Source organism: Lepidothrix coronata, unplaced genomic scaffold (genome assembly GCF_001604755.1).
Source record: "Lepidothrix coronata isolate B3197 unplaced genomic scaffold, Lepidothrix_coronata-1.0 Scaffold135, whole genome shotgun sequence".
NCBI classification, from domain to species: domain Eukaryota; kingdom Metazoa; phylum Chordata; class Aves; order Passeriformes; family Pipridae; genus Lepidothrix; species Lepidothrix coronata.
Window position 1 is genome coordinate 301285 of NW_016690315.1, and position 70442 is coordinate 371726.

A 70442-nucleotide genomic window follows, 5' to 3' on the forward strand; every position below is an offset into this window, starting at 1 on the left:
CATCAGCACCATCTGTCTGTGTTCTGGTTTGAGAGAATATGAAATTGGGTCGCCCCAGGGCTTCTTTCTATCCATGAGGTTCAGGCACCTACGAGGGCAGGACATAGCTCTGCTTTTTGTCTGAGCAGAGGTGACAAATTTTCCACCTTTTCCCAAAGGCTGATTGAGCTCAAGACTTGGACCAGAGTTTGCTAGTCTAAGTTCAGACCTGAGAAGGCAGAACCACAGGTGGGACCCCAAGGGCAGGAGCCTGTGAATCCCTTTGAATGTCACTGATGGAGATCACTACACTTGGCACAGTGGGGTTACTACTCTGTGGGTGAAGGTCTCTCTTGGTCAGCAACACCAGACAAAGCTAGATGGGTTATTTTGGATAGCAGGCTCCTAGCTGTGATGGTCTCAGGGCACATCATCAGCATGCTGCCAAGGGTAGGTCCAGACATCCAGCATTGGTTTTCTGGTGCAATACCTCAACTGTCCTTCACAGTTCACTGCCTTGTAGAGGACAGCATATGTCTAACAGGTGGTGTTCAGAGCTGACTTTCTCTGTCCTCACAACTGCCCAAAAAATGTGCTAATGCACAGAGACATTTTGGGCACTTTCTTTAAATACGTGCCTGTTAAAGGAAGAAAAAAAATGGGATAGAGCATAAACACACTTGAATACACCACCACCCCCCCCAGGGGACAGGCAAAGGAAAACTGATGGGGCCTTGCAAGGACTATGCGATTTATCAAGTCAAGAAAGTGGTTTCACAATATTTGTTTATATTCACAAACTCATAGATTCTGTCAGCATTTACAGAAGCAGAAGAAAGCTTGGAACGGGAAGTGCTTTAGAAACCACACTCCCCCACCACCCAGCGACTAGCAGTGTCAACCACCCTTTTTTGCCATGCTCAGTCAAACACATCAGTAACGTGCTCTGTTCTGTTCCTATCACACAGGCCCTGCATTGTTTCTGACACCAATGCCACAATAAGCAGAGCTAGCTGGAGGAAGAAGGGAAGAAATGAAGCAGAACTTTTCTATGGCAGGTGTGTTTGTAAAAGAAAAACGTGAATTCATCTCCAAACACTAGCACATTCCCCAAAGGTAGGTTACAGGAATAAATATATCTATGCTACCTCTATGCTACAAAGTGGCAGATTTTACAAAGTCTGTATTTATCTTTACTCAGCCTTACTGCTTCCACCAGCTGACATTAGCAGCAGTCAGAAGTCAGGATGAAGTTCTTGTCAAAACAAATGGCACCACCCAGCACTTCTCAGCCTTTGCAGTCGGTGCACACACAGCTGACCCCACCAGTCTAGCCTTAGCAAAAGCCAAAGAGAAGACTTCCCTAATTGGTAATTTTAATTATGGTCATTCTGATCCAATTCTGCTTACAGAACAGATGCTTTCTCCAGCAAAGTTTCTTATGCTATAGATTTTCTGTCATGCATGACAAGCAATGCAATATATTTGTTAAAATGTCCCTGTAAACCATGAGGATAAAACCAACTGCTAGTTTCACCAGCACAATCTTGAACATCTGTTCCAGGAAAAGGTGACGGATATATTGTTACAATATACTACACTAATTTTTCCAAGATATTGTTATATTAGGTCATTTAAATTACAATGAGGTGTTTTATTACTACAAGCAAAAACAGACAAAACCTCCATAACCATTTCTAAACTGCTTTAGTGGCCTAAATCACTGTCTGCTTACATTGCCACCGCAGCAATGACACCCTGCCACTATCAAGCCCTTTGCCAAAACTGACCCATCCTTGTGGGCCTGGATATGGCATGACATGCAGGAACAGAGCCTGTAGCACAGGGGAGGAAAGGAAGGATTTAAGAGATTTCCCTTTGTTCATGGTAAGCCCTACTGACTTCAGAAGAGCTGTACAGCAGGATGAAGGTAGCCCAGTGTCCCTCTTATCATACTTTAACAGCATCACTTAATTTTGTCAATTCAAACACCAAAATCAGCATTCAGTTCAAGTATTTCATCACTGGGCAAAGAAAGAAGGCTGCCTGTCTTCTCCATTTAGACACTGAAGAGTGATATATATTTGGATTTCATCTTGGATTTCATTTATGAAATTTTTCATTTTTTAATCACTTGCAGAAGTCTTGAGAGTACAGCAGCAGCCATAAAGTCTTTCTTGTTGCTCTTTTGAACTCTGTTCCATGTCTATATATACTTAATTCCATATGAACTTCAAATTATAGCTATTAAACTAACATTACATTCTGCAGATAAAACCCATTTTTGTCCTTCAGGATTTTCTCTGCTCACAAGAGGACTGCTTTTTTCTATTTTTACTGCATTGATTTTACTGATTTTCTCTCTCATTTATAGGTATTTCTGAATATCTTTTGAATGAGCGATGTTAACATTATGCAAAGTGCCTACTTCAGAAGTGCTCGTTTTTTTCAGCTTCACTGTGTGACTACTTTTCAAATCATTGCCATTTCCTATGGCTCAAAACAGCAGCACGAAGAGCAGGGACAACGAATTTAACTTCCTCTGTGAACTCACAGAGGCCATGACTGTCACTTTTCTTACAAGCAGTGAGATTGAGAAAAGCTTGATATTACATTCAGTGCTACTAGAGTTGGATCGTGTAAGACAGTCATCTATCAACACGTTTTAGTAAGCTTAAATGTAAAGCTTGTCTCAATCTGAAATCAGTGGGAGTACGAAGATTGTTGAAGTGCTGTTTCCCACCACAGCCAGAGTGTTCAACATGAGCAAATGGATTTTGTTCATCCTCCTTTTAATGACACGCCCTTGGTTGGGGGGTAGGGAGAGGGGGGAGTCAAACAGCAGCACTGAAAAGAATAGGTTTTATCCTGCTTCCAACATTTTGGGAGGTGTAATCAGAGAATGGCCACCATCAACTCTGTGTGAAAAAAACAAGACAAGGGGATCTCATGTGCCATCAAGTCGACTGTGCCTGTAGGCAGACATTTAATTTTTTTTTTTTGCAATTTCACACATGCTGATCAAGCCTGATAACTATGCAGGTATTTTGCTCCCATAATTGTCAGAGGGTTGTTCCAGAGCCTTACCTTTCTGCTCCTCAGTAATCTTGAATCTCTTCAGGTGGGCAAATATGCCCAAGGAAGATTATTATTGTGACAGTAAGAATATGAATAGCATGATCCCTAACTTGTCAGAACTTAAGTTCCTAGACTGCAACTTAAAGGAAAATATTACAAGAGATGGGAAAGAAAAGGAGCACTTCTGGATAGAAGTCAGAGCTTTGGGAGCAAGGAACACTAAAATCACAGGTTAAGAAGCGCAAGCATGCCCACAAGATCATGTTTCTCCCACTTCTGTAAAATTAATTTTGTGAAAAATCTTGTTAGATATTTTTATATCCCTCTTTTCAGATAAGAGTGGATTCTTTTGCAGGAAACCGGAAAAATAGTAGGATTTGTTCAAGACACAACATATAATGACAGGTGCCTCACTAATCCCTTTCTTCTTTTATAGAGCTTGTATTCATCAAAAATGGCCCAGAGCATTTCCTTTTGCCTCTGCTCTTTATGTGCTTGTTCTGTATCATTAAAAAAAAAAAAAAAAAAAAAAAAAGAGAGAGAGAGAGAAATTGTACTGCCCATTCTGGCACAGGCGCCACACCACACATACGTACCTACATACATACCATACCAACCTGATCTAGTTGAAAATGACCCTGCCATTGCAGGGCTGTTGGTAGATTTCCTTTAAAGGTCCCTTCCAACCCAAACCATTTGATGACTCTATGAATTGAGGCACTCAGTATTTCATTTCTGTGTAACCACACTCCTAACACAGCCACCACGTGTGCCACGTGGAGTTCATGGGTGAGTTGCTGCCCAGCTGGCAGCAGTTCAGCTCACAGCAATTCAAGATTTCGGGCCCAGGGCAGTACCCTTTTCACATTTTGTGTGTTCGTGAGGCCACAGCGTACAAGCCGCACTTGGCATAGATGGGTACGACCACGAGTGATGCCGTGCCCACAGAACCCACGGTGCCACAGATAAGAGAGATAATACGAGGCAGGAAGCCTCTGATATCGATAGTTTCCTTCTGCAATCACACGCACCGCACCATGTGTGCGCGCTCTCCACACACACGTGTGGTGTTGTTTCCTCTCTTTCTCTACACACCCAGGCCCGGGAGTGCCCGAACCGAGCCCGGGGGTGGCTGTGCCGTGTCAGGGGGTGGTTGTGCCAGGAGGGGCTGCCTGTGCCAGGAGGGGCTGGCTGTGCCGGGCCCGGGAGTGGCTGTGCCGGGTCAGGGGGAGGCCGTGCCCGGTCAGGAGGTGGCGCTGCCACGGCCCCTCGTCCCCCCCCGCCCGCGGTCCCTCAGCGCGGGGGCCCGGCCGTGCTTCGAGCCCGAGTGCGGGCGGGCCGGCCAAGCCCCTCCCCGGCGGCGCCACCGCCCCTCGCCGCCCCTCGCGGACGTGCAGTCGTTCGGCGGGACATGGAAGCGGGCGGCGGGGCCGGGGCTCGGAGCCGCGCGCGGCTTCTGCTGCTGCTGGCGGCGGCGGCGGCGCTGGGAGGCGAAGCGGGGGCGGAGAAGGCGCGCCCGGCGCGGCAGCGCGGGGACGAGCAGTGCCATTACTACGCGGGAGGGCAGGTGTACCCCGGGGAGGCGGCCCGGCTGCCCGTGTCCGACCACTCGCTGCACCTCAGCCAGGCCAAGAGTAGGTACTGGGCGGGGACGGGGCCGCCGGGGGCGCGGGTGCGGCGAGGCCGGGCTGGGGATGTGCCCGCAGTGCGCTGCGGGAGCGGCGGCGGCAGCGCCACGTCAGGCGGAGCCCCGAGCGCTCCCCGGCCCTTCCCTTCCCCGCGGCCCCGCCGCGGCCTCCGGGAGGGGAGAGAGGGAAGGATGGAGGAAGGTGAGCTCCCGTCTCTCCCCCAGCCCTTTCCAGGCCTGCATTTCCATCGTGGGCACTTGGCTGCGAGTTTGGCGTTTCACGGGCGTCCAGCGAGGCCCGTGCTCCCCGGAATGGCGAACGGGTTAAGGGAAGCGCTTTGAGCAATGCACAGAAGTGTTTTGTGCTCTCGGTGCGATGGGAAACGCTGAACGAGCACCTCGTGCCTGCGCTCGCTCTCTTGCGGTTTAAAGCCTTTGTGTCAGACCTGGGTGCAAACACCTTAAATCGCGTCGCAGTGAGATGTTCAGGGGGCACCTGCTTTCCAAAAATCCCGTTCTGCAGAACAGAGAATAAAGAAATCACACAGAAATTATCTTTACTGTGAAAATTTACAGCTTTAAAATACTTTTCTGAGCCAGGCTATAAGTTCTGTTTTAAACGTTTGCAAGCAGATGCTACAAAAAAAAAAAAAAAAGGAAATCGGCCAAGATACTTGTAATCAGTGTGGGTTTTCCTCCCTTTGCAATGTAAGTTATTGCAGACAGGCATTTATAACCTCAAAAACAATCACCTTAATATAGGAAGAGATCAAGATAAAAAGTATTAAATTTCTTTTCCTTCTCCCTCCTAATCTGGAGGTCTTTGTTATACATCCTCACTGACCATATTCTGCAGTGTGGATTGGTTGTCCTAAAAGGAGAGCCATCCAGGTAATAATTAAGATTCCATATGTTTTTCTCAGAAGTATTTGCCTAATTTCATGGAGTGCATGTCAGTGTCTGTGATATCACAAGTGTATTCAGATGACCTTGTACCTCCAGCATACCCTGTCCTTTGTCTTGGAATTCACATGGCTATGAAAATAGTACCTGGCAGATTAATTTTTAATATTTTAAATTCGAGATTAATCCCTTTTGATAGGAATAGTAAATATATATCATGCATTTTAATTGGATTTTTTTTTAAACACAGCTATCTTCAAGTTACAATTTGCTTAGGATTTGTAATTTAATAAATATACGCTACATTTTTAGGCATTTGTCTCCAGACATATTGTAGCATTTTTTGTGGACTTGAATTTCAGATAGTTTTCCATGGCTAAAAACTAACAGTATGGATTTGAACCATCTTATGCTTCTGGTTCACAACAGCCATTCATAACAAAATAGTGGGGATACCCAAAATATCAATCGGCTTCCCCTTCAGTCCAGCAGCTGTTCTGCCTTGAGCTGGTGGTGCACACATGGTTTGTTCAGTGTGCCCAGATAAGGTTTGTGTGGCCTTGATTATCAGTGATTCACAGGGCTCATGTATAAGCACAAGTTGGTCAAATTATTTGCTTTCCACGTGTACTAAAACCTACATTTCTTCATGATTTTGTATCGCTGATTAGAGCGACAAAGCGGCTTCACTTTGTAACTTGTGCAGGAGGTTGTTTTTCAAGCAAAAGGAAGAACAGCTGTCCTTGGACAGCTTGGTTTGAACATGGGCTTCATATTCCGATTTTTAATTGAGCGTTCTTTGCATTTCAGTCTCCAAGCCAGCACCGTACTGGGAGGGAACAGCAGTCATCAATGGAGAGTTTAAAGAGCTGAAATTAACAGATTATGAAGGAAAATACCTTGTCTTCTTCTTCTATCCTCTTGACTTGTAAGTAAGACCACAATAGACATACCAAGACTGAGTGCAGCTACACTTGATTCATAATTCATTAATTTTTCTCTTTTTTTGAGGTCTTGTATTTTTGTTTGGTAAGGATTTGGGAGAGAAGAAAGGAGTGACAGAAGAAAATATATTCTTTGCATTTGTGTTTTCATCATGCATTGGTAAAATTGTAACACAATCTTTGTCCTAATAAGTGTGTCCACTAATTTGTTTCTCCACACAAAAAAACCAACTTTGTATAACCCATTCAGGCAACTTCTGTGTTCTGTTTGATGTTGTAAATCACTGCTGCAAATAGAAGGCAGCATCCCATCTATATTTTCTAGAGTGTATATAATGGTGGTATTTTTCTTTAAGCTCATCCCATAACAACTATTAACCTCCTTTATTAGAATGCATTAAATTTACTGATTGAGTGAAAACATCTCTGCTTTCTAAGAGACAATCCCATTCTTTTCCACAAAATGAAGGGGACAGAGATACATAACTACTTTAATATTATAATATCATTAGCTTCAAAGCCCTAGAAATTGTAATATTTACGACTTTATTTCTTCTGTAGTCGAAAAAGTTGAAGACAAATTAATTAAAATTTTTAGACGTGCATGGTAACAACAAATTATAGTATCACCCTCTTAAAAATTGGCCTATTGTACTTAAATTCAGCCACTTAATATTCATAAAGTCTAAAAGACAGTAACTAAAAAACTCTGAATCCAGATTGTAAAATAACTGTAGATTTATAATCTTCAGTAATAAACCATTTGTAACTAAGCCAGAGTCTGAGGGTGGAAGATTTGTCAGGCAGCATTTTAGTTAAATACTTGAAGAAGCAACAAAAATAAGCAAAAGCTGAAATAATTTATGATAAATCCACCATTTTAAGTTAAGCAAAGAACTTACTGGATGTTTTATGAAATTTTGACTTTATCTTGTCTTAAATTTTCTAGTACGTTTGTCTGTCCAACTGAGATAATCGCCTTCAGCGACAGAATTGAAGAATTCAGAGCAATAAATACCGAAGTAGTAGCATGTTCTGTGGACTCAAAGTTCACTCACTTAGCATGGTATGTACCTTACTTTTGCCTTTCACTAAAAATTATTCATGGATCCATCTTATGCAACAATGGTCCCCAGATTTTTAGCCTGTGTAGGTGTATCATAATGTTTGAAAGCGTGATGCTGTTGACACAAATGTTTAAAATAATAATTTTTAACCCTAGTGTGTGAAAGTACCTTTATCTTTGAAGTTGTTTAATTCGTGTTGCTTGAAATACGTCATGTCTCAGGTCAAAAAATAATACAAATACAAAAAAAAAAGAGAATGCAAGTATCTGTAAATGTTTCACACTGTCCCAATTTGTGAGCACAGTGGCATAAAGCAAATGCAACTGACAAGAAAGCTGTGGCCAAAACCTGCGAAAGATCTGCTGAACGTTTTGCTCGAACTGTAAATAGTGTTTATCTCCTTTGTATGCAGAACAAAAAAATGTCACCTGCACTAAATCCTTCTGTCTGCACTGTTCTGGTTTGTGACTTTTGGCTTTGTGTAGGGAATGTAAACCTTTACGAGAAATACATCTGTATCTCATTTCTTTCAAAGGATTAATACTCCTCGAAAACAAGGAGGACTCGGACCGATGAAGATTCCCCTTCTTTCAGATTTGACACATCAGATTTCAAAGGATTACGGAGTGTATCTGGAAGATCAAGGACATACACTTAGGTATTTGACTTGGTTACAGTTCTCTTGGGTTTTTGCTGGGGTAGTACTTACTGCTTTATTTTGAAATTTGAAATTTATTTGAAATTTTTTTTTGAGATCAGACTTTACTTGGAGATTCATGCCAAGAGACAAAATAAATGTAGAAGAACACAAAAAAGTCATAATGAGTCAGAACACGGGTCAAGGTTAATATCCTGTTTAACAGCAGTCATCAGCAGATACCTGGGGCAGAGCAAATATGCAGGATTCCACAGAACTGCAGTTGCTCAAGGACCTCCCATGTCCAAGTGGAGTCAAGACTAAGGTGTTTCATAAAATGGAATAGTTGCTTTTGGGATCCCTGTAATTCCATAGCATCTGGTGCATCCCATGGCAGGGCCTGTCAAAGCTTATTTTATGTTCTGCAGAGAAGTATCCTTTTCTGTTTTTAACTTACCCTCAGCTCAGGTCATCTGATATCCAGGTAAGGAATAGTATGTTACCAGTATTCTGAAGCAGTGGGTATTGTATGGTGTTTGCAAAGATCAAATTCCTCCCATCCAGCAGACATAAAATAGTGCATAAACACAACACTATAATTAATTCTGTTTCCTAACACACACAAATTTTTTTTCACAGAGGCCTTTTCATTATTGACAATAAGAGAATCCTTCGACAGATCACAATGAATGACCTTCCTGTTGGAAGATCAGTGGATGAAACACTTCGTTTGGTACAAGCATTCCAGTACACAGACAAACATGGAGAAGGTGCTCTTTTAAATATTGTCACATTGAAGATAGTTTTACTTAGACTGGAAGCTGTGTTTGTAGCTTTTTGGAGGAAAGTGACTGGTGTCATGCCGTGACTGAAGTGCTTTGATTGCCCTCCTACAAGGTCCTGGGGTTCCAGTACCTCCTTAGGTTGTTTCTGGAATAGTAATTCACGTTTTGCTTCACATCCATGAGAATGCAGAGCATAAAGCATTCCTTAGTCTGAATTAAGGCATTATGTACCATGTGTCACAAGCAAAAATTTGTACAAAATGTGAGGCTGTGAAGAATCAGGCCCAATATTCCAGTACATTTTTGCATACTAAAATAATTGAGATGCAGGCCATCCTTGTGCTGTGCCTCTCACTGAGGACCTGTGACGAGTAACTGAGTGTGTTTTGTGTCACGATACATGGGGGTACTGTGGAAGTTACAGTGCATTACTTGTGTTTTCTTTACAAGGGCTATGTGATCATCTTCCCCTGACAAAGAAGCTTTCACTGGCTTCAGATCATTACTTTGTCTCAAGACTTCATATTCCTCCAGTTCAAGCACAACGTGAACTTTTCACACTTCTTTAAATAGTGTGTTTAAATAAACACATTCATTTATTTGAAGATTTGTTTAAATACGAATACACATGTTCAGCAGCTTAACTTCCAATTCAACTCAATTTCACTGAGCATTTGCAAGTACCTTTATGTGAAGGTGCAAATCATTATTATGCTTTGCTGTACAGATTTGAAAAGATAAATGCAGGTACTTAGGCTACACACATTTGATTAAGGAAGTTTACCCTCATTCAGCTACAAAGCCATCTTACAGAATATTGATCTGCAGTGTGTTTCCAGAGTACCACATTTTTTCCAGCTTTTGCATGAATGCTGGAGGAGACTCTCTAGATGCCTTATTGGCTTCTTTGCACAGAATGGGAAAAACAGTTCTCCACAATTCCTAATTGCATTGGTGGCATTTTGTCTGTCAGAATGCCTTAAAGCAGTGTAAAATGGCATAACTCATTGGGCTGAAACCTCAGGGGGAGAGCTCTGAACAGGTAAGAGAATGTGCAGCTGTACAGGTGGTCACGGGGCCCCCAGCCACACTTGTGCTACAACCCCTTTAGGCCTAAGCAAGGCTCCAAACAAAATCTCTTGTGGAATCTTTGAGCTGATCTCTTTGCTTAAAAAATTTCCCTAGTTTTGGTTTTAAAGAAAGAAGGGTAGGCCTCTGTAGTCATGTGAATTTTATTAAGAAACTTATTTCTACTAGAATAGGTGTTCATTCTCAGGTACTGCTTTGCCAGTACTTTGTCTGGAAGGCCAGAAGAATTAAACCAAGGCATAGTTATCCATCCAAAGATCCACAGTTCTCAGGTGGGGGTGGTGTCATTGCACATTTAATAGTTTCAGATATTTACATGTGACACTTGTGTGGTGTTTTACTTCAAGGTCAGAAAGAAAATATTAAGTGCACAAAAGTCAGCGTGTGCAAAAATACTTCAGCTAACTTTGTCCTTTTTTTTCCAGTTTGCCCTGCTGGTTGGAAACCTGGCAGTGAAACAGTAAGTGACTGTTTATATTTACATGCATTTACTGCTAACAAACACTCAGTTATTATTTCCCACAGAGCCAAATCCAAAATCTTTGCAACCTTCAATGAGAAGGTATGAGTAATCTCACATTATTATAGTGACAGCTTTTGGATTACTACTGATTTCATGGGGATCTCATTTCCCTCACACTAGACATGTTCCAGTTGTTTCAAATTCCCAGTGTGTGAGCAAAATTCTCTTGATCAGCAAAGAGTTCATGATCAAGAACTTTTTTCCTGTTAACGTGATGAGGGGAAGTTGGAAACTCTTGAGGTTTTTCTATCTTCTTGATTATTTGTCCATATAAATTCCTGGTGCTGTTGGTTCTTATTGCAGATCCTAGACACTACCCAAAAAAAGAAAGATACAAGTTCCCAGGCTGCTGTAGTATCTGCCAGAGCCAGTGTGCCACTGCCAGTGCTCCAGCAGAGAGCACTGCTTTGCTGTGCAGTTGGTCTTCCTCTGTTATTCCTCACCTCCATGTGACTGCAAGCACAGGAGCCAGCGTTCAGATAAACACCCATTGAACTTGTTTGTGTTCTCTGGCCTGGAGCAGCCTCAGCAGAATAATGAAACTTTCACTAGAGGTCTGAGCTGCCTAGTTGGGATGAGATCACTGTCATGTATTTGAGCATGTGGCTTCCTTCTGAACCAAATGCTGATGACAGAGCATTGTTGTTTAAGAGCTGTCTCAGGAAAAAGCAGGTCCCAGCAGCCTCTAAGCAGAGTTAGTGAGCATTGTACTTGAAAGTAAAAAACAGTGGAATGTTAAACCGTGTTTCTTCAATGGATGTGAAAACTTCCCAGGATGACTGGAGGCCAGGAGTCAGTTTTTTCAAGCTAGCAGAGGAGTGTTGTAGTGGGGAAAGCTGGATATTAAGACTGTGAAATGAAAAGAGAGCTGGCTGGCCTAACATTGATATTTTGGCACCAAAAACTTCTGCCCTCTATAACTAGAATCATCTAAATAACATGACATTAACATGTTTTCTAAAAAACAGTCTTACAATGCTGAGATTAACAGCTCCAATACTGCCAGTTTAAAAATCTAAAACAATACGTAAGCATTCTTCATCTCCTCTGTGCAAAAGTTGCAGATAATTTAAATAGCAGAGTAGTTCAAAAAGCCTTTCTCAAAGATGTAGTCATGCTTTCTAAATGTGTTTGATTTAATTAGATTAAACCAGAGGAAGCCATGAGAGTGTGGTGGCCAAGGGAAGACCTGTAAGTAAATTGTAAGATTCCGGATTACAGACATTAGTTTATTAAAATATCTTGCTTTTGGGGCAAGCTGTCAAAATTCTTCCTTTGGTAGGCTGCACTCTCTCTCATGCCTCAATTAGTTAAATCTCTCTGCTACTGCCGTGAAGTACCCTTAGAGATCAGCAGTAATCTAGTACCAAGTCAACTGATAAATTATTCAGTGCTGCTAGTGAGTTGGCCATAGTATCTTACTATGAAATACTGTGCTGTTTTGGCTTTATAGTTTGCTGTGTTTTCATGGCTTTTGACTAACATTGTCATTTTCTTTCTTGCACAGATAATTCCAGATCCAGCTGGAAAACTGAAGTATTTTGATAAACTAAACTGAGGCTTGCTTCTGTTGAACTACATAGGTCACATTCAACTTGATTTTTGCCAATAAAATTTCATTAATTTTGGTACTTTTGTGAGTTTGTCTAATATGTAACTGCGGTAAAACATTAAAGACCTCATTGTTTAAACAGAAGTCTAACCTGTGTAAAGCACAGGTACCTCATTAGTTATCAGAGAATATTCTTACGAAATACATGTTTTTCCTTTAAGTCTTCCCCAGATTTTCTTATCTTAGCATCTTGGGCTTAGGTTCATGGCTTTTTGGTATTACTAGATTACTCCCACAAAACTCTTTTGTTTGGTCACATTCTAGGAGCTACAGCTAAAAAAGAGCCATTTGGTTATGGTACATTAGTCTGTAGTCCAGAGGCAATAGGAACTAACCAAAAAGCCAGAAATAAGTGACAGTTGCTGAATTAAATTTCCAGTCCATCTGAAGCTGGAAAACATTTTTAAACTACTAAGAACATCCCCTATGCTACATAAATCAGTACAACTGCTCTGAAAAAAATACAGCTATGCCAGTTCATGTGATTCAAGAGCTGAACCAGTGAATTTTCCGCACTTGAATTTGTAGTTGATAAGATCGATCTGTTTTCACATAGTCTGAATTTTGTCCCTGTCCCTACACTGTTAACAGATGAATGTAGTGGTTAGCAGCTCCCAGTTTTAAGGGAGTAATTGTAGTCTTTCCCAGGATTAGTGCAATGATCACATTGCACTCTTGTGGCTCATATGCATGAATTTCTTCTTTCAAGGGAATAGAACATCTCCATGTAAGATAACACTTGTGTACACTGGAATACCCCAATGTCTTGCTTGCTCCTTCGCACCTCTCCCTCTTTTTGATATGGTATTCTAGAGTCTGTGCAACTGGAAAAACAGCAACTGAAATGTGTGTCAGCTTTTCACCAGGGTAATCCTTGGAAAGGCAAAAGGCACCTTCCTCCCTGCTCCAGTCTACACCACTACATCATTACTCTTGGTTAGATCCCACACACCTGAGAACTTAATTCCCCTTCCTCCACCCAACCATACAATTCCCTTCCCTATACATACACTTCAGTTCTGCAGAACTAGACCAGCAGTTGCATTTTCACTGTGAAGTTACGTGATTGTTTAGACTCAGGTGAGTACTGCACAGTTCTCGGGGTTATTCACTGCAGACACAGAGCAGAAGTGGCTGCTTGACAAACAACCCCTAAGCACATGCCTACTGCAGAGAGAGCCACAGCCAGAGCACAGAGCTTCACCAAGCCCCAGCCTCCCCATCCCTGCGAGGCCTGGGGAAAGGAGGAGTCCCTCATCCCACCCAGAGTAACAGAGGCAGAGCCCCACAGGCTGGTAAATGCTGCTCCAGTCCATGTGATCACAAAGCCTGGAGGGCAGCACGTAGAGAGGCGGTTCCTCACATTACTAGGCTGTAAACCAGCTGCTTGAATTTTACTTGGGATTTTTTTTACAGCCTTATCAACCCTGAAAAGGCAAAAACATCAACACAGAGAACGTTCAAATAACTCCAAGCCACTGCAGTGTGACAAATGCAGGCCCAGCTGTTACATGGATATTCACAGTAGCTCAAGGCACAGCATAAGCCCAACACTTGTGCCTCCACTAGAAATGGTGTCTGTGCCCTGCTCCCCAGAGGCTTTGCCCACTTCTCCAGCCAGGAGAGGTCACTGAGCCAGCCAATGAGACATGCTGAAGGCAGAGATGAGTTATCACCCACGTGTTGAACATGCTCCACCCAGGCCACAGTTCTTTGTGGAGCCAGGAAAGTAGAGAGTTACAGCAACAAAACCACAGGATGTATCATGGTAGGTCATACAGCAGCAAAAGCATCAAACTAAAGCAGATGTCAAAAGCTGTACAAACCCCAAGCCAAGAACACAAAACAGGACTGAGAACACTTAGTGACTGAAGAAAACTGGGGCCATCTGCAGACTTTGACCACTGTAAATTTAGGCTCACAGCAGTGTAGCTGCATCAGCTTTGAAGCCTTTTTTAAATTCATGTTGGTATTTTCAATGCATGCAGTAAGGAATTGGCTAAGGAATTATATTTTTTTTTTCTAAATGCAGTTCAATAGGCATAAAAGGTCTCAGGGAAATAGTCCTTAAGCAAAGACATGAGTTGCCATGTGACCGCACATATTTGAAATGAAGAAATGACAAAGCAGTCTGTTCTTCCAGTACTCCTCACCTGAGGTTTGAAATAGTGGAAGAATTAGATGTCACACACCTTTGCTTTCCCAAATCCTGGGATGTATTCAGGGGCCTCTCTTGGAAGTGCATGAAATGCAGATGCCATTGTGAACCTGTCTTTTCAGCAGAAAAAGCAAAAATGCTCCTGCAAAGCAACTATATAATAAAGAGACACAGTCTTCAACTTTCACTGCTATTTTGGGTAAGCCTCTCACACCCCTCGACTGCTCTCACTGCTCTCTCAGCTGTTAAAATATATGTGGTGGTGAGGTCTGCAGGTGAAAGCCACCTCCCCAGGCAGGATGGGTCTAGCTGAGACCCGGATGTCACTTCCAGAAGTATTGAAGAAGCATGAATTTCAGATAAAAATAACAGCACTGTGAAGCTGTCTTCTCAACACAAAAAGCCAAGAGCTGAACAGCTACCAGATAAAGTAAAGAAGTGACACTGTGAGCAAGGACCACAACCTGTAGCATTCTCCTTTGACCAGTCCCCAGAGCTGCATTCCCCTCTTCCAGCAACCTCCCATTTGTGCTGTGTAAGAGAAGATAAGGAGCAGCCAATTCCCAGCAGTGCCTAAGCCTCACGGACAGGAGCCCTGCAGAGATAAGGATCTCTGCTGTCAGGGCAAGTGCTCCAAAATCATCATCCAATTACAACTTCCACAAAAGGAGTCCCCAGTTTCTCTTTCTTGAAAGCTGAATATTTACCCTTTTATTTTCCTGTTAACTAGTGCCTAGCCTGTGCATCCTCTCTCCCACACCTAGTTAAAAATGCATTCAGAGGAGGATCAGCAATCAAACCAGTCTGTCACCAGACAAAGGCTGGACTGAATGTGCTGTAAAACCAACTGAGCATGCAGTAAGTTTAGAGTAGGTTTCTGAACTAAAACCCTCTCTCAGCAGCCCCTGCTGCATCAGCTCATCCAAGCTTCTTCCCAGAGTGCTGAACACCACGACATGCCTGCAAAGGAATGGTGCATATTGGAAAAAGGGGCATCAGAAGCTGTAAGTTTGAGTAATAATTTTAATATTTTTTTTTAGCCACAGAAAAATAAAAACATTTAAAAGAAAGCGCTTTCTTGGGCACTGAGTTCAGCCAGTCCCACATAAATCTCCTTTTATATCACCATTAAGCGAGTGGATAAGGGGAGGCAATCCTGCTCCCCCTCCTCATGGTATTCCAAGACATGATGGCCACAGAAACATTAATTTCCCGCTACAGAGCCACAGTCAGTTATATGGATAGGCTAACTATAAATACAAAGATTATCTACCAATTCCTTTAGGCTTCTGTGGTAATGGTTAGTCACCTACAGCAGTGATGGGTTGGACATTAGGTTTCAACATAAACCCAACATTAATTACTATGTTAAAATATTTTAATTCTGAGATCTGAGAACAATTTTCTCTCACACACAAAGGTATAAAGCAGCATGCATACCCTGGAACAAAGACACATGTAGCCTATCACCAGAGAGGGTGACAACTTGGAGTTACCTTCTCAGAGTAAAAAATGCATGAGCTCATATATATAGTAATGAACAGAAAGACATATAGTATCTTTTACATATGTGTATATATATACACACACATTCAGTATGTCTGTACATACATTTCTGTAAATGCTGTCATTGTGGTATGTGCTTAAGTTATCATGAAGTTTGAGAACACACTTTTTCTAAGCATCTTAATTTGAAAGATTCATCTTCTTCACTGTGTCCAGAGGTTCTGATGTCATGCCTTCCTCCCTACTCTATTACCTTTTCTCCTCCCCCATCCCTTCCCAAAGGCTGAATTTAGAAATTATGATAATTATGTTTTTTTAAATGCAGCTGAAAAGGCAGTAGAAGAAGAACTTTGTATCCCCTTAACTTACAAGTGTTATAAAAAAGTAACCCAAATAGGACCACTGGGTCAATAATAAAAACCTGCAGATAGTCAGGAGTAATACATAGTTCTGAAACAGATCCCTCCACTTCCTGCCTTCCTATTTATTTTTTAACAGTGAACATTGATCCCTGCAGTGAGGAGGGAAGAAGCTGAGACAGAATTTCAGTTTTTTATTTGTGTAGTCAGTCAAGTATATTGAGTTTCCAAAGAGTTTTAAAAGGGAGAAGCCCAGAAAATACAACATATCTCCACAGCATTAAAATCATTAAAGAAAAAGATTATAAAATCATACAGCTGAGTCAGCACTGGAGTATGGCTGAAGAGAGAAACCCTACAGAAAGAACCAAGAGGTTACTATCATGGCAATGCATTGATCTGAGCAGGCAACACCCCTGTGCCTCCACTGGAAAGCTGTTGATCCCACTCATCAGTAACAGCAGCTGAGTCTTAGAAAGGAAAGGCTGATGTGCAACATGCTGGTTATTACAACGCTCACTCTCCTCACAGGAACAGCAATTAGCTGTCAGGAGCCATGAACTTCATGCCATCCTAGCACCAAAGGAAACTGGTCCTAATTATGAATTTCTCAGATTTTCTTACTCAGAAACAAAAGCATAACATGCTGCTTTATTTTATCAACCTTTTATCTAAAGTCAGAGTCTGTTCTTGTGTATCATTAGGCATCACATGTCATCCATTTAACTATCACTGAGCCGAATTCCTCTTTGTGTGTCTTGACCAGACAGGATATCAGTCTTGATGTGAAGGTATCAGAGGTCTAGTTTTGTGCTTGTGATAATTATATTCACTGCTAAAAGTTGATGCCTCCCATCCCCTCACCTTCCTGATTTCAGGATGTTAAGCTGTATCTGCCAGATACTCAAGATTATTAAAACTTTCTCCATTACATCAGAAGCACTTCAGTATCCATTACTTTCTTCCTATTACTTCCTGTTGCCATAGTTATGTCCACCATAGAGTCCTCTCTGTGGTGGGAAAGTACTCTGTCCTTCACAGATAAACTTGCCAACCTATGCAATACTCATACTGCATTTCAGTCCGTCAAGGAACCAGGTAAATAATCCAGCTGAGGAGGAGGCTGTCCTCTAGCTGTACCACCCCTCAGTGGTTAAAGATCCTCCCACCATTCAGCAGCTGACTTGGGAGCTGCTCAACAAAGATTCTTTAAACCCCTAACTCCAGCATCAAACATCACCATTATCATTTGAGCAGCATTTTACCTTTTTTGTTCCCAATCCTTAATAAACCAAAATGTTCTGTTCTACAGTGCCATTTCCCAGTCCCACCCAATCCTACCAATCAGGTCTCTAGTCTGCAGGACATGAGAAATAATTCACTAAGGAACTCACTTACTGTTATATATTAAAACAAACAAAACAAAAGTTAGAAGAGGCTGGCAAGGACTGGCTGTACACAAACAGAATGCCAGAAGATACCACCTGGCCACCTCATTTCATTGCAAAAATCAGTTTCCTCCCAAGGGAATGTGAATCCATCCAAAACAGAAGCTGCAATAACCTTGTAAAATCCCCACTGATGGGAAACACCTGCTTTACATTGTGTACACACTAGTAACTTCTGAGCCTATGCTGCTGCCTAGATACATGTGTCCCTGTTAAAAAAAAATGATGACCTTAAAGCTAATTCACACAAGAATGTAGGTCAAATTGCTCCACCTGTGTGCATCTACCTATTGCACACATTTTTCTGACAGAACTTCTATCCATTGTCAGGGAAACACAAAGGAGAGCTACTAAGGGAACAAAGGCAGATGGTGACAAGACGGCAAAGGTTGTAATGAGATCTCTCAAAGCAGAAAAAGAGAGGCTATCTAAAGCCAAAACCGTATTTTTCAGCCTTTTTTCATAGCATTGGCATGTAGATTTCAACAAATTCTAGTAGCAAACAATAAAAAATCCAAATATATGCAAATACATAAAGAGCACTAAAAAGGCAGATTTTGTCGTGGAGTTTGGGTTTGTTATGGTTTGGTTTGGTTTTGGGTGGTTGTTGGGGGTTTTTTTGAGTATTGCAAGCACCTGTCCTTTAGCCCTCTCTTTCCAAGACAGTGCTGCTACACTGCTGATGCAGCACCCAGTGCCTGTCAGATTTCTTTCATGACTGCATCAAAGTGTCGCTTCCCATCTAAATACAACATGGACTCTGAAATAAAGTGGAGAAAAGAGAGAGCCATATTAGAACTTAGTATCAATACTGAGCAACTACAACTACATAGATTGGCAAAAGCAAGAAGCAATCCACACTGTCATCAAAGCATAAAATAAATGTGGGTTGCCATGAAATCCTGTTAAATTATTCAAATGCTAATAGTTCATCTATTAAAATGACCAGTGTTTCAAGAGAAAGTCATCTTTTCTACAGAGTTATGATGACAATATATTCATTGGATACTTGCCTCCATATGTATTAGGTACAACCCGTGGGACCTCATTTTCTGATATAAATGTAAAATGGAAGATATTGGTAGTATGGTGCTCCCTGGTATTTGCATCATAAACTTCACTGTGCACTCGAATCTGGATGTAGTTTTTTTCCGTGTAAGAGACCTACACAGTTAAAACAAGAATTATAGCTTGTAATTTGCCATTGGTGCTGAAAACTGCAACAGACTTCATTACACCATTTAACAAGAAAAGTCACACGCTCTCATAGTGCACTGTTTATTATCAGTGACTGGCAGTGATCACAGCAAAGATAAGGTCTGCTCCTTTTCAAAAAGAAATCAACTCCTACCTGTGCAGAAAGCAGTAATAAGGATCCAATCTCAACTGGCTTCTGAAACATGATATCATCAACAGATACAATAAAGGGTCTGGAACCCCTGAGGAAGCAAAAAAGAAATTTTGTCTCAAGAATAAAAAGGATGGTTGGAGAAATTTAAAATATTTTATTGGCAGCATTTTAATGAAGGGTTGCTAGAGAACAAATCTCTTCCTTAAACAAGAGGCCACAGGAAGTGCTAATGAGTTATGTCATCACCAAAGACAAAAGTAACTGGAGGAAATCTTTCACACCAATAAAAGTACATGGTCTCTAAGGACATGTTATTGCATCATTATTCTATCCTATGACTTACACTTGCTATATGATCTTCATGCCACCATTGCTCAGGCCTCAATTTTCCAAGCACTGACACAATCCACTTAACTTTGTATCAGGCAATGCATACTCCATTTAACTGACACAGAGAGAGAGCTTTGCTGGGTGATGACTTCAGTCATGCTCAAGCAGTTACTAGAAGTTCAGAAACCATTCCTTTTGTGTATGGAATGAAAGGATGTAATATTTATTTGCTAGAATGTCTTTTTTATATGGTTACAAAGAAAATGAATCTTCAAAAGTTCATCTGAATACCTTGGTAAGTTAAAAGAAAACAGAAAATGGATGTATTTTCTATGTTGACAAGTGATGCTTAAAAACCGAGCTCCAAGGAGCAAGATGCAAATCTCTTTGTAAATACAACAGGTGCCCTAAGTAAAACAGCACTGTGCACTAATAGTTCAAGATTCTACTAGACACCTAGGTTTTCTCAGCTCAGATAGTCATTAGGTTGGTTAGCTTGGCCTTCCTGACCTATGTATATGTGCATAGTGATCTAGATTATATAAATATTCCAGGCCTACAACTCACCCATAGCTGCAAGCAGTTGCCCATCCCAGTTCAAATGCCTTTCTCATGAGAAAACCCCCAAAGATTCTATTGAAGATGTTCCGTTCCTGTATGTAGAAACAAAAATCAAAATTCTTTTCAAAGGATTCTGTTGAAGTTTGCACTTCAGTTTACAGTATTTAACAGAAGTCCCAAGACCTGAATATATAAAAAGCACTACTGAAATATACATGCAAAATTCAAAATGCCCAAGGCAACTTTACTTACTAGGAGCTCATCTGACTCATTTGAAAACACGAGATAACAACTCAAAATTGTGTCAGCAACCAAAGGGCAAACTTTTTGCAAACACTTTACAAAGGAATTTCTTTACACAGGATGAATAGTCTAGTAAGAAAACAAGGTCATTAAAAATCTTCTATTTTGCAGTGGTAACCCATACAAATAACAAAAAACTGGCAAAAGAAAGTATGATCTAAATACATTGCAAGGACTGTAGAAGTGAAACAAAATAATGGTTTGACTAATCTTACATAAAAATTCAACCTCTCCCACTAGACCAGAGCTCAAAACACCATCCAGCCTGGCCCTGAACATTTCCAGGGATGGAACATCCACAAATTCTCTGGGCAACTTGTTCCAGTGCCTCACAACAGTCACAGTAAAAAATTTCTTCCTACAATCTAATCTGAACTCCCCCTCTTTCAGTGCAAAGCCATTACCCTTTTTCCTGTCAATACATGTCCTTGTAAAAATTCCCTTTTAAAGTTACTTCTTAAGTACCTTTCTGTAATTCATTAATATTTTTCAAAATACCTGAGGATGGCAAATCTGTAGGCCTTTTAGCTTTGCATCTTCCATCCACACTGAATTGGGTGGTAATTTACGACTCCGGAAACTTACTGTCCTTTGGAAGAGACAAAAAACTTTACAGTCTACAGAATTAGCAGAATTCAGCAGCCAAAAATGCATAAATATTAAATGCAGACACATATTTAAAAAACCCCACAAAAATATGGAACACCAAAATAACCCCAAAACAGAAAAGGTGTCACTAAACACTGTTCCAACTGACCTTGAAGCCTTATCTAAGTAACTCTGATTTGTTACTGCAATAAACCTACGCTCCTGATCCTTCAAAAACTTCTACTACTGTTCAAGTTTATGTGACTGATGAGGCTCGAGAAAAGCACATGAAAGAAAAGATGAATCACAACCACAAAGCACACACTTTGTCAGAAAAACCTTATTCTGTTTTTTTAAGTCATAATAGGAATTAAAAGCACACAATGAGCTAACAGAATAATTCAACATCAAACACACAGACAGTTTGAGGTTTTCAAATCCAGACAGAACGTGTACAAAATACATCTGCTAATTTTAAGGGAAAGCACGTCTCCCTTTAGTAAACAGCTTTAAAAATAACAACTGTATAATGTTTAAAAAATTATAAATTATCACAAATATAACACTGCACTACTGTCATTAAACACTGTTCTATCACCATTGGCATCAGATGATTTCACATCAATCTCAAATATAAGAGAAGTATGCCAACAACAGTCTCTCTCAAATAATGTTGTCAGGTATTATATTTAAAAACACACTACAAAGTTATTTGGTCATAATATGGCCAGTTCCTGTCCTCACAGGTTTTATAACTAGGTATCATGGCAGAAAACTCTGAGACTGTACAAGTCATGGTTGCAAAACTAATCCATTCCCTTATTTGGTTAAACATCATTAACCTTTTTCCTCAAGATCATTCCTAACAGCTTGCTCAGGTCTTTGTGCTTAGAGTGTCCCTTTCAGCATCTTGGCACAGCTAACACTATGTAACAACTGAAGACTCTTTTGAGAGCTGCAGATGTCACATTAAAGTTTGTACCTACATTCCAAATAAAATGCCACAGAATTTAAATGTGTTCATTTATTCCAGACTACCCTCTTACGAGCACCCACTCAAAAGGCACTTTTCTCTTTCATAATACATCAGTTCTCCTCCACCACTCCCCTTCTTACTTTGTGTCCAGAGTATGAAGGAATATGTCATGCACAATGTTTCTTTCTTCTGCAGTGGGAGCCATTTTCAGTAAGGAAGCAGTGCTGAATTCAATCCTCCTCAGCTTGTTCACTAAATATTAAAAAAAACTCATAGTATTAGAGTTCAGAGAAAAAAAAACAAATAATGGCCCTGACAATTTTAACTTGGAATCAACTGTCTTTCCTCTTTTCTTTTTTCCCCTGTAAGTTAAAAGCTGTAACTTCATGGTCCAATCAATTCAAACCCAAAGTTGGCTTTTAGAATTGACTGCATCAAAGAAAAAATAAAGCAGAAGTTTACTGCTACCTCACCACTTTGATGAAGAATTTCAATACGTGTACTATGATACCCACTGCTTCTACAGAAAACTTGAGTACTACCCTCAAAGTACAGAGAAACATATCTAACAAGAAACCCTACAGAACCTTCGGGCTTTGCCAATGGTACAAGAATGGAAATTTATGACAGAACTCGTTACCAAAGACTGCAATGATTGAAACTTTAGCTTAAAGGATCTTCTGTCCAGTTTGTTCAGTCTTCAATGTTTCTCTAATTCTCTGCTTTAAAACTTCATCTTGGAATAAAAGAAGATGGAGCTACACACTCCTTCCCCTGCTCTCCCCCTTTTCTTTTTCTCAGTTTCTGTCCTAAGGGAACATGGGCACCCAGATAGCAAGGAGCTGGGATGCACTTAGCAGGTCCACCATGGGGTAATCCATCAGTCAGAGCATTAGGAGAGCCTGGGCTGCACTCAGACCCGAAGTGGAGGGAGCATCCTGCAAACACAGGAGTCCAGGGGGTGTGCAGGGCACATCAGGAGCACCCTTATCTGTCAGTTTAGCCAAATAGTTTCCAAGTATGTGATAGCAGGCTTTGAAACTCTCTTACACTACTGACACACATGAGCCGGAAAAAAAATTTGATATTAAATAAATTAGGAGCATTTCTAAGTAGCAGAAACTGCTGAAGTTTACTTCCTTCCAGCTATTAAGTTGAACCTGAGGCAGATTTAGTACATACTACCAGGAAATATGACATACATTCCCCTTGCTTGAAGATTTCTTCCTCCTCAGGACTCTCAGGAACGAGTGGATTAACAAATGCTGGCCTACGGAGAGGAATTTTTTTTAAATTACAAACTTCAAGAATTCGTTCTATAAATACATTATAACAGTCTTCCATTTTTGCTTACATACACACTACAAGATGAAAAGACATACTTCAGGTTATATCATAGAAATAATTGCATTATTTCATAATGTGGAGCTGCCAAAAGAATATCCCATTAGCTTTAACTCTGAAGAGGCAGCTAAGTGATCCAAACACTACCTCGTGTAATTAAGAAAGAGATGCGTCTCTCCCTCTTAAGAAGATAAAATTGTACCTATAAATTATAATGAAGATTATTCAAGCAGAAAGCTGCTTGGAAACTCAGCAAATGAAGCCATGATGATCTAGGATAGACTAAACCAAAAACTGAATGGTACCATTCCTCCTGGAATAGAAAGAGCACAGTGGCATAGCTAGCAAGTGTTTTTATAATCTACATGCTCCCATGACAGCCTTATCAACAGCCAAAAGCTGTTTACCACGTGTACTACTTATCAAAGAAGATTATGACATGCCTTGGGCACAAATTTTTATGTTTATTTTACTGCACAAGTAAGTTTACTTTAACCTAATTATATGACATTTAATTATTTTCAAAAGTAAAGGCAAATAGTTATTTTCAAGAACCATTCTTTCCTGTAATTCCTAATTATTATTTTTCTATTTTCAACATTTATACAAATGCTCCAAACAACATATACATACACACAAAGTATGTGCTGAACAATCCACCTCCACAAGTCTTTACTTGTGCTGGTGACAAGAGGCACACAGAGAGAGGATCTTTTCTCCTATAACAAACTGCTCTTTCCTGGTTTGCTAAACCTCTGGATTTTGAAGACAAAGCAGCTCCTTCTCCACTGCAGAGTTTATTTCCCCTCTCCTCAGCTCAGGACACACCTACCTCAGCTCTCCTGTCCAAGCCCCAAGCTGCTGAGGTGCAAGTTTGCTATAGTCCAAAAGGCACACAGCCACGTTTCTGTGGCACTACAGCCAACCTATTGTACCCTGTACCTCTCTGAAGGGTTTTTACCTCACATAAATACCCTCCTTATATGGACAGAAACACAGCTGGCTTGTGGCCAGCTAGCCTGTACAACAGACATTGAAGTTTGCATCCATCTGCACAAGTCCATGTAGGCTTGTCCTCAGTCAATCTGCTAGTGCATAATGACATCAGATTTGATGTAATTATTTTGCAAAATTAGTCCTTAGAATGGGAACCATAAATATAAGTGGTTTTCTCAATGTATAGTATGTTCATTGGTTCTAAAAAAAATCTGAAGGAAACCAAACTAAAAACTACTTCTAATGCTATCAGGACTACATAATTAAATAAAGTAAAACCCCTTCATTAAACACACCCTTCTTCATTAAATACAAGCAATTATTTAAACTAGTTGGAAAGAGGAAATAGTTTATTACTTTGGCGGGCTATACAGGAAAGAGGTTAAGAAATACAACCATTTATCTGATGCTGGAGTTATAAAGCAAAACTGCAACTGAGCAGCCTCTTAGTTTAATGACTAAGGAATTATAGATAAAGTAAAACCAGAAAAATAACAAAATTAGTGGTTAGGGGTTTTTAAAGTTCTGTGGGAATACTTATCAGTTCCATGTTAGTTACACATGCAAGTTGCAGCCTGAATTATTCTGGTGACACTTATCAAGTGTCTATTAGGGAATTAATGGTATTGTTCACTCAAAGACTATTTAACTACTGAAACTCTATCTTTAGCTCTAACAACTACTAGAATGCAAGTGGGTTTCTGGCAGATTTATTCACTTCTTGTGTTCATTCAGGCCAGTCACTCAAATGAAGAGAAAATCTGTTAAAGAAAAGGGTCAGCTCCCAAGACTACCAGCAAATCCTGGTATCATTTGACTGCTGAAATCAATACTCTGAAGCTTGTCACAGGAAAGGTAACACTTGCCAAGCAGAAAACATTGACTATGTGATTTATTTAACACCTACATTATAGGGCTTCCACATATACAGAGCAAGCTGCCACATTTGCCATTTTCAGCACAGCAAGAGTCAGAAAACTATTTTCCTGTCCTACAAATTACCGTTTATTCTCTGGGTCCCGGGCCACCATGACAAAGGTTGCATCTAACACAGGGCTGTAATCACCATCATGTAGCTAAGAGAGACAGAAAAAAATGTATTATTATTAAACTTTAAAATTGTAAACATGCTTAGCAAGCTCTTTAGTTGACATCAACTATGTGACCACACCGCTAATTTTGCTTACTTTCACATTCTGTCATCCCTTCCAACATCTCTCACAATAGGTCAAAGATATGGAAATAATGCAAATTAAAACTTTAGTTTCAGGAATTCTGCAGTAAAACATTTAGCAGGGAATGCTTATTAACTGCTTTCAGCTGGGAGAGGAGAAAATCAACACGGGCATTGTAAAAGTACCCACTTAACATTTATTCTTAAAAATGCTGAAAAATACTTTTTTGTTAATACCAAACTGCCACTAATGCCAGCACTGCAAGGAACTCTGACAATAAAGGTGTAACATTATCTTCTACATAAAAGATTTTATTTAAGGAGACCAAGCGAATCAAAAAATATTTATCTGTTTTTCTGAATTATCACAGAATCATAGAATCACAAAATGATTTGAGTTAGAAGGGACCTTAAAGACCATCTAGTTCCAACCCCCCTGCCACGGGCAGGTACACTTTCCATTAGACCAGGTTGCTCAAAGCCCTGTCCAGTCTAGCCTTGAACACTTCCAGAGATGGGGCATCCACAACTTCTCTGGGCCACCTGTTCCAGAACCTCACCACCCTCACAGTAAATAATTTCTTCATAATATCTAATCTAAACCTACTCTCTTTCAGTTTGAAGCCACTGCCTCTTGTTCTGTCACTACAGGCTCTTCTAAAAAGTCCCTCTCCATCTTTCTTGTAGGCTCCTTTCAGGTACTGGAAGGCCACAATTAGGTCACCACAAAGCCTTCTCTTTTCCAGGATAATCAGTCTCAATTCTCTCAGCCTTTCCTCACAGGGGAGGTGCTCTGACTATTACCCCTCTGACTATTTTAGTGGCCCTCCTCTGGACTCACTCCAATCATTTAAGTGTTTATAGCATATCTTTTTTACTCTAAATAATTAAATAACTGAATTAATGTTTCAGTTAACTAATGAATTCACAGTAAATATTTATTAGAAATGTTAATATTTTTTAAATTTAATTATTAATGTTCCTTTTGCTTCCTGCATAGTGTAGCCTAGTTACAGCCTTAATTTATATTCCATTATTATTTAATAACTCATTAAAAAAATTATGCTACACAGTAGATAAGATGAGCACATGAGATACAATTTAACATCAAGTCTGAATACCAACATTAAAATTCATAAATCTATAAAATGATAAGGCATAAGGAAAATAAAGTTTTTCAAAAGCAGGGAGAAGCTTATTTGAGAGCATGCAGAGCACAGACATTTATTTTTTTCAGTAGGAGTACTGTGCTGCACTTTAAATACAAAATACTGGTTAAGAAAAATGCATATCTTGAAAGATTAGCAAGACTGCCTTGCTGCATCGAGGCTACTGGAAGCTGTCTTGGTCTTCAGAACACTAGGGCTGCCTCAAGCCCTTCAGAAAGTTAGTCTAGAATATATAATTTAGATTGCTCATGCCATCGTCCAGAATTTCCCCTGAAGCACCTCATGCCTGTCATAAGATGGAGAGAAGTCACAGGAACTAACCTGCAGCATGTGCATCGTCACTTCCATTGAGGTCTTCCCAACCCAAGAAACATTGCCTGTGAATTTGATGTCACAGTCTGGATATATAATCTTCTTGCACAAATCTACAAGACAAACATTAGGGGTTACTGGAGATAGATCACTCACATCTAATACTAGAAAGGCCAGATTCTCTAAGGCCTTTCTGCATTCTGAAGGTGGCAACACATACAAAGACAACCCAGAAAAGCCGGTTGTTGCAAAGGACCAAACTGCTAGTCTGCAGTTTCTGCCTTTCCAGACTTCTCAAGCCAGAACTGGAGTAGGAAGCAGTCACACAGGTGGACAGCAGACCCCCGGAGGTGTTAAGCAGAACATGTGAGACAAGCAAGGTCCCAACTCCACCAGAACAAACACTGTTCCATAATGAAGCTAAGAAACCCAGGTGCCAAGAGAAAACTAAACATAGAAGTGTAGAAAGCATGCAAGTTGTATTTTGAAGTGACATATGAAATGCTAAAAAGCACTACAAAATCCTCTTCTCTCCTTCCTTCAGCAAAAGCCACAATACTTGAGAGTTCAAGGCCAAAACAAGATGAAGTGAACTAAACAGGAGAGTGAAGAAGGTATCCTCAACAACCATGGGAAGGCAGTGGCTGCTGAAAGAGTAAGACAAACAGATGAAGCCATTTCTACTGACCAAATTGCCACTTACTGATTTTATCCACCAGAGCTGTGACTATGGATAAGGGAGACTTTGGCTGCATTTCCTGCTTGGTGTGAGTGTAGCAAATAAGAACTATGGAGAGAACAAAAATTGAGTCAGCTCTTTAACAAAATCATTAGTGGAGCAGATCAAAGCCATCTTTGCAAAGCATGAGAAGTACCTGGAAAACACAAACTAAAATATCCTACTGTAGGAAAGCCCAACTTCCACATTTTCATGCATGTAACACATGGGATTGCTATAAAGAAAACAGTGATACAGCAGTTCAGTTTTATGCATATTTACTCACTACAAAGAGAAATTTAACTAAGCACTTTAAATCAACTCATCACTCTACTCCAAATCCCACATAATCTCTTTCCTCTACCCCTGAAGCCCACTATCTCAGATTCTTCCTATCTTCTGTTTTGATTTCATGCAGGTTGTCCAAGGATACATGTTATTTGAGGGCTTTTAAAATACTGATTCCTTTAAAGAGGTGAAGATTAAATAAGATGTGCCTTACAGGCATGAAAACACAGTCAGAGATATTTATCACACTGCAGTCACTAAAAGCAAAATCACTATTTAAACTAACTATCTTTGTTCTTAAGAGCACATCCAAGTAAACAGACTCCTTAGAGTAATTCAAGGCTGCAAAAATAGGGTTTGTCCTAGTGCTCATGTGACTTTCACTCAACACGGATTTCCATAATCAAAAGTATCTGTTTGGACTTAACAAGATAAGAGAAGAAAGATCTCTGTCCTTCCAAGTAATCTATGTTTTCCCCTAAAATTACTGGAGACACAATTCTAAAACCTGTTATGCCTATCAACTCGTTACATTAATATGGCCATCCTGAATATTTTGTAATTGGGACAGAATCTTGATTAACCCAAAACAATACATCCCCAGCTGAACTGACTGGAGCACAGTATGACTGCAAACAAGGCAGACATTCTGTGCCATCACAGGAAAAAAAAGGTCTTCACAGATTTTCAGGGAAAATAAACAAGGCACAGAATGAAAAACAGGCTCCTCTCATCTAACAATGGAGGGTAACCAACAGTTTGAAGTCTCCTTTTCTAATTCAGGACAGGTGCTGAAGCCATTATCTTCCACCTCCCAGAGGGAAACATAAAATCATCCAGCTATTGTGTCTATCCTAGATAGACATACATTCCCTTCTTTCTCTGCCTTCCTCAATTTTGTGAATCTGGATCCTCAGAAGGAACAGAAAAAAAACGTTCCATTCACAGCTTTCCCTTAATAAGCACTAATTCTTTGTCAAAAACCTCCATTGAAAAGCTCCCAACCAGCTACAGAACTTTGATGAAGAAGAAGTCACCTGGTGACTTTTTAAGATAAAAGTATCTCCAAGTTCTATTAACAACCTAGCACTTATTTTAACTGCAATACAAAAGTCAAAGATCTTTAACTTTTCAAGCCCACAAATAAATGAAAAGAAGAAAAAAAAATTAAGGATGCTAACTCACTAAATAACTGAGCCGGTTTTACCCTTAATATCAATTTGGAGACAGAATCCAAGAATATATATCAATTGTTTTTAATTTGTTCTCACTGGTTACATTCTGTTCTTTCCAGATTATACACTCTTCACCCCAAAGGGAAGATTAAAATATTTCCAACCTCTGTTGGGTTTTTTGTCAGTTTTTGTTGAGTTTTTTTTAAGAAAAAACAATCGTAAGTTTTAATTTTCAATACACACTGTGCAAATTATGTCTGAGTTAACACTCAATGCAGATTCATAATCTAGAATCACTTTTCAGTAAATTATTCTTGTAACTAGTCCATTAAAAATTTGACAGAGGCAAGAAGCTGAAGTGGAACAATTTTGTTTCTGTCTGTTCTTTATCATCCATCCTTTCTTTCCGGCATCAGTGTCTTCTTTTTTTCCTTCCCCTTTGAGATAGCACAATTATGGGATTCTCTGCCTGAGGTCATACTGTATCACACCAAACAGTGCTCAGCAGTACTCAAAATCACTTTGTGGAGTGTTTAAAAGGGCACAGATACATACCTCCTAAACTGTCGAGATCTTCAAGGATCCTTCCAAATCTGTAAGACAGGGGTTTTGACAATTAAATACCTACTTACATAGCAAATGGAAGTTAAAAGTTTCCTGTATGTGTAACATGGTTGCTTTGTTACCTTACACTGTTGTGTACATTCAGGTACTTTTCTCTTATTTCAGGCTGACTTCCTAGAGGTAGAATAACTTCCAAGTAGCTATCCTTCATTCTTCTGGGAGGGAGATCTTCCTGACGTTTTGCCAGCAAAGTATGAAGAGCTTTTCTTTCTTGCATTGCTTGCACATGATCACTGGTAAGAAAAAAAAAAAACAAACAATCTGTCTAGAGTATGACAACACAACTGCAACCCTAGCTAAAAGATGTCACACTGATGATTATCAAAATGAAAACCAAAACGTTGTAAAAATAGCAAGACACAGTAAGTGAGCCTTGAAAAGAAAGTGAGATGCACATAATGACAGATGCTAAGCAAGACTACTGCAGAAAGTTTTGAAATATCTTTGTGTACAAGTGGCAAGCACATACTTCACACTTATGAACAAAATTAATCTAATTCTGAATGTTACCAAAATGGTTCCCCTTGAAAAGAACAAATCAGATATAATTTAACCTATGAGTTTTTGTGCATACTCATGTCTTCCATAGCTACAGTATCACAACTCTTGCCACAGTGACAATTTCAAAGAACTAAACAATTTATAATCTCTCCCAAGAAGTAAAGCAGCTGTACCATGTTGGCTAGTACTAAGAACTAGAGAACTAACCTGCTAAGATTTGCTATCATCCACAGGTGAGTTGCCCCTTTACAGCATCAGTTCATACAGCAAGCTAAAAGACAGGGAAAACTAACCTATTTCTTTCTCTCTCTCTCTTCCTACCCAGACATCTTACAACTATACAGAAAAGTTACAGAAAGAAAAAATACAGAGAAGGGAGCACTGCTCCTTCAGAGCTGCTTTTCCAGCATCACCAACTCAGAGGGGCTGCAACTCTCACAGTTGAACAAGGGCCAACTTACTGTCACTTCTCTGCAGTCTATCAAGTTGATTCCTTGCACAGGTATCTACAAGATGTAACAGTCTTGCCCAATGTTCTCTCTTACCTGTTCCACCAAAGTTCCCTCCTCTTAAAAGTGCAACCTAACCAAATAAAGCAAATATTTCATAACATCCCTAGAAATCTATCAAAAACCTAAGGGTTAAACATGCAACAGCTCCAAGGAGTATGCAAAACTGTGGATCCATTTCATAGAGCAAGGGAAGGCATAAAACACCAAGCAACCAACGTTAAACTTCTGGATATGCATCATTCCTTCAGTTGTGCACGCTGCATTGCTGAGATCAGTGATACTGTGCTTAACAAAATCAGAGAGGGAAAGAGAGAGGGAAAGAGAGAGAGGGGGGAAAGGAAGAAAGGGAGAAAGAGAGAACCTTTTCACCAAAAAGAAAATTTGTCTTAAGTTTTGACTTTGGATGAATTCTGGGTATTAGCCATTTAAGATGCAAGCTTACTTGGCTTGAGTTTTATTTCAGAAAGTCAAGCTTCACCATATTTATATTCTCTCTTTTCTGTTTAATAAGTTTTGGGGAAATATGAATAATCCATGATCAAAGAGAGTAAAAGTCTAGCAGAAAACTTCAGTTAGTTTTATTTGTTTGTTTGTTATAAACAGGAGATATGGTTTACCTCATCTTGGCAACATGACTACCACAGAGTTCAGAAGAAACAGAAAGATAACAACCTCCTCCAGAGGGTTAATGTTTGAAGTTATGCCACTGCATAGAAATAGAATATACGAGATGATTAAGGAAAGGTGTAACATTCAAGATGATTCACCTTCAGGCTTTTTAAAAAACTTTTTTCCAAGGTCTCTCAGTGAAAGGTTTAAGAGAAGTTAATCAAAGAGTGAATCAGAAATTTGTCTACAAACACAAAGAAACCAAACAATAAAAATTCAATTATATTCTGTTTTCACCAGTCCCATCCTGGCTCCTCTGAGGTCAGCAGCAGAACTCTTCTTGACTTCCACTTCAGTAACATTTTTCAACAAACAAATACTGTTACACACTGCAGTATTAGTCATACAGTAACAGTAATTCACCTAATTAATAACTAACACTCGCCCTAAACATTCTGAGAAATGTTCATCTATTTCTGAAATGTCCACAACTCCATCTAGACTATATTTAACAAGGAACAGATTAATAATTTTAATTACAATTTAAGTACAAAACCAGAATAAACATATAAGCAAGATATTTCTTTTTAATAACAAATGAATACAAAATGCCACTGGCCTTTACAAGAGAAATCACAAACTGAAGTTTACTTTTCACAAAATTTATGGCTGAAGGTGTTCCTCCAACATGCATCTCTCCTCTCTCCCAACAATCCAGATGTATGTACATCAGTCCTTCCCTAGCTCCAATTTCAGGACCCCTATCATCCTATTCTCTCAGATTTGTCCTCTTCAGTCATACTGTGGCCTCAATTTCATCCCCAGCTGTTCAGTCTCCACATGCATCAGCTCTTTGTCACTGCGTTTTAAAAGTGGGATCTCAAAGGCTACATGATCCATGCCCTCCCAACCTCCCCATATTAAACCTGTCATTCTCAAGCACTCCCAGCTATGGTCTCCCCAGCTTTACTTCTCCATGGCTGCTGAAGCATTCAGTACTCTGTAAACCATTTCTGCTGCATCTTGCACAGCACAGAAGACATACCTGTCTAAGAAAAACACTGCTGTGCTGATCCTGGCTTCAGTATGCTCTCCTTCCAGGATGGGGGCAGTGGGTCAGATTTGACCAGAGCCCTCTAAAATCTCAATCCTCCGATGGTATTTCCATATGGAGTCATTTCTCCCCAGCCATTCTGGGCTGTGGGAAAAGCTTTTTCATAAAATAATTTCTAGAGCCCTTTCTAGCTGACCCGCTGAAAATTTCAAGCCCCTTCATGCTCAGACCCTACTCTTATTAAGCAAAAATCAGCTTCCTGGATTCAGGCACTTTTGTTATCATGCCTACAATTCTGCCTAGATAAACTGAATCAGAAGACCTTCCAGATGTTCCACCCAGGTAAGCCACTCTTTATTTCCCTATCAGTGCACAAAGTGTGTAAGAAGAGCAAACACAGCCATAAGAAAATTAACAATACACACGTGACCAAACAAGCTGCAATACAGAATTCCCCTAAACTGCTATACTGAATTTTCCAGAATTGTAACAGTAGAGGATTACAGACAACTCTGGTTTAGTCAATGTAATGGAGAGGGAGGAAGGTAACCTGAATAAGGTCAAAACATCAATCATTTAAATTATATGTAAATTAGTCAAAAATGAAGTTAGAGCAGACAAAGGAAATGCTAAAGATGCTCGTGATTAAGGAGACCCTGATGCTGAGGTGACAATTTTCCAAAGTGACATGCAGCCTGCTTCACAGTGAACCAGCCTCTGAATCCAGTGCAGGATAAATTCACCATGTGGGCAATCCACTTAGAGATAACTCAAAGGTAACAGCAACATGACATTGCCAGCCAGACTGACTCTACAGCTCTTAAACTTCCATTGGATTCAAAGCTAACGGGACAATCTTTTACACATCAACATCACATATTTTGTTCCTTTGGTGCTAAAGATCTTCTGCCTGAGAAATCTCAGAAGTTTGTGATCCACAAAGTACCAATTCAGAAGCCTTGTTTCAACTACCTCAGTTTCACAAATAAAGTAAAATACATTTAATGCACACTGTACCTCCAGTTGGTAGATGCTCCCACTATATCCCTCAACTTGTTCCGCACTGGAAAAAAAAAAATCAAAGCAAATCAAGCTTAGTTCTCCAAGTGATGAACGTGAGGTTGCCTGGCGTTAGAAGGCATAATCCTCATCCCAGAACAAGAAAATTAAACAAATTCATGCAAATAGCAGCCCAGAAACAAAAGTTTGGCCAAATTCACTGATGCTGTTAGTAGGCATATCACAGTAATGGGTTGAGTAACATGATGCCGTAGCTTATTGTGTACAGCCAAGAAGGTGTTTGTTAGTGCAGTCACTGCCAGTGCTAATTAAGAGCTGAAACAGAGAGTGGATCAAGATCAGATTGAGGAATTATGGTATGAAAATATTACAGCCTAAACACAAACTGTGGAGATAAATCAGAAAGTCATAAAAGAACATAAAAGGGAACAGTGCAGCTGTGAGAAAGGGAATGAGAAGAAGAGCAGTTCAACAATCCCACCCACAAAGGCAAGTAACAGCAGCAGCCTGGCTCTCACCAGCAGGGTTTTAGAGCCCAAATTTTTAGCAGTCTCCATGTTATGATACTGAAGACAGGCCTAAAAAATTTATTCTGGCCTTGTTTGTACTATTGAAGTGGTGGATTCTCCATCCTGGAGGTTTTTAAGATGAGACTGGATGTGGCACTTAGTGCCATGGTCCAGTAACCGCAGCGGTGTTGGATCAAGGGTTGGACTTGATGATCTCAGAGGTCTCTTCCAATCCAGCTGATTCTATGATTCTATGATCAGAGTTAATACAAGTTCTCCACAGATCTTTCCTAAATTTCAGGAATAATCTGCACAAGCAGGTTTTCTACTCTTGCTCAGATGAGGTTGTGTGCCAAGGTCCCATCAAATCTATTAAACTACCCTATTGCTATCAGGCAGGTAAATGTTGGCTATTTGGAAACACCTGAAAACAAACAGCAAGAATTCCCATGCTCCAAACAGAAGCTGAGGATTGTATAGTAGGGATTCCTTGCTTATTTGCAAATATTTTTTATATAAGGAGGTTCAAGTATTAGGACAAAATAGAGACATATCAAGCAAGGGCTACCAAGAAAACATCCAAAATTTCATGGTGAAATAGAAAGAGGGCTGCTGGTGAGTCACAAGATGATCCTTTATCAGGCTTGGCATTTTTCAAGCTAAATGCCCTGTCAGAGTGTTCACAGTGATCAGCAAACTGCCCTGTGAACCCTGGAGCGAGTCTAGCATGATTCCCTAGGATTTAAATTCCCCTCTCTCAGTCAGACCCACTCAGCTCAGCCCTCCTCCTTCTCACACGGTTTCTGCCCAAGTCCCCCCAAAGCATCACCACAGCAATACCCCAAACCTTCCCTTTCTTGTTCCTTCCCTTGCAGCACCCTCAGCCCCTGCCCCTACACTCCCAGCCTGTTTTTGCTCTGTCTGCCCGAGCCAGAGGCAGGCAAAGGGCTGAGTGCCAGCCAGCACATGGATCCCAGTCACTCTCGAACAGCCAGCAAACACCATGGTCTGTGGGTGACCCCAGCACTAGCTCTGGCACTCTAACAAGCCTCTGATTTAGAAGCCAATTTTCACAAAGCTTGTGTAAACACATTTCCCTTTGAGATTGGCGGCTCATCTATTTTGGCTGATATCAAGCAACAAAAGGTTCTGGAAGAAGAGGGGGATAGGAAGATAGGCAAACAAAGACAAAACAAAATAGATTGCTTAGGCCTCATTTATTTATTAAATGAGGCTAAAAATGTTTTGAAATGAGAAGACTTCCACTACTAATTCTAAGAACAAAAAAAAAAATTCCAGTGAAAGAAAGTGATTAAAAATCTTGAGAGTTGATTTTATTTTGAAGGGAAGAAGGTCTGATTCTTTTTTATTTAAGAAGCAGCAGGCTTATTTACAGAATAGGTACTACTTTCCTGTTACTCATACCCCATCTGGGAAGCTGCCATAGCATGCACTTGGTAAATGCAGTGTTAGCAGAAACACTGTTACAGCTTCTAGAACACAAAACCTCAATTTTTCAACAGTGCAGACTGTGCTGGGATGGAGGAGGAATAAACAGCACTTTCTCCTTGTTTAAACTAAGTTCATCTTCCTTTTAAAAGCTCTGAAAAATCTCAAGTTCAAACCTGCAAAAATGTATATAAGCTGTTACTCCCATTTAATACTTCTGATTTCAATTTTAGACATACAAACATTTGCCAGGCTGAGAACACACAATTTTTATCTTAACAATAAAAGGGACTACATGCAAAAGCATTTCTAAAATGTTGCCAAGCTAAATCTAGTCCATTTTATAGCTCATAAGCACATAGTTTTGCTCTTTTTTTTTTCCTCCTTCTTGGAAAGACTATACTGCCCTTCTAGATATTATGTATTTTACAACAGAAACTTAAGTAATTAAGCACAAAAATCCATTAACTATTTCTCTTTTATTATTTGGCAAATGTCTTAAATGTGCAAAATGGGATTTATCCATCATTAGCATGTTGCATATTTCACAGTATCTTCTAAACTCTGAGCAGTGGATCATTAATGCCAGAGCAGCAGGGTCTGAGTTTATTTGCACTGTGCTGTGGCAAAGGACACAAGGATAGCTGGGCAAGATCACCGCATTCATCTTTGCCAGTGAGATCCATATCTTTTGTCCTGGTGCCTTCCCAGGCTGTATCCAGGTTCAGGCAGACCACTGCAATGTATTTGACCACCAGTTTTGGTACAGAGCTTGGTCGGGACTCAGGTGAAAGATGCATATTCCAATGTCTAAAATGAAGCCAAGTACTGCAGGAGTTGCTGCTGTGAGAGATTTTGTATCCCACAAGCCTCTTAGACATGTGTTATCCAGGACAGCACCACAAACACAGTGTGCTGACAGAGATCTGGTCCAACAATACTGCCACAAGTAAGATCAGAGCCATTCACCCAAGGCAAAGTGGCTGTAAGCAAGTGGACAGAGAAGAATAATAGCATTTCATTTTTCATGAATACTAAAGTAAGGAAAAACAGTAGCTGAGTAAGTTTAGTGCTATAGCAAATACTTTAATATGTACAGATTACCACAACACACCATTATTCACATGAATAGGTGAATGTCCTGTGGAGTAGAAAACACAGGTTAGATTACCAATCAAAAGAAACAATGCAATTTACATCTAATTTAATCTAGTAAGGAGTTACCTGGTTATTCTACCTGCTTCAGTTCCATTCAGGCACATGTTCCTTAATGTTAGTAACTGCAAGCAACCTGTCCTTGCCTGATTTACGGTCAGTATCTTGGTGTTTTCAACTCAGTTTGTCCTTTCCTTACAAGTTAGCTTTGCAGTTCCTTGTCTACTGACTCTGTGGTATCTGCTTGCTGCATAATCCCAAACAGTTTTTCAAACCTGGTGCTACCATATGCTGTTGACAAACACTATTAACTTTGGAAAGAATAACTGCAGCATTTTTCAGGAAGTGGGATGAGAGTTATCTCAGAGGAAACTTCCAAAGTCCTGCTTCATGTAGCCTTTGGGAGAACCATGGAAGAAGAAAGGGCACTCACAACTGGGACCCAAAGCTGGGAGGAAGCATGTGAAAAGCTAGTTAAGAAAAAGTATTTGTTTTTGTGAATGCATGGATACATAATTAAAGGAATGTAGTTTATGTATCAGCAAAGATTTGTGTAACATTTAAATGCTACAATTTTGAAACAGAATCTCAAATGTTTACAGTTATTATAATCCTCAAAATATTAGTACCTCTTGAAGTACTAATATTGGAGTACTAATCAGAGGCAAGGCAAAGATGGCCTCAATGCTTCACCGTTTTTACAGGCCTTTTAAATATCTAACTAAACAATTAGGATAATATTTGCAAATATGCAATATTCTGTATCCTTGCTTCTCTCCCTGAATGTCCTAAATTAGCATTTATTAACAACAATGAAAATAAGTTCTCTAGTAATGAATGACCCTTATTTTCTCTTTTACTTGATAACTTCTGTTTAGAAAACAAAGGGGAAAAGAAGATCTCAGACACAAGCAAAACTCCATCAAAGAATTATTTGTACCTGGCTCCAGCCTTTTTCCTCCTGCCCTTTTCTCAGTTCAAGGGATTAGAATGCAAGAAAAAAGTTTTAAAGCTTCTGAAACAGGAACATTATGCTTTATTCTTTTAGAGTGCTGCAACAATCTTTCCACACAAAGATCTATTGACAAGAGCAATTTCACAAGGCAATGCTGCTGATCCGATTAAAAGATTTCTCCAAGTTTACAAAAGTAACCGTATTGACACATTAGAGTTCTGTAAGACATTATTTCCACTCAGTTCCCCCACTTCTTGGCCATTCTCTCCAGTCCCATTGTACCTGTCTGTACTATGCTGACTTTCTATCTAGATCCAACCTGAGCAGCATTTATCCTGCCAGAAAAGAACCCGTGCTCTTCAAAGACTAGAGAACCAGACAAGCCCCGAAATTGCAACTTCAGTGATTATACTTGTGCCATTAACACCCAAACAAATACAGTCACTTTCTGCTGCTTCCTAAACCCTTATACCATGAGCTAACAGCCAAAACCATGCTCATTATGCAAACAGTATTAATACATGCAGGGACACTACCTGAAAGAATAAATTCCTTAGAAACATCATTAAATCTTCTGGAGTACAGTCAATTACTTTACCTTCAAACATGTCTAGAAGCACTGGGGAGCCAGTGGTCCCAGAAGTGAGTGTCCTAGCCAGAACAGAAGGAAGCTTCCTCATGATGCACAACCTACAGGCAGAGCAGAAGAATTTAGTGTCATTAAAAATAATGCCATGAAAATAATTTAGGATTTAATTTTGGAAGGATGCTGATTATTTCAGAAACACCACTCCTTATTTTCAGCTTGATTTTTAGAACTAGATACAATCAGTACAGCAGTTCCAAGACAGCTGAAATTCCAGCTGATACCTGTACTTATCTGCAAACGGGAAGGAAGGATGATTCACTGGCAGTAATCAATCTCTTCACTGACTATTCAGATGCCCTGGGACAATCAGCTTAGGCCCAATACTAGCTTCTACTCTGTAGCATCTTAACACAGACAGGGTTCATGTGCATCTAGAAAATCCTCCATGACCCCACCCATACACTTCTCTACCATGCATAGCAGTGGAAGGAGGAATATCCCAAGAAGGATTTCTCAAGGTCTCCCAAGCAGTCCCACTGAGCTAAGCCTGGTCTTCTCCTCCATGGGTTAGCACTGCAGCAACTCAGGACAAGCCTAAATTGGAGGATATAATCCTCTTAGCCATTAAACAAGAAGGGACAACCCTGAAACCCTTCAGAGAATGTAATCCACTCACAATTCAGTAAGTGTTCTACCAGGTAGTGGCTACCACTACTCCTCCAGTAAGCAAAATTGTGGTAACACAAAAACACACAGAGGGTCAGCAAGTGTAAAACCCCTTGTGACAGTTCACAGCATCATCCTGTCAGGGAACATGGATTACTGGTCCCTTAATTTTCTTCAGCTGGGACAGGGGTTTCACCTCCAAAAAGAAAAGGTGGAAGGTCCTCAGGCACCAGCAGAAAAGCAGGGCCATATCTATCTGCATATATAGCAGAAATACTTAGGAGAGTGAAAGGGAACACACACAAAACCTCCTCAGAATCCAGCAGTCTCGTATGCACCAGAGATGACGTGAATGGCAATTCTGAAACGCCTCTGTAACTGCTGAAGCCTCTGGACTCGCGTGTCCCGCACGGCCCGCAGATGCCCTCCCGCTCCGCCCGCAGTCCCACAGGACCCCCCTCCCGCCCAGTGCCCCGGACCGGCCCAGGCGCCGGGGGAGTTTCGGGTGCCCCGCCCCGGCCGCGCCCCGGGGCCCTCACGGCGGCGGCTGCCCAGGGCCCACCGGCCCCGCCGGAGCACCGCCGCCTCCGCCCCTCAGAGCCGGCTCCCCCCCGGCCGCCATGCCCCACCCGGGCCAGGGGCAGAGGGCTCGAGGGCCGCCTTACCGGGAGGGCAGCATTGTGCTCGCCCGGGCCGTCACGGCGGGGCCACGCCTGCCCCAGGCACGCGGTCCTCCAGCGCCAGCGGCTCGCCGGGCACAGAGCCGAGCGTGCTCCTGCCGCTCGCAGCCGGGAGTTCTCGCCCTGCCTGCCCCCGGCCCGGCCTCCCCCTGTCCCGGTGCCCGCACAGCGTGGCCGCTCCCGGGGGCGGAGGTTGGGGCCGGACACCGTTAGTCAGCGGGCGGGCCCGGCAGAGCGGGCGGGCCCTGCGTAGGGCTTGTATTCAGTAAACACCGTGATTTTTTTTATTTTAATGCTCATTTTTTCCCTGTGGCGCAGGAGGGCGGGCTGGGCGGCTCCCCCCGAGCCGGCAGGCCCGGGGCCGGGCGGGCTCCTGTCACACGGCCGCGGGGGGACGCGGCCTCCTGCCCCGGCCCGTCACTTGGGGGCACTGCTAGGGAGGTAATCGAGAGCTTCGGAATTTCCTGGGCAGAAGACGATTTAGGAAAACGCAGCTGCGTTAAATAAGCCGAGCGCTTTGCACAGGTGAATAATCAACAAATTTAATTCGTCAGAATTGTTTTTTTTTCCTGGGAGTTGAAGAACCTTGGAGCAGAGAGGGCATCGGGCCTACACCAGGGTGCGCGGGCAGAGGGGCAGCCCCGGCTCTGCACAGAGACCGTGAGGAGCAGACCTGGGAGCACTTGCCGAAACCGTGTCCGCACCTCCCGGGTACTTGGATCTATACGGGTGTTAGGAGTTAGCGATGAAGTTGCTAAGCACACCTTGCCAAAGACTTATCAAAGACACCAGCGAGGCTGTATGAGGGCACAAGAAAACATGTTCTAGCAAACAGTGAAAGTACATTTACCGAATTATTCATTACTTGCAAGTGTAACACCTGATCACTCTTTTCACTGTCACCTTCTTTTTGATAAATTGCTTCTAAACAAACAAAACTAATTGAAAAAATAGAGTTGGTGTCTTTTTTATATGAGACTTGTGATTGATTGCAGTTTTGAATTGATAAGTGTTCTGAAAGACCGAGTGACTGATGTGCCTTGGACACTGAGGAACCGACCCTTGCTACTAGCACAGCTTTTCTGTGGTGGACGTGGTGCCAGCAGTTCCCTCCTGTGTCATGACTGCACAACCAGACACACAGGAGAGGGGCCTGGTGGGTGAACCTCACCCCTGGAGAAGGCAGCAAGTAGGAGAGTTGCAGGCATGGCAGGATAGGGGAAAGGCTCCTCTCAGACAGCCCACACTCCAAGCATCTTACAAGTCCAGTCCCCAGCTACAGCCCTTGTATTTGCCAGCCCAGCCAGCCACACATCTCTTGCAACATGACCATGCATAGACCAGCTCTGTGGGTCTGCAGAGAAAAGTGTTCAATGCCAGGTTGGATGGGGCTTGGAGAAACCTGGTCTAGTGAAAGGTGTCCCTACCCATGGCAGGGGGTTGAAACTGGATGATCTTTAAGGTCCCTTCCAACCCAAGCCATTCTGTGATTCTATGAAAAAGCTGATAGTGCTATTGCAAAACTTTTCATTCATCTGTCATGGGAAAAAATGTGGAAACCTGTTATGGATGCATGCAGACAAAACCCTGGTTGTGACACATAAGAAAACCACCTGCTCATTGTGAGAACCCCCCCCCCTTAGTATTAAGGAAAACTTTACATTCTGTAGGTTTCTTTTAGGAGCCTGAGAACCTTACCCCTGATTTAAGCGTACTCAAGATCAGAGCCAAAGGGACTTCAACTGTCTACAAAACATAAAGTCATAAAACTGAGGCCTGGCTTGATTTTTTCCCAACATTTATTTCTATAACTTTTATACCCCAAATTATTTGCACATGAGATAGATGATTTGTGGATGCAGGCAGATAATTAGTTATGTCTAAATCCCAAAATCATTACAGGGCATAATTACAAATGACAGATGAGATGTACTAGCTTATGGGAATAGGGTTCTAATGACCTAAAATATGTCTTCAAAGATAATAATGGAGAATTATGGTCCTTTTATTTCCAGCTTATGGAAATTCGTGTAGCTTTATTATGTGAAATTGTTAATTTTGCATTTGCCCTGAATTCTGAGCAATGCTCCTGCAGTATTTATTTAGTATTCTCTGCTATTCTGACAGAGATTAATATTTTTTCTATGTACAGCCTGGTGTTGACAAACTGTAATTTAAAGTTACTTTAAAAAATATCTGGAAGCAACTATGAACTCATAAATATCAATGCAAGGTCTAAGTATGAGGAAGAAAATATTCAGTTGAAAATGCTAAGAGAATCCTGAATGTCATCCAAAGACTAGTCTGGAAAAATTACAGGTCAATACAGAATATTAATTGCATTTTCTGTATTTTGCTCCAGAGATTTGACAGGAGATACAATTGGATTGAAATACTTGAAAATATTTAATCATGCAATCAAAAATTATTAACTCACTGCATTCTAATGTGGAATAAGGAGTTTTTCTCCTTCCCCTCTTAGTTATTACAAACAGAGAACCTTTGAGGCATGAGAGAGGCGTTCATACAGGAATTCAAGGAATCTTCCTAGCGAAGGAGGAAATCAGAAATTAAAATACAAGAAGTAAAGGGAGTTTGATTAGTTGGACAGTAAAGAAAGAAAACTGATGACCACTTTGAGCCTTTCTGTCCAGCCTCTGAGAAAAGAGGACATTAGAAAATTAGATAGAAATAAAAATATGCTTTTGGTGTAAGTAAGGATGAGGTCCCATAACTCTGCATAAATTGTTCATCAGTGGAAGGATCTGGAGGAACTGGCTTGGCTATTTCAGGTAGCTTCAGACTAGACATGACCTCCATCTCTGGAGAGGATGTGGGGAAAACATGTCTCAGTCACCGCATAACACTTCATGTGCTTTTATTAGCAGCAGTTCCTGTTGCATGCTGAAAAATAAAGTGCTGCTTGATATGTTGCACAAAATGTTCTGTTTCTCCTCTTACAAGTAACATTTAGGGAGAAGATGCAGCGAGAATAATGGGAATTATATGCATGCTCATTTCACATAATTCCAACCATTCTACCTTTCAAAGTCCAACCCTCCTGGTGCAAATGCTGATGGATTCACAGCTAGCAGGTTCTGCATTGAAGAAGCTGCTGGCTGATATAGAAAAGTGAGCTAATCCAGACTTCAGTGCATATTTCATTATAACAGGTTATTTCAACACTGGTTTACCTTAAACACATTTTCTAACCACCTGCCAGCATACATACTTCCATAATTTGAGAAAACCTTGGTCCTTTTCAGGAGACTTGCCACTACTCATTCCCTTGGAGAGAAGGGCGGACGAACAGGTTGTGACCACTCAAGGATAAAATCTGAGCCCTGTGCAGGTCATTAGAGATTTCATCACTGTCTGTAACTATGTCAAGATGACACAAAACCTGCTCAAAGACAAACAGACCTGAGACAAAAGGAAGAAGCTGTAAAATACAAGCCACATCAATCTGATTAATTCACAAAATTGAGTTCCTTTAGAATCTCTTTGTAAAATATTCTTACCATTCTTATTAATCTTACTTATTCTGGAAAAATGCCTCTAGTAATATGTAACTAAATAATTGTACCATAGATATCTTAATTAGATATTTTTCTTCCTTTTTCTTTCTTTCCTTTTCTTTCTTTGTTTCTCTTTTTTAATTCTCTGAATTTCCTATTGTTTAGGAAATTATTTTTTAAATTTTAAGAATTTTTAAATTATTTTTTCCCTTTGCCTTGTGACTTTGAAAGCTAAATCCAATGAACTGTATTAACTGGGGTAACACGGTATCAGCATATTTCAGAGCAAGTTAAAGCAGGACTTTCAAAAACAGTCAAGGTGGAAAATGTTCGGGGGGGGAGGGGTTTGCTGAAACTTCAGCTTCAAAAATCATGTGACTTTTCTGACTTGAGAAGAAAGAAGCCAGGCACTTTCTGTTCTTATACAACAGTAGGTTTCCTGATAGCGTGACTTCCTCATTGTGAAATGCAAAACAAAGTGAGTTGAGACAACACAAACACTGCTGTCTTTCACAGAGACAGTATTGCCCATTTTTGATGACAGTATTAGATGTATGTAGTTAGGTTCAGTGCATTCTTTGCTAGTTTATTCAGATTTAATCCCCCTACCAAAAGCCCTGTCCTGAGGGATCCACAACCCATGAAATAAATCTTAGCTCTTCTACTACTAGCCATTGGCTGTTGCTTTGTGACTTGGAAATGCTTCTGTTCTTTGGGCATCTCCCTTTTTGCACCAATAGAGGATAAACAGAGCCAGTTAGGGTGTTTGCATAAATCCTAAATTATTCTTCCAGGGCTCCAGGTACTTTCCACTGTGTGCCAAAGGGTTTTCTTGGCTAACATGAGCCACCAGAATACACACTGGATGTTGGATGTTGGATACACTGAAAAATAGGGTGTGACTGTTGTGAGAGTCAGCAGCATGATAGTGCCTTCTCATATCCCAAACCACTCTTAAGTCAGATTAACCTAAATCTAAGATCAAGAGCTCATTTACAGTATCTAAGGATGGACGTGATAGTTGCACAGCAATAGAAGAGGGTGAAAAGAAAACCACATGTATGCCGAGGAATTGCACTTCTCCTCTGGGTGGCCCAGCTGGGTCCATAGACCACATGGTCACCTAAATCATGATCCAGCTCATTCCTCAGCACAGGTCAACATCTGTAGGTCATGTCCAGAGGGAGAGCAGGGCTGGGAATAATTCCTCCACCCTTTCATACTCCAAAGTCATTTTGGGGAATCTATCCAGATGGAATTTCCTCATCTTACCCACCACTATCCTCAGGGACATCCATACCTCCATTGGGATGGAGTCTCAGCCTCCCTTAGGGCAGACTATTGGCAGTTCCCCCCTGTTTTGAAACCACTCCTATCCTTTGTGCTTCTCCCAGCGCTTCCCCTTCCCCTGCGGTCAGGGGCGTCACGGTGCCTGTGCCAGATTGGAAAACGTCCCGATCCCAAGGGTAAACTTCGGTGTTATGAACTCTTTTCCATCAGGACGCTCCCGCCCGGGGGCGCACCTTGGCGCTAGACACCCTCTCCCGCGCAGCAGGCTTGGATATGGATCACTGCTCCGTATTCCAAGCAAACACCGAGGCCTTTTTCCCCCTGTCTCTCGTCAGCGGTGCACAAAGCGCGCCCCGCGGCCCTTTTACAAGGTGCCCCTCCAGGGAGAGCCCCGAGACAGGGGCAGCGCCGGGCTCGCTTTTCGGGCTGTCCGTGGCAGCGGTGCCGGGAGAGGCGGGGCCGAAGGTCCCGGCGGTCCCGGGGGTGCCCTGAGGGCCGGTTCCGTCCCGGGGAGAACAGGGGGGTCTCGCCCCGCGGCTCCGCCAGGGGGCGCCCCCGCGCGGGAGGGGGGGCGAGTCACGAGACGGCGCGGCTGTTGCCGGCGGGGCCGGGGCAGGGTCCGGGCGGGGCGCGCCCATTGGCTGTGGGCGAGAGCAGAGAGCGCGCCCATTGGTCCGCGCACGGCGGGAGGCGGGGCGCGGGCGTCTATAAATGCGGCGGCAGAGGCCACGGCTGCCACTCTCCGAGCCGGGGAAGCAGGGACCGCGAAGGGGCCGCAGCAGCCGAACGCCGCCGGGACATGCTCGCAGCCTGACTGACCGCAGGTGGCCGCCGCGCCCGGGACACGAATGAAGAAACAGCTGCTCCTCCTGTTCACACACCGGGGACTCGTCAGCCGAGGGGGCCGCAGGGGGAAGCGCCGCCGAAAATGGCTTCGTTCAGCATCCGCGCCGCGCGTCCCGAGGACTGCCCTGAGCTGCTGCGACTGATCAAGGTGCGGGCGGGGCGCGGACCGGGGGGTCCCTCAGTCCCGGCGACGCGGGGGGGTCAGCGCTGACGAGGCCTGAGCAAAACAAGGTGTTGCGCAAGGGCGGGGGGGCGGGGAGAGGCCGCTCACGGCTCCTTCTCTTCCAGGAACTAGCCAAGTACGAGGACATGGAGGACCAAGTGGTGCTAACTGAGAAAGGTACGAGGCGGCGTCAGCTCGCCGGGTGGGCTGCCGAGTGACGGTGTCTGTGGCTCAGGTGCCCGTGTGTTCTGATTTTCCAGAACTGCTTGAGGATGGTTTTGGCGAGCACCCTTTCTACCACTGTCTGGTTGCAGAAGTGCCGAAAGACCAGTGGTCGTCTGAAGGTGAGGCTTCCCGATGCTTATTTTTGGATACTAAAAATACAGAGGCATCATGTGCTTAGTGTTATCGATTGTACATAAGGTTTCACCAGCGAACTGGGGTAGGAGGAGTAGGTTAAGTGGTAAATGCAGTAATGTACAGTGATGCTCTGCTGAAGTGGTTGCTAATCCTGGAAGCATGGGAAGATCAGGTATAACATAATGTACTTGATTCCAGTTTTTCTTGTTTTTTCTTGTTTGACCCTGACTTACCTTTATGTAATTCTGTTGAATCACATTTTTTTCTTTAATTTGTCCCCAATCTTCAGGTTACAGTCTCTAGCTTCGCCATGTACATGGCCCTTCCGTGTACATGGATGGGCGGGGAGGTAACTAAAAGATCCGTTACACAATAAAGTAGATGATCATAATATGAGGTAAGGTCTACAGGGACAAGTGCTGTTCCCAAACCTTTACCAAAGACACAGTAGATCAGAAACCTGTTTGCACGCTTCTCTTACAGTATGTGCAGAAATAGTTGAAATACTCAGGGTTTATGTTCGAGTGGGCTGTTGTTGGAAGAGTTGTTTCTCTTCTTTGTTGAGCCACAGAATTAAAATTGAAGCTGCAGCTTTACTTACCTTGACTTTATGGTACTGAAGGTAAATAAAGCAGCGTGATGCTCTCATGGAAGCTTAAGTTGAAGTGCTTGGAATGCTGCTGTAAAGGTGGCCTGGGATTAGGCCTTCACACAGTGTAGTTACTGACAAATGTACACAGAAAGATCAGTGTTCTTCGGAGTTTGACAGACTGTTCTGGTTGCTAAGGAAGCAGAGCTGGGGCAGTCATCTAGATTGTGAGCTGCTGTGTAAAGTTCTTACTTGTATTCATGAGTGGAAATACTGATAAATCAGTAGGGTGTGCTTTACTTTGTAGAAAAAAGCCTTGTGTTAGCACTTACTGTGATAGTGCTTTTGAGGATTTCAAGGTATGGCTAGGGCAGACTTTGTTCTGTTAGGCTGATACAAGTTTCTCAGAAATCATATTTTCAGTTGTGTGCTTACTTGTAAACTTCATTTTTAATTCTAACCTAATATCAAATGTCTGCATGTTACAGAGAATACATATATTTAAACATGCATGTAAGACTTAATATTTTTGCCTTCTAAATTCAGACAAGCTGAAGTTACATCCTTTGTTTCAGAAACATGTGTTGTGGGCTTTGCCATGTATTACTTCACTTACGATCCATGGATTGGAAAACTGCTGTATCTTGAAGATTTTTATGTGATGGCTGAGTATAGAGGTATCTATTACATAATGAGATTAGTTGCTTATAGGACTTTTTTAAATTTGAAACTTAAGTTTCTTGTTTCTTTTTGTTTCTTTAGGACTTGGTATCGGGTCAGAAATTCTGAAGAACTTGAGTCAGGTATGTCTTACTGATAAGTCTAAACAAGCAGAATTGAGCACAAAGCAGTGTTCTTGCTTTTCTGTTAACTGTGTGGAGCTTTTCCTTCAGCACTACGCTGACTTTAAGGAGGTCACAGGACACTAGACAGCTTAAAGCATTGTCTAGAGTCTGGTAAACAGTGAGAAGTGACCGACAGAATGAACTCGCTGACTGGTGATGCAGAGTTGCTGAGTAATCTCACCGGTTCTTGCTGTGCTCGTGACCCGGGGCTGCTGTGTGAGCCGTGTGGTGTGTCCTGCCTTGCAGGTGGCTGTGAAGTGCCGCTGCAGCAGCATGCACTTCCTCGTCGCCGAGTGGAACGAACCGTCCATCAGGTTCTACAAGAGGAGGGGCGCCTCGGATCTGTCCACTGAGGAGGGGTGGAGGCTCTTCAAGATTGACAAAGAGTATCTCTTGAAGATGGCAACAGAAGAGTGAGAGATTATTCCAGCAAATAAATTCTTTCTGCGAATATATATGCTCTCTGAATAAACTCCTTCTTGCTTTCTATGTTATGTACATGTTGTAGTGGAATAAAGTAGTGTGGATCCTAATAATGAGAACGCTATGCAGGTGTGGTCATAGAGTAATTGGTACTGTGATCTGGAGTTGGCATCTGTGAAGTTCAGCATGTGCTTGTGTGCATCCTTTACCAGTGTGGGCTTGTAATCCTTGTATATGGAAACTTCATTCTTGTAAGTGTCATTCAAATGTGTACAATGTACACACTGGTAGGGTTTGTTTTAATTATTGCCTTTTATAAAAATAAATAGTGTTTTCACTTCACGGCAGTAGTTTTGACTTTAATTCTCACAAACAGTTTTCAGTTAAATAACATGCAAATTAATAAAAGACTTGCTGATTCACCCAAACATTTTCACAATGAGTGAAACAATTTACTGTGGTCTCAGTGGGGTAAAAGGTGCACTTGTGTAGCCATGGGACCCAGTGGTGAGTTTTGATCACCTGAGTGTTTGGAGGGGTTTGAGATCAACCTTTACTTTCTGTGTCGTGCAGAGCATCCTATCTTGTGAACTAAATTTTAAGGTACAGCTGGGGTCCCTAAATCAGGCTCCTTCTCTCTGGGAAGCAGCTCCAGAAAATCTGGAGCTTGAGCCTTCCAGTTACCTGCAGATCACCTCGGTTGGAAGGGCATAACCTTTAAGGGGAAGATGCATCCAGGTGTGGTTTTAAAGCCTAAGTAACAAAAAAAGGTTTTGACTGGTCACATGTAGGAGAAGGTATTTTTACAAACCACAAAAAAACCTCCCTTGTGTGACTTTAAAACACCAAACTTGAATGTTTCTGGTGACCTGGGTTTCTGTACATGATTTCAGATAAGGTTCAGCCTTTCTGCCTGTGCCTCCGTGCTACATAGTCAGTGGTGCTGAGCTGCCTGAAATTAAATGCTGTGTTAAGCACTTAACAGAAAACAGATACTGTGTATTTAAGCCTTTGCACAGCAGTAGGTGAAAACAATGCTGCTCAGCAATTTTTTAGTTGCCTTTGAAACAAGTTAATTTTGCAGTACTGTGTTGGCCCTTCTCTTAAATTGATGGTGAAAGCGGGTGCATGCAAGATTTACACTGCCCCCCTCTTGCTCTGTGGTAACCCTGCAATAAAAAGTTTCTTTTGGCCAGCACTGCTTTTGCTTCAAAGGAAGGGAAGAGACTTCTCTGCCTTATAACATTAACTGGTTTAAATAAAACAAAGTTTTAAACCTTTTGGTCACTGCATAAATCACATATCACTTGGAAGATATTTCCTCATCCTAGAGAGCAGAGGGCAGTGACTGCTTCAACTACAGGTAATCCTGAACTAATTTTAAAAATAAGGTATCATTGCCTGGGGCCAACAGCAAGCTGTGCAGGGCATTTAGCATGAAACTATCCTTATTTTCTGTTTTGTTTCTGGTTTTAGCTGAGGTGTAATCAGCAGTGTGCCAGTTCTGCCCAGGTGTGACGTGTGGCTGTCAATTGTTGCCTCAAGAATAAGAAGACTAATAAAAAATACATGAGCTCTTAAAAGAGAGCAGAAGGTAGCTCTTCCTTGGGGGCATCAGTGGATGAGAAGCTCAACATTGTCTTGGCAACATGTGCTCACCCCAGAAAACCAACCATGTCCTGGGCTGCATCAAAAACACTGTGGCCACCAGGTCGAGGGAGAGGATTCTGCCCTTCTACTCTGCTCTTGTGAGACCCCACCCGCAGTACCGTGTCCAGTTCTAGGGTCCCCACCACAAGAAGGGCACAGACCTACTGGAGCGAGTCCAGTGGAGGCCACAAAGATGATCAGAGGGCTGGAACGCTTTACCTATGAAGTCAAGCTGAGAGAGTTGGGACTGCTCAGCCTGAAGAAGGCTCTGGGAGACCTTCTAGCAGCCTTCCAGTACCTAAAGGGGCTACAGGAAAGCTGGAGAGGGACTTCTCACAAGAGCATGTATTGACAGGACAAGGAGAAATGGCTTTAAGCTGTAGGAGGGCACGTTTAGATTGGCTGTTAAGAAATACTTCACTGTGAGGGTGCTGAGGCACTGGAACAGGTTGCCCTGTGGATGTCTCATCCCTGTAAGTGTTCAAAGCCAGGCTGGATGGGGGGCTGAGCAACCTGATCTAGTGGGTGGCATCCCTGAGCAGGGTAGGGGATTGGAACTAGATGGTCTGTAAGGTCCCTTCCAACCCAAACCCTTCTATGATTCTGTGATATATCCAAATGGTTGTCTGGACAAATTCCAGTTGTCATCACAGAATCTGTCACAAAATTACCCTGTTGAGCAGGTAAATTTCTGCATAAGAAACAATCATTTCCAGACACTGCCCATGGCTGTGCAGCACCTCAGCTGCTGTGAGAGTACTCATACCATGCACGGGAGCCTGAGATTCAAATCCCTCTCCTACCCAAGGGGAACAGAAATCTGTTTCTCGCTTGGCCGAAGATTAAATGCCAGGCTACAAACCTCCCTACTTGCTCTTGCTCACCCTGTAGTCTTCTGCAATTCAGCAAGCCAAAGGAAGTGAGAGTAAGCCCACCCAGGGAACAGCCCAGTCGCTGGTGATGGAGGTGGAATGGGAAGGATGAGATGGCCTCCAGCAGCTCTTGCTGAGCACCAGGGTGTTGTCTCTTCTCCTTGGTGAAGCTGCAGTAACTTCACTGGCTGCTCTGTCAGCTACATTAACCTACTTGTGCATCTCAGTCCTACTGCAATCTGGTTTGGTTATTTTAAGCTGTGCTTCTGGCTCCGTGTATCAGACCAGAAGGTGATTGCTAGTAGAGCAGTTTAAGAATGTTTTTATTTTGAAATTAACAGTTCATTAGATATCTAGGCCAGACGTGCTTCAATCTCAGGCCCCAGACTTCTAGAGCACAATAAAGCTATCAAAGCTGCATGACTGAATGGAATGAGCCAACTAATTAGGCATTATAATTAGGAAAGTAAGCAGCTTAGTCAAATTTTCAATCAATTTAGAATTGTTTATCGTATTTTGTTCATCTTCTATCATTGCATTTTCTAAACAGATTTTTATGAAATAGATTCTCTGGGAGTCACAGAAAACAAGTGAGGCAGTTCTAAATGAGAAGACCTTTTCTAGCCACTGGTGATAATTTTAAACATTCATATATGAAAGGAAAGACTGACACTAACCTTTCAGATGTGACATGTGTTGAGATCCTATTAAGCAGTAGGGTTTTTAAAACCAGCAGAAATATTCTCACAGTTTTGGTAACAGTCTCCAACAGTGATATGGTAATGCCATGGGTCAAGACCAATTTTAAATTCCCTCAGTAACTTTCTCAAGCTACCAGGACACCAAAGTGACTCTGGTACTACAACTGAGACAGGCAGCAGAGTATTTCCTGTGGCTTTAGGCGCTGGAGAAACCTCACCTGGTGTGCCTTTTTTCGGCTCCAGGAGCACGATCACACCACCGAGCTGCAGTGCGAGCGTATGATGGGGGCTAAGCAATGGCTTTGAGCTATTCACTGGTATCACACCAGTGGGATCCCGTCACAGCAGGGGTACAGGGCTCGCGGGTGGCCTGCAGGTGTGTCACCCTATTCCCTTGCCTGCCTCAAGGGAAGAGTTAGAGAGGCGGTGTTAATGACAGTGCTGATAACATCTCCAGGGTGGTGAGGTGCGAAGCTCCTCCTAGCTCTCGCTCTCAAACTCATGACCCAGTAAGTTCTCCTAACGCTGAGCAAGCCAGCAGAAGATTTCGCAATTGCAGTGTTTCCACGCTCCCGTCGAGTGGGGTCAGAAAGGTGGCCTTGGACAAACTTGCGGCCGGAGGATGCGTCAGAGGACCGTACCCGACTGCAAGCAGAAGGAGCGCCGGGCTCGCCGCCCCCTCTCCACTTGGCCTTTTCCTGTTCACAGGCTTCTGCATAATGATCTGAGCCGTAGCCATAGCGACGGCATGGAAGGAGGCTTTTTTTGTCTACATAATTTAAGTTAAACCAGAATATATGCGAGAAAAACAACCCTTCCCCCTCCCCTCTTCTTGTAAAGAGCCTTTGCTGACAACGTAATTCAAAAAGCCAATGCAAACTTTTCCTCCAAAGAGCATAGGGGGGCTTCAATGCATTCCTGCATGCGGTGTTTTGTCTTGAGAGACTCGCCATCCTGGAGCCTGGCCCGCTGAATGCGAAAGTCTCAGCCGCAGGGAAAACACCAGTTACGTATGGAGAGGGATTCAGGAAAGCTCTGCATAATTCCCCGCCACACGGCGCTACCTCGGGCTGGAGGCCAGCCCAGAGGTGTGCGTCACGCCTCCCTCTCTTTGAGTTGACCAGAAGGTTTATTTCCTTCAGTTTGCACAAGTTTCCTCCTCACAGCGCTCGCTCCCTTGGGCTCCCCCTTACATCCCTCGCGGGAGCAAAAGCTGAGCAGCTGGAATGCACACACACACAGGCACTGGGAACAGGCTGACTGATGGCAGCGCCGAGGAAACCCGCCTGGGTTTAAATAATTCACCTCACGTAACAGACTCGGCTTTGCCCAGTTGTTTTCCTTGCTTGGGCAGGATTGCTTAAACACCTTTTTTTCTTTTTTTTTTTTCTTTTTAGGAACTCATGTTTCAGAGAAGTGGCCGCTATTTAAATAAATGCATCGGCTGCTGTCTGAAACAAAGCAGCACAGCAGTAGCATGCCAGCTGCTAATGTTTAATCTCACTGCAAACTCAAAGCAGGCTCTAACTTCACCATCCAGTCGCGACTCCCTCCCCAGGCTCTTCCTTCTCCCGCCCCCCCCCCCAACCTGGCTAACCGGTTTTGCTGTCCAGAAGGTTTTTGGTAAATGCAATCTTGATGGAGGGCTTCAGAATCCATCAGGAGCTCAGACTAGTCTCAATAGGGAGCACTTGGAGGAGAGGGTGTAAGGCTGAGGACTGTGATGTGGGCTCTGGGGTAGGAGCACAGCCCACCACAACTGCAGCCCTGCAGGATGTTCATCTCCTGACCCTCAGGCCTCTCCCTACCACGTTCTGACTTTTTCTGCAATCAGAAACACTCCCCATGGTTGATAACAGAATAAACCACAGGTTTATTAACTGCAAGTAGGGAGGGATGGGGAGCAATTCCATCTTCAAACCTGTTTTGGTTTTATTTCACAGATTTACTCCAGGCCAAAGCAGGAGATAAAAAGCCCCAGGAGATAATTAGTTCATGAGGGTGGAAAACAAACACCCTGTTCAGAAACTGCTCTCAGGTAAGTAGTTTTGTTTGTGTTTTGAACTTTGCATATTTTGATTGTTCGTATAGCAGATGTCAGCTGGTCACATCCACTCAAAGGGAAAAGGAACCTCCATTTCCTTGAACACTGTTTCCCTTCTCCATCAAAACAGAAAAAAAAGAACGTGCTTTGGTAAGATGAAACCAGGTGCCTGTCCTCTCCTGAAAGTTTGCTTTACAGCATGATGAGGTGGCTTAACATCTTCACATCACCTCCTGGGAACCCACTGAGCAGGGATGGGACATGAACCCCTGAAATTCCTACTAGAAACCTTCCTCCATATGAGAAAAAAACATGAGAGAGAAGGTAGATTTCCACACGAAAGCCCATCAGTGTTTCCAAGTAACTGAATATTGCAGTGTTGTTTTCAAAATGCACTGATAAAAGTGCAGGGTGAGATTTTTCAAAGCTGGTTACTATAATTAGGCACCCAGATACCACAGCGAAGGTACCGTTGAACAGTCTTTCTTTATTGCTCTTATGAGGAGCAAACTCCAGTCTGGGCTCTCCATGACCTCCCTGAACTTTCTGAGACACTGACATACAAACACCACCCCACAGCTTGCACAGGAGCAAACAAAAGACTCATAGTCTCGTGCCTTTTGCAATCAGTTCACATGACAGAGTTTGTGTTTCTTCCCCAGCCAACTTCCTACCATGGAGTAGCAAAAATGTACAAGAGGATTTCCCACCACAGCCTGAATGTGTTTTAGCTACAGTCGCAGGCACAGGGGTCTTTTTTTTTTTTCAGAGTTAACATAGAGGGACGGATCAAAATCTGCATTCACTGCTCCTGGAGGTAATAACCCCTGTATAGAGCTGTAGCTTTGCCATTGGGGCAGAAAAGGTAACTTAAAAAGGAGGCGGGAGGAGAGGTTTGCAGTGCTGAAGGAGGCCAGGTGCAGGGGCTGACCACAGCCTGCCACAGGAAGCCACGCATCCGATGGAGGAGGCATCAAGGGAAACAGTGTAGGCTTTACTCCTTCCAGACAATGTAGTCAAAAGAAACTAGAAGACTCTTATTTCACAAATTCAGAAGTCTCAGAGGTAAATTCCTGGTATACATTCATAATTTCTGCATTACTTTTATTGCCCATTGATCTCATTAGCCATAACTCAATGCATTAGCAAGCACTGGATTTTGTGGTGTAGGAGCAGGAATTATTGCTGAACAGCAACTGGCAGAACTGGCAGAGAGAGGCAGTAGCAAGTGCTAGTATCAAAGAAAGAACACCTTATTAATCCAGTTTTAAACAAAACCAAACCCAGCTGAAAATTCAAGGGATAGTGGCCATCAGTGTATGCTGTTCCTTAGCCAGGCAAGGAAGCACACCCATTTTATGTAACCACATATCTCTGAAAGCTGTAAAGCTGTCAGACTGTAAAAAAGGGTGATAAACCAAAGTCCACCACATTACAAAGTACAGCTGGTACAAATGATGGTGAAGTGAGGACAAGGTTAAAGAATCCCAAAGGAAAACAAAAATAATTTACGTAAGCAAATACTTGGGATTTATAGGCATGAGTTGACTACCTTCTCTGCACAGAGAAGTAATCAAATTATTTTGTATTTCCATGCTGGGTTTGCCATAACCATGATTTGACTGAAATTTGATTACAGAAGTCCTGCAGGGACCCAGAACCCCAGAGCTCCTTTTCTTGCCATTTGGGCTTGGTGTCAACAAGCTATTATTTTCTGCTGTTAAAAGCCAAAGCACTTTTCACTCCTACAGCTCAGCATAGTCAGACATCCCTGCTTCACTCCCAGGCAGGACCATGTTTGCCTCTAGGTCCCCATAGCCATGTGCCTCTCCAGCACAGTTTGGGCAGCTGGCATTTTGCTTGCACACACATCTGGTTTCTCAGCTAGTTTATTTCTCTAGCTGTGTTTATTTCTGAAATAAACACAGCACTGCAAAAGTGAAAAGTCCTTTTAACACAGGTCTAAAATCAAGAAAAAGTGTAGAGGAGGATGTGACATTTTCTCCTGTTTGATCCTAGAGAAGCTGTTGAGCCTTTTGGATCCAAGAATTGATGGTCTTTTGATTTAAGATATAAAGGACCAGGTGCTCCTGTTTGCAGAAGTAAAGGATGTAAACCAGATGTAAATCCACCCCAAGCATGTGCAGCTTGCAATAAAAGGTTAGAAACACAAGTGCGCTGTGGGCTGTGCTGGGCCAGCCTTTACCTCTTGCTAGGGTGCAGCCCCAGTCCCTCAGCTGACCTGCAGAAGACATTCCCCACAAACAACTCCAAGTGTCAAATTCTCATAGTCACCTCTAGTGACACTGCAGCCAGCAAAACCTGCCTGGCTGCAGCACGGGCAACATCTGCAGGATCAGCACCTGCCAACACACCACACGGATGCACACCATGCCAGTTGGAGCTGAAACAGCATCCTTTTCCAGTGAGGCTGAGGCTCATGACATGGCAAACAGTATTTGAGAACAGCCTGGGTTTGTCTGAGACAACTTCTCTGCAGTGAGTGAGCTGTGGCAGTTGAGATTTAGTGCCTGCCAGGGCACCACAGCCAGAGTGATGTACATGGGCTCACTGTAGTCTCTGTGGTGGGAGCGTGTTGGAGGAGAAACCCACTGAGGTAAACACGGGCAGATGTGGGGAGCGGGTGTGAGTTCATCCCTCCTCGGGCTTTTGGGCATGCTGAGGGCAGGGGAGGGCTGACAGTGGGTTTGCTCTGCTGCCAGGCCCCCTCAGCAGCTATTTTACATCACAGGAAGAGGAAGCTCACACTTCTTCAGATAGGGAAATGTCTTGTCTGAAGAGGCTTTCAGACTTGAACGTGACAGGCAAAGGGTGTGTTATGGCTCCGTGGGTGCACGCTTGGCTGCCTGTCTCACAGGCTGCTTCCCAGCACACTGGGTGAAACATACACTCAGTTTTATAAGTGAAGAAATACAGTTCCCTGCAGTGAAACAAGTGTTCCCAAAAACAGCTTTCTGCAACACAGCTGGCACGAAACACCAATATTTTTTCCAGAGAATCTCTTTTACCAAAACTCTGCAAACTCAGCCACCACCCCAGGCTGGGCAAGTACAGCCAGGATGATGTCCAGGGCTGACCTCAAATCAGCCCTCAACCTGGGAACAACTTCCATGGACATCTGGCAGAGCTGCCACCACTAACTGAATCCTCCTTTTCTTCAGTGCAGTTTATTTAGTCCCATGGTCTCATGTGTGACTCGCATCATGTGTGAGTGAGCACACACATGTGAGTGCCTCTTCTTTTGCCCCATTAAAGCTACAGCTAAAAGATTTTCCCCGCAGAGATATAGTGGAATTTTACTTCATTCACAGCAAATACACTCAGTACCTGAGTGATAATGTGCATAAATAGTACATAAGTTGCATCTGATTACGATACACTTTTTTGTGTAGTTTCCATTAAAGGAATAACAGTGAACTGCTAATGCCCATATCAAACTGTGGGATGAGTGGATTTACAGTGCTCTGGGTGAAGAACTGGCTGAAGCGCAGGGCTCAAAGGGTTGCAGCGAATGGGGCTACATCTGTCTGGTGGCTGGTCAGCGCTGGTGCTCCTCGGGGCTCATTTCTAGGGCCAGTCCCGTTCAATGGACAGAACTGCTGGGGCTGTCTAGTTTGGAGAAAAAGAGGCTGAGGGGCAACCTCATTGCTCTCTACAACTTCCTGAGGAGGAGAAGTGGAGAGGGAGGTGGTAATCTCCCTGGGACCCAGTGATGGGATACATGGGAACAGTTCAAAGCTGCATCACCAGGGGAGGTCTAGACTAGACAGTAGGAAGCATTTCTTTACCAAGAGGGTGGTCAAACCCTGGAACAGGCTTTGGAGAGGTGGCTGATGTCTCAGGACTGTGAGCATTCAAGAGGCATTTGGACAATGCCCTTAACGATGTGCTTTGACTTTTGGTCCCCCTGAAGTGGTCAAGCCATTGGACTAGATCTTCCTTGTAGGTCCTTCCCAAGTGAGATAGGTCTAATCTGTTCTACTCTGTATTACAAGGAAATCTACAGAAAGTGTTGAAGATATTAAACACTGAATTTATGTATAAAGTAATTTGTCCTAAGTGCTTTATTCTTGAGACACACAACTGTATATTTAGAGAATTAAATAAGAGACTTTCACAACCACCAGTAAGAAGTGTGTACTATACCCTCTGTTTCGGGAATTGCTGTGTCTTGCAACCAAGAGCCATGTTTTGTGTCCTTTGCCCAGCCAAGAAAGACATGCTCCACCCAGCAGCCACAGCAAGTCCCCAGTGTGTGCCAGCAGGGCGAGGACCTGGTCCCCACAGCAAGGACCAGCAGCCCCAGAGTGCCCCAGCACCAGCTGACCCCTGCCAGCTGCCTCCCCAGAAGTGTTACAGGGTTTTCTGGCAGGGGAGGAGAGCCCACATCCCATCGAGCCCTGTGGCAGGGCTGACTAATGGCCAAGCCACATCTCCAGTGCAATCCTGTTTGCTTACAGTGAGCCAGTCTCCCTTCTTTTCCTGGGGGGCAGTGGCTGGGTAGCATTTGGGCTTCTTTTCATTCCTTTTGCTTTGTAAAAAAGGCAGGAGGTCCTGTGGTAAGCCTCTGGGCTGTGTTGCCTGATATGTGGGGTCTCAGCATCATTTCAGAATCACCTTCCTTGGGCCATCGCCTCAGGAGAGGCCTCAGTGCAGCCTGACACCATGAGCTCACACCAGCACTGCCAGGAATTCCAGCTTCCTGCAAGGGAGCCCTAAAAATACCGGTCGGGCACCCAACACCTGCCAGTTTGTTTTTAGTCAGAGGCCCTGCGACACTTGGTTTCATCTGTTCTTTCCTGCCCTGTGACAATCCCTCATTCCACTGACTCATCTGAAGGTACATAATGCCCAAGTAACTTGGCACTCAGCAGGAAACCCTCCTCTCTGCTGTGGCTGATCAAAGGTAACCTTCAAGAATGCACCAGAAAAAACATCTGGTGCAGTTTTCCAACAAACTGTTGGTAACATTTATCAATCCAAAACCACCACTGGACTGGGATTATCATATTACATATTACTTCAGGGTGTCTAATTATGTTTTCAGTAAAATAACAGTGGTTTGTTAATCAATAAAGATTAACAGGCTTAATCTGTATTAATCTATAAAGAGATTTAGGGCACTATAATGGCACAGGCACACTTGGAGAGGCCCATTTAGCTTCTTTGTTATAAACACACTTTTGCTTGTCTTTTCCCTTTCTTTCTTTTTTAGGACAAATGAAATAGATCAGATTAATAAATCAGTCCCTAAATCTCCATCCCAGGAGAAACAAGGAGATCTTCTGATTGCCTTGCTACAATAAATTGTTCTCTATTAAATTTTTTTTAACATCTCATAGTAATTTCCTTTTCCTAAAGTCTAAATGTTTAAACATCAAAATGTTTAAAGAGTATATCACCTAGAGCAATCACTAGAAAACTCATTATGAAATATAATAACAAGACTTTGGGGCTACTGTAGCACCTTGAGTGGAATCAGAGTTGGAAAGGCTGCGTCCCTGGGTGTTTGCCCATCTCCAGCCTTGTGCATCCTGGAGAAACAAGTCTTCCTCTTACACAGCTGAAGTCATCCACAAAAATATCCCTTAAGATTTAACCTGGGGAGGAGCATGTGGCCCCCTCCAACATTATTGCTGGTAGTAGAAAAGGGGAGAAAGGAGAAAGGGATTAGATGAGAAACCAATCCTTACTAGTGGGGGAAGAAAATCAACAGTGGAGAGCATGCATAAAAATATCTACTACAGTTTCTTTGCAGGATTTCACTGTGCCCTTTTCAAACCACAGTGAACACTTTTTCTCTCTCTTGCTTTGCTGTTTCTTTTTTCCTTTTGTCCTCATCCCCACACTCACCACGGAGGGAAGGTCAGGTCTGAAGACCTTACCTGGCCAAGGGTACCAGCACGTATGTCCCGCTAGTCAGGACAGCTGTCCCTTGAAACTGCCCTCACGTGAGCAGGAAACTGAACCCTAGAAAAACAAACGCAACGCCAACCTCTTCATAAATAAACACTCATAACCTTCCAATATGTCCCTGTTGTGCAAGGCACGCTGTAACACCCTTTCAGGGCTGCTGGTCGCCAGAAGTGCTGCAAAGCTGCTGTTGCCAGGCTTTTAGGGACAGCCACCTGGATCTGCAGCCTCTCCCACGAGGCAGGAGAGGCCACTGCTGGGGAGACAACCTGTGCATACCCATGTCGGCACTGCGCGATGTCCCATGGCCCCACACACCATGTCTGTAGGAATAAGGGCTCTAGGAGCACCAGGAGTCCTCCAGATGTGCTGGTGCAGAGCTGAGGTCCCCTGTACCTCACCTCAGGTGAGGCCATGTGGCCAGCACAGCCACCACCACTAAAAATTAACCCAGCTCAAACCCCTGATGTTTAAAATAAATTACATTTTAAAAAAGACTGAGCTTACTGTTCTCCAGCTTTGAAAAGTGGAAATACTGTCCCAAAATCAGTGATGAAAGCTGCTGCCTTACATGAGAAGGAGCTTGAGGAATCTCTGTATGAGAAACCTTGCAAGCAGGAATGATGAGGTGTCCGAATTCCTTAAGAAAATTACTGAGGTGAGAGAAAAATGTAGGGAAGACCTCAGCAGGATCCCCAGCCCAGGGAGGTGCTCTGGGCAAAGCCAGGAAAGTCCACCAGAGAGAGGGATCACAAATGCAGCGAAAGGAGAAAGCTGAGAGGAAGCAAGTTGGTGCAGAGAATTAAGTCAACAATCAAGTATGAAAACATCACAGGATCTTCTGCCTAGGGACCCCAGCGCTCAGTTGCTGCAGACATGAGCAGAAAGAGTCCCACTTTTCCAGTTGGGAGAGGTGGTGCTGAGCTCTCCCATGCTCCAGAAGCATCCCTCTGGGGCTGGCAGGTGAGCCAGACGGGTCACTCGATGCTCCTCAGCCTTGCTGCAGGCAGAGCTGTTTTTCAGCTGCAGGCAAAGAGGGGAGAACTCGTGTGCAGATAAAACCGCTCCCCTTATACCTTTCACTTCACAAGGAAAACACAAACATACAGGAAGTCCTGCAGGACTACTAATTAAAATTACCACTTCACACCTCCTTAGGAGTTATGATTTTATTTGTGGCAGTTTACTTGCAACTGATGGCTATGAGTTTATTCATGGTAGTGCCCTTTCAGGATAAAAATTGTGCTTCAAGCACAGCACAGCACATTCTTAGCTAAGAGACTTGTGGCCTGAGGTATGTAATGAGATCTGCACATCTGTGTTGCACTTCACCCTTACCTACTGGGAGACTAAAATCATCTGGCTTTTTTGCATACATAGTTCAGTTACTTTTGGGTGTGAGTCACTCTGGGCTGACTAGCCCAGGCTGAGGGTGCTTTTACACCACTGCTCCTCTACCATTCCTCAAGAAGAGATTCCCTTTAGCGGGCTACCCTCATCTGCAAATAGGGCAATGGTGTACAAACAATAATGCTGAAAAGCAACTGGTAAATACCTGGCTTTTTAAAGAGTTCGAGAAAGGTCACGGTAGTAAAAGAGGATGCACTCACATTTATATTACCTCTTTTTTCCACAATCTAAGCCTTCTTCCCCTTTACTGTTTTCTTCTTGGTCAAAACACAGTTGCTGATTTTAGCAGCTGTGTATCTTGCTCTCCTGTACAAGGAGAGATCATCCTGATCTTACTCCATTGAGGCAAAAGTACAGCCAAAGGTTATTTGACCCCAGGGACGTGTGCTTGTACAGTTGGATGCTGTGCAAAAGCTGCTAAATGGCAGAGGACTCCAATATTATGTATTAATTGGCTTGCTCTCCCACTTGGCAGGGATGGGGGGAGGAGAGCAGTGCACATTTCCTTCTTTCTTCCTTCAGCCAGTAACAGCTCATCCCTTTTACTGTCAGATGAACTCGAGTACAGGAGGGATAAACACAGCAGACCATGCCTCACTAATCTCCCACTGAACCACAGACAGGACAGTAAGCCCTTTGCTCCTGTTAGAAGCTGAGTTTTCTCCAGCATCTCCACTCAGTTCAGCGCACGACGGGCAGTGCTGAGCCCCGAGTCTGCCCCGGCGAGGCTTCTCCTCCGCCCCGCGCGGCACCGCGCCGGGGGCCCAGGCTGACTCACTCCCAGATCCCGATGCCATTCCTCATCTCTGGCAGGATATGGAAAATGTGTCAAGCCTGGCACACGATAGTAAACATATTCCTTTGGGCTGGCTCTGGTGCTTTCACCAGCCCGTTTTAGTTTAGGCAGTTTGTAAATGATGCTGTTAAGACAGACGATTAAAACCCCACTGGTGCGGCTCCTCAGAAAAGGCAAAGACGACTTGCAGAGCGCGGCGCTGAATTACAAAACTGTTAAATTACAAAATTCTTTTTTTTTTTTGTCCGACGCCGAAGTATCAGCGCAGCGCTTTGAACGGAGGTTACCTTTATGATTCACGGCATGAATGAGCGCTTAGTGTGCGCATACAAGAGCCCTGTACGAATCAGGAAATGGCTCTTTCAGGTCTCCTGACAAAAGGAAGTGAGTCTGAGGCTTGCTAAATTTACAAAGAGGACGTTGGTGAACTTAATCTGGGGCAGGGGATGGGGGGAAGGGAAGAATCCCATTTTCTGTACACAATTTTTAAAACAGCAAAAAAGAAATTAAAGGGGCTAAAACTGCGGTGGTGAGGGCTCTCTCCACAGCTGCCTGCCTATGATCCTTAGCTGGTACGTGCATACAGCCACGAAGACTCTTCTGGCTTCATGCTTCAGTGTTTCCCCCACCGCTGGGACAGTGAGAGCTTTCCTACATCCCTGAGGTAAAGCTGTGAGTTGGCAAGGAGGGAGCATCATCGCACACCTCTGCTCGAGGCATTTCCCCCCCCTCCCCCTGCAGAGCCAGCTGCCCGCGGAACGGGGGCACGGCAGGGCTCCTCAGCACTCCCTGCCAAGTGCTGGATGCGGCTCACTTTCAGTTCAAAGACACTGATTACTCCTCGAGGGCACGGGTGCTGCGCCCTGCAGTTGAGCGAAGGTACTTCAGGTGAAGACATGGAAGATTCAGGTGGAGTGGGACACGGAACAGCTGATTTTGGAAGGTTTTGGTACGGGATGTGATATGGTCCTGTGGCCTTCACACCGTAACGGCCAAGGCAGGCAGAAATTCGGTTCTACGTGTGAGGTTATTCTTTATCCAGGCATGCAGTGGCTGAACTCACTTCTACCTTAAAATGCACACTAAGCAAGCCCCTGAAACAAGATGAGGGGCTGTCACGCAGCCCTCCAGCGCTCGTCTGCACAGCCTTGTGGGCCACCTTCCTCAGGTAGGACTGATGGACCCAGGTTGAGAAAAAACAGCAGCAACAGTCTTCCTGATACAGCATCTGTCCCCTCAGCCAGAAAGCGTGTAGCTCGTGACCCATCTTGTTACTTCATGGGCTGCCTCAGGAGCTTCAGGTTAGCATTGCTGAGCAAGATTCAGACACTCAGGCTTCATATAAAGCAATCCTTTAGCTTTAGTCCAATTAAATTCTAGAGTCTTGTGAGGGTTTCTATTCACACTACAAAAAAAAAGAGAAGTTCCCTGACCAGGCTGTCCCATTGCCCCAACTGCTCTGCTTTCATGGTGGGTACAAAGATTCTGGCATCACGACTGAGCACAGCTCAGGCTGCAGCAAGGCTATTCCCAGGCACACAGAAGCAAGTCAACTGGGATCTGTCTTCCTCTCTCCAGAAGATCCAGCAAAGCTTACCCATAAGAGGATCATGCCTCCATAACTGGGCATGATGATGAGCTTTGCATCCCATTTACAGTCTGGGCTGTCTGGACACAGCCCAGACGGACACTGACTTGGTTTGTGTGTTAGTTGGCAGATTTAGACCCTTAAATGCAGAGCCTGACAGCTTAGTTTGGTGCAGGCATTGTAGTCCCATTTCCCATGCAGAAAGGCACTTTTAGAGAAAGAAGATTGGTAATCAGCTGTGAGACATCCTCAGCCCACCTTTGAATTCACCATCTTTCAACACCAGTGCAATGGCTACCAGTAAAACCAGCTTGAAAACGTGGCAAAAGAAACTGGAGGAACCCATGAACTTCAAGACAAGATGAAAGTCCAGATCAGATTTTGGTCTTTAACCAGAGATAGCTAGGGATGAACTTCACTGACATGATATAGGAGAAGACAGCACAATTGCATCAATATACCAACATTTCTTCCAGAGGGACCCTGAGAAAGCTGCCAGCTCTGGTCAATTTAAGAACCATCCACAGTCAGAAAACACAAGAATCAGCTAATGGTACAGACTTAAGAGGACAGGTGGTTGTTGCACAATTAGAAACACATTTTTTCTGCCAAAACAACTTCTGCTTTGTAGTTATGATATTGTTATCACAGGTTTTCCCTGTAAACAAGAAGCTTTTGTACCTGTCAAAACCACTCCGCAGTGGGGCTGACCCAGCCAGCTGCCAGGCCATCCAGGTGCAATAGCCAATGCTGCTTTGAGATGCCGCATCCAGGAAGGTCCAGCAGGAAGCCACACCGGTCTCCCCAGCAAGCCTGAAGAGCCAAAATGCTCTTTGTCAATAGCAGTTTATTATGATGAAACTGGCTTTAGAAGGAACTCAGAATTTATAGGAAGGTACAGAAATAATAAAACAGAAAAAAGGGGAAAAAGAAACACATGCAGCAGGAGTTTATATTCATCCTGAAGTAAATATGCTCACACGGAGGTTTTTCTGCCAGGGCTAATAAACAGAGCAATAGCAATTCCCTTTATCTCCCAGGCCACTGTTTTCTATAGGAGTAAAATAGAATTCCCTCCTCATCAATCCTGCTCTTTATTGCAGTGCAGCAATAGGTCTCCTTGAAGGTGACAGATGCAATGACAAATGCTCCAGCACATTTTAGTTACAACCTCCGATAATAAGTCTGTGTCTGGGGCCTCCTGCAGCTGGAGCACAGAGTCTAAAACAGGATCTTGCAAGGAACACTTGTGGCAAAATCCTGTGTTTTTATTCAAGGCTGGAAGATTGTGCCTATTTACCTAATAGGTAATCCCACTAACAGGATTACTCCAGCTTGGTGATGTTCCTTCTATCAAAAGGAGAGGCTACACTGTGCACTTTCACTCAACTAACATGCTGCCTACACGAATTGTGATCTCAACATAGGGCAAAACCAACGACCTCCAGTTCTACAACTTCCACAAGCTGCAGATTAAAGATAATGGTTTTTTTGAGAGAGCACTACAACCTGGCCCCAACGTATCTGCCAGCAGCCACTGCAGCAGAGGATGCTGAGATGACAACACTCTTTAAGCTGCACAGACTCTGGTTATCAAGCCAAAGAGCCTTCAACTGGAAGGGTAACCAAACTGTTGACATGAAGCTTGGCTGGGGAATACACCATTTTTAGCTTACATTGTAATACCCACAGGCAAAGTCTGGCAAGAGATAACACATGCATGCACAATTTAGTTCCACGTAGCTGTGCATGTGTGCATACATACAAATATATTTTTTTATATATATATATATATATCTACAGTGGTTGACTGCTCTCCTGTTCCTCATTAGGAAAGCCTGTGCCAAGAGAGCTGAATGTTCACAATCTCTTGGGCTCTTACCAGCACAAAATTTTTTTTTATTTCCTGCAGTTGAAAAAAAAAAAGATGTAAGGAAAGGATTTCAGCTAAGGCTGTCTTGCTCACATTTTGGAACTGTTTCCTTGTCCTGTGTGTATGCAGGTGCTTGAAGGCAGTCATTTCCTGCTAGATAAAAGCATTCTGGTTTGATGTCAATCACTTGGGACATTTGTAAGCAATAGTGTAAATATGCAGTATGAAGAGGTGATCAAACGAAAAGCATTTAAGTGATGTTTATTTAACCCGGTATTTTTTAAACATGCACACACACACATATGTAAACAAATAAAGAATTAAAGCTGTTTCATTTGAATGAAACAAACTGGACTTTGAGGCAGTAAAAAGAAACAGAACAGCTAACAACTGCATCAAAAATAAGAATTAGAGAAGCACTTCTTGGTGGAGTCTAGGGGTGAAAATACCTGAATTACCAAGTAATCATGTTCTTAAATGCCAATGTGGTATATGCCAAATATTACTGAAAAAATACAGCATCTCAAGATGTATTCCTAATTTCCTGGTAATCATCCTCTATATGATATGTGAATGCATAAGTGAAGAACTACCTTCAATGGAAGAAACAAATCTATGCTTTTATGGCAGGAGTGGTGTAACAGAGCAGTTACAGCTATGATTGATATTTCCCAAGTTTCCTTTCCACTACTGACAAAAACACTACTTTGATCCTCCCAAGCCTGCTTGAACCATGTTGGCAAGTTTAAAGTAAAAATAAAACCACACACACATACCTCCCAAACCCCTCACAAGAACTCTGCTCCCTTTGCTATATCAACATACATCTTTACCAGCCTAAAACAATCATAAAAACATGCACTGAACATGTTGGGAGACACTGTTTTTCTGCCTGAGGCAACCACATGCCTTATGCCTCTATTAAAAAAGAGTTGGCCCATTTTATAATGCCCACACAGACTGGCATTCACATTGCCAAGGTCTGTTTGTTTTTCTCTAAAAGTTTATGGAATATGCTCAGCTGGAATATCTAACCATGCAATAACAAAGATGTTTAAAAGAATTTTGAATATGATTTACTTTGTATTTTCCTCCCTGTTCTTTTTAGAAAGTTAATGTATCATACAAGCACATATCTCATTTCATCCTTCCCCCATTCCTCATATTCACTGTTTAATTAAGGAGCATTTAAGACTCACCAACACAGCTTTAAATGCTCTGAGCTACTTGGATTACAGTAACTTGTGAAGCATCATGCCCCAAAAGAGAGACTCATGGAAATGGCAACAAATGATGAAAGGATTTTATTGTGCAAAGATTTCAAAATGCTGGAAATCCTTTTGTATTTCTCTTCGCTTCGCTTTTTCCTCCCCTCCCCTGGCTGGGAATAAGGAAACAGCCAAGTTATTCTATAGCTGGTTCCCACCACAACAACATTCTGGTTCCCATTGTGCTGTGCATTCAAACAAAAACAAGAACAAACATTAACAGCTCCATTCCCATCCATCTACGAGACAGGAACTCACAGATGCTTCATTATATACCTCCTGCTGGCACTGATGAGGCAGAAGACTCGTATAGAAAGGAGGGGGAGACTCCAACAAAACACAAGAGTCATTGTAATTGTTCCCATTCCTAATTCTATGAGCCCGTGTCAGCCAAAACATCATGCTACTTCCAGCTTCCCCTCACTGGTAAAAAAATACAGGCACTGTCTAGAACCTTCCACAGATTGTGCAAACATTGCATCCACGACTTTAAAGAAGTTAGGAGGAGGGAAAAAACTGGACCATTTTGTGTATCTGGAATTTTATTTTATATATAAATAATAAGAGACTCAGGGATTTAGAGACTTGCTACTTGCAATGTTGATCCTGCAATGGGACAAGCATGGGCAGACTTCAGTCCCACTGCAGAACGGAGGACGAGGTCTCCAGACTGACCCAAAACACGTAATGTCCTTTCACAGAATCCATACCAGAAGCCCGAGCAGCACACAGTCAGACTGTCCCGAGGCAGAAGGCAGATTAGTCACATTCAAAATGGATTCAGATGGGTTTTCATCTTTTTTCTTGGGAAATTGTTGCTTAATCTATATTTTTCTTCACCTATAGCCAAAGAAAGGGGACAGAGGTCATGGGGGAGGGGAAAGGAGGGACAAAGCAGAATTAAATACCATAGGCCTTTTCTTTCCAATGTCAAAGTGACATTAAAACTTTTTCCTTTGATGTGGCAACTTGATCAAAATCTTTTTGAGAAACATTCTCAATACCAACTCAGTTGCAGTAGAGATATTTAACTCTTCATATTACTGACAGTAGAGCACTAATGATCATGTCTGTTCTAGAGAACTCAATTCCCATAGTTGACCTATGTGGAAATACAAAAGGGAAAGAACACTTCATAGCAAACAAACACCAGCTGGAATCTGGTGTAACTAACCAACTTTCTCAAAAAGAATTCTTTTAAATTCTCATCAAATGCATGTTTTCCTAATCTTACTTCCTCTGGTGTAAGACCAGGGTAATTTAACTCAAAGAAATGGAATCACATAAATATGGAACTGGAACAGAGTGAAAATGGGATATGCTATCTTCAAGGAAAAATACAAAAACCCCCTCACTTCCGTGCAACTCCTCTGCACAACAGCTGGACAAAATTACAGCTTGCTTCTTCCACGATGGGATGTGGTTTGAGCTGAAGTTTATGTATAATTATTGATGACAAACTATAACAAAGGAGGTGCAATGGTGCTGGTTTTTGGAATGGAGAAATATATTGCTGTCTCCGGCCCAAAGTGATTTTGTCCTTGGCTGACCATTCACACTTCAGAGCCCCATGCTGTGGCAAATCATCGAGGAAATGAGATTGTCTTTACTCTAGTAACCACATTCAACTAGGAATATTACCAACAGTTGAAAATACAGGGAGACTTTCAGGACTGATCTCATTCAGAACAACAAAAAAAAAGTGTCTTTTCAAAGACCAGAGCCATGTTCTCCAACCTTTGGGAACACACAAATCCAACAAAACATCTGGACTTGGGTATGGAGTTGAATAACTGGATATAAGTAACAAATCACCACCCCCGCAGAACAGCTGAAATTGATACTGAATTGAACTTTCACCAATTTATTGCCTGAGGTCAAAAATTTATCAGTTTCCTTTATATATCTCCTCCAGAAGCCATATGTGGTGAAGCACGTAGGTCTCAAAACCAGCACCATCCAGATACTTCAAGCACCTGAGCAATTTATCTTCACTGTCTTAAAACCTTCCCCAAACAAAGAAAACGTGCCTGAAGCAAAAAGCTGACATTTCAAAAAGTGAATAAAGGCCTAACAGAAATTATATTCATAGTAAGGAATGCTAAAAGAAAATAACAGCTATTTATGGATTTCTGCTTGTGGTGAACCTTGATATTTGTACAGTGTATCAAACAAAAGTTCAATTTTCCTTGCTTTTTAGGAAAAAGTTGTTCTCTCCTAGTTGACAATAAGCACGATAATATTTCAGTGAATTGTAGAGAGGCTTTTGTTCCTCTTGGTTCTCCTGGGTATCTTTAAGCAAAAAAAAAAAAAAATTCTTCCTATTATTTTTCAATTTTTATTTCACATGAATATTTTACAAAATACTTGGAAAACATGTATTCTTAAAGACTTTATATTCAAATGTCTGAAGGAAAAACTAATGTGCTCAGTACATCAGCCAGTCAACACACCTCTTTGCCCTTGTGAGAGTTAGTTATAGCCATTAAAAATACATTAAGGGAAAAAACATCAAAAAATAATTTTGCTTTTAAAGGTTGCTGTGTAACAGTGAAACACTGTTGCTCAGCAGATGTGTGCATTCCACCACACCTGCAAACATATGTGACTGGTGGTAAAGCATGGAAGAAAAAAACTGGTGCAGTGTGCTAAATCTGGGCCCTACTTACACAGTTGGCAGTAAGGGAAAAAAAACAGAATTTTTGTACTAAATGGGACACTGCATAGAAAAATAATGAGGAGTCCCAACAATCCCAGGACCATTTTCTGATGAAAAATCAGTTTTTAACATGATGTAAAAATAATACAGGGCAAAGACAAGCAAGTAAAAAACATGTTCATAAAAGATACCCTTTATCAACTGATAACAGAGCAGACATTATCTGACATTCTGTACTAAATGATGTCAGATAATGTCCATTATAATTATTAATAATTAGCCTCAAATACAGAGTAATTTTTGTACTATGAAACTGAACCATCTTGAAAAAGTTGAGAGGATGTTTTTGTTTTGCTTTTCTAGAAACTGTAACCATAGGACTTGCTTGAGTTTAGAAAGCAGCCCCGAGGCCAAGTCAGAAACAGAACGGGTGTCTCAAGTTTCTGCCTTGGAGAACTGGGAAATGCTGCCTCCATTTTCTCCATCATTTATTCCCAACTGATGAAACATCTCATTTGAGAAGTGCATTAACATGAAAGGTCAGGCACATCGTTGACTGTTACAGGCTGTAAGACAACACTGTACCCTGGCACTGACAAATCTTTAGAGAAAACTTATCAGCAGGGAAGAGGTTTCTTTTCCCTCCTTCATACTTGTACAAATGTGACATAGAAGACAAAAAGGTTTTTGGCATGCGAGGAAGAAATGGGAAAGAAAAAAAATAAAAAGACCAAAACCAACTAACAATGTAATCACAAGGCCTTGCTCAATTAACTCAGAACCCTTCCAGTAGACACATATTTATTTTGTATGCTCTGAAGACAAAGAATTGAAATTCCTTAACTTAAACAGTGTTAAGGAGCATGCATATTCTTGACAAATGTCAAAAGAAATAAAGTTATCTGTCCCCTCCTTTCCTCATCAGTATGAAGAGCATAACAAGTCAAACTTGCAAATGTTCAGCTTTTCCTGGTTACTTTGCCACTGTAGCCACAAACTATTATCAGTCTTTATCCTTTACCTGTCTGATGCCGGGTGATGTAGCGTTTTACTTCTGGGCTCGCTCTTTATTTGAAGCAGCATGGACTTCCAGGGGCTTGTCACCAACTGCATCACCCTTGGGGAGTGAAAAATGTGCACAAAATTTCAATTGAGGCAGTCCACGATTAATGTTTTTGCTGGAACAGAAACCCTCTTCAAAAGCTGAAACAAAAATATCTTGCAAATTAAGTGGTGGTTGATGAGACTAATTCAGTATAATACACTCAAATATGATCTCCCAAACACTTTCTGGACTTTGGTCTTCCTGCAGTTAGCTGAGCAATTAGAGGATTTGAGAGAAGTAGTAGTTCAACTGAAGTGCTTTAATTGACTCATTTTGCCTGCACTAATAACAGAGGATGAATACCCACAGAGTAGTTGTTATTTTGCATTCTTTGAATTCTGTGTGGATTTATACAATAGGTCTCTTTTAGCACATATCCTTTGAGTGAGTGTTCTCACACTTTCCCCAAAATAAATGACAGAAATCAAAGAATGAAGAGAAGCTTGTTACAGTGTCCGGTCCATCTATTTGCCAAGATGCTACAACAAACAGGCATTTGATTATAGTTTTAAACAGATATCAATAAAAAAAGTACTTAGAGGCCACACACATGGCTTGGGGACTGAACCACATGACATACAAGGACAGGCTGAGATGTGGGTCTGTTCAGCCTGGTGAAGACCAGAAAAAGGGGGAACCTAATTCCTATCCACAGTTCCTTAATGGGCATTTACATATTTGGAAAAGCTAGGTTCTTCTCAGAGGTTCACACCAAAAGGACACAGAGAAAAGGACAGAGGAGCATGGTAAATTTTTCTTAGATCTAAAGGGCAAAAAATTATAAATGTATCACACGACTGATCACTGGACCCGGTTTTCTAGAGAACTTTCTAAATCTCCACCCTTGGAAATATTCAGCACAAGGCCTGAGCCACCAAATCTAACTTTGAAGCTCTCTCTCCTTTGAATGGGGAGTGGCTGGGTGAAATGATCAGAGACAGCACCCAGCCTCAATTGCTCTTTAATTCTACACATGAAAATTAAATGGCATTTCCTTTTTATTCTAGAAAGACATTTTTACCAATATGATTTAAATAAGGAGATGATTGGTGACAGCCAACATGGCTTCACTAACGGCAAAGTGTGCCTGACAAAGTTGGTGGCCTTCTATGACAAATTTACAGTGGTGGTGGATGAGGGAAGAGTGACTGATGCCATCTACCTTGTGCAAAGCATTTGACACTG

At 42.5% G+C, this 70442-nt stretch overlaps 4 protein-coding genes across 15 annotated transcripts in view; 2 read left to right on the top strand and 2 right to left on the bottom strand.

Annotated features, from left to right (window-relative positions):
• The first annotated feature begins 4447 nt into the window (after positions 1-4447).
• PRDX4 (peroxiredoxin 4) lies at positions 4448-12263 on the top strand. Of its 3 annotated transcripts, none has more exons than XM_017827159.1 (8): positions 4448-4691; positions 6398-6515; positions 7481-7597; positions 8134-8256; positions 8875-9005; positions 10535-10569; positions 11777-11823; positions 12140-12255. In XM_017827159.1, exons 1-8 carry the CDS (start codon positions 4469-4471, stop codon positions 12141-12143), a joined length of 798 nt encoding a protein of 265 aa, XP_017682648.1. In that variant the 5' UTR covers positions 4448-4468; the 3' UTR covers positions 12144-12255. The 3 variants fall into 3 exon arrangements, with proteins under 3 accessions (XP_017682648.1, XP_017682649.1, XP_017682647.1); XM_017827160.1 differs by having other exon boundaries at positions 11777-11834; positions 12140-12226; XM_017827158.1 differs by lacking the exon at positions 11777-11823 and having other exon boundaries at positions 12140-12263.
• Positions 12264-16446: 4183 nt separating this feature from the next.
• Positions 16447-39466, bottom strand: ACOT9 (acyl-CoA thioesterase 9). 7 transcript variants are annotated; one of them, XM_017827146.1, is made up of 16 exons: positions 39309-39465; positions 37987-38078; positions 36393-36419; positions 33318-33363; positions 29687-29857; positions 29556-29593; positions 27523-27606; positions 26829-26932; positions 25167-25240; positions 23027-23094; positions 21965-22076; positions 20759-20849; positions 19964-20049; positions 19067-19154; positions 18729-18879; positions 16447-18475 (listed from the first exon to the last, which is right to left on the bottom strand). In XM_017827146.1, the coding sequence occupies exons 1-16, from the start codon at positions 39320-39322 to the stop codon at positions 18417-18419; spliced, it is 1305 nt and encodes a 434-aa protein (XP_017682635.1). In that variant the 5' UTR covers positions 39323-39465; the 3' UTR covers positions 16447-18416. The 7 variants fall into 7 exon arrangements, with proteins under 7 accessions (XP_017682635.1, XP_017682636.1, XP_017682638.1 ...); XM_017827147.1 differs by lacking the exon at positions 39309-39465 and adding an exon at positions 38947-39058; XM_017827149.1 differs by lacking the exon at positions 39309-39465 and adding an exon at positions 38952-39045.
• A 5391-nt stretch (positions 39467-44857) lies between these two features.
• SAT1 (spermidine/spermine N1-acetyltransferase 1) lies at positions 44858-47699 on the top strand. Of its 2 annotated transcripts, XR_001876793.1 has the most exons (7): positions 44858-45125; positions 45266-45317; positions 45401-45484; positions 45790-45897; positions 46665-46766; positions 46852-46892; positions 47181-47699. XR_001876793.1 is itself a non-coding variant. In XM_017827140.1 (6 exons), exons 1-6 carry the CDS (start codon positions 45060-45062, stop codon positions 47349-47351), a joined length of 516 nt encoding a protein of 171 aa, XP_017682629.1. In that variant the 5' UTR covers positions 44863-45059; the 3' UTR covers positions 47352-47699. The 2 variants fall into 2 exon arrangements, 1 of the variants encoding a protein (XP_017682629.1); XM_017827140.1 differs by lacking the exon at positions 45790-45897 and having other exon boundaries at positions 44863-45125.
• Positions 47700-65842: 18143 nt separating this feature from the next.
• The window catches only part of APOO (apolipoprotein O), a 30687-nt gene continuing 26087 nt past the window's right edge, over positions 65843-70442 (bottom strand). For 2 of the 3 annotated variants that reach the window (XM_017827143.1, XM_017827145.1), the window contains exons 8-9: positions 69174-69269; positions 65843-66333 (exon numbers count right to left, since the gene is read on the bottom strand). In XM_017827143.1, coding sequence (XP_017682632.1) covers positions 69201-69269 — 69 coding nt within the window. In that variant the 3' untranslated portion in view covers positions 65843-66333; positions 69174-69200. The other variant, XM_017827144.1, reaches the window with a different exon arrangement.

Bases quoted from the DNA above. Each gene is read 5' to 3' on its own strand.
- ACOT9 (XM_017827146.1), bottom strand. The intron at 29,858-33,317 runs GTACAGTGTGCA...TTTTCTTACCAG, and splicing joins GGAGCATCTACCAACTGGAG to TGATCATGTGCAAGCAATGC. The intron at 23,095-25,166 runs GTAATTTGTAGG...TCCTCTCCGTAG, and splicing joins CGGGACCCAGAGAATAAACG to GCCAGCATTTGTTAATCCAC.
- SAT1 (XM_017827140.1), top strand. From the start codon at position 45,060: ATGGCTTCGTTCAGCATCCGCGCCGCGCGTCCCGAGGACTGCCCTGAG. The intron at 45,318-45,400 runs GTACGAGGCGGC...CTGATTTTCCAG, and splicing joins AGTGGTGCTAACTGAGAAAG to AACTGCTTGAGGATGGTTTT. The intron at 45,485-46,664 runs GTGAGGCTTCCC...CCTTTGTTTCAG, and splicing joins AGACCAGTGGTCGTCTGAAG to AAACATGTGTTGTGGGCTTT.
- PRDX4 (XM_017827158.1), top strand. From the start codon at position 4,469: ATGGAAGCGGGCGGCGGGGCCGGGGCTCGGAGCCGCGCGCGGCTTCTG. The intron at 6,516-7,480 runs GTAAGTAAGACC...TAAATTTTCTAG, and splicing joins TTCTTCTATCCTCTTGACTT to TACGTTTGTCTGTCCAACTG. The intron at 8,257-8,874 runs GTATTTGACTTG...TTTTTTTCACAG, and splicing joins GATCAAGGACATACACTTAG to AGGCCTTTTCATTATTGACA.